At 41.9% G+C, this 72,089-nt stretch overlaps 4 protein-coding genes across 6 annotated transcripts in view; 3 read left to right on the top strand and 1 right to left on the bottom strand.

Annotated features, from left to right (window-relative positions):
- Positions 1–20,522, bottom strand: part of TTC38 (tetratricopeptide repeat domain 38) — a 35,255-nt gene extending 14,733 nt beyond the window's left edge. The window contains exons 1-6 of the mRNA XM_063134352.1: positions 20,462–20,522; positions 14,747–14,824; positions 13,918–13,999; positions 4,659–4,830; positions 3,224–3,397; positions 33–108 (exon numbers count right to left, since the gene is read on the bottom strand). Coding sequence (XP_062990422.1) covers positions 33–108; positions 3,224–3,397; positions 4,659–4,830; positions 13,918–13,999; positions 14,747–14,824; positions 20,462–20,485 — 606 coding nt within the window. The 5' untranslated portion in view covers positions 20,486–20,522. The remainder of the gene's footprint in view (positions 1–32; positions 109–3,223; positions 3,398–4,658; positions 4,831–13,917; positions 14,000–14,746; positions 14,825–20,461) is intronic.
- Positions 20,523–24,659: 4,137 nt separating this feature from the next.
- On the top strand, positions 24,660–32,393 carry LOC134403308 (polycystin family receptor for egg jelly-like). The gene has a single exon (XM_063133385.1). It carries the CDS (start codon positions 24,660–24,662, stop codon positions 32,391–32,393), a length of 7,734 nt encoding a protein of 2,577 aa, XP_062989455.1.
- A 6,172-nt stretch (positions 32,394–38,565) lies between these two features.
- On the top strand, positions 38,566–46,467 carry PKDREJ (polycystin family receptor for egg jelly). Its single transcript, XM_063135024.1, has one exon. It carries the CDS (start codon positions 38,566–38,568, stop codon positions 46,465–46,467), a length of 7,902 nt encoding a protein of 2,633 aa, XP_062991094.1.
- A 3,835-nt stretch (positions 46,468–50,302) lies between these two features.
- Positions 50,303–71,330, top strand: CDPF1 (cysteine rich DPF motif domain containing 1). Of its 3 annotated transcripts, none has more exons than XM_063134355.1 (5): positions 50,303–50,370; positions 56,303–56,428; positions 60,993–61,108; positions 68,274–68,385; positions 71,098–71,330. In XM_063134355.1, the coding sequence occupies exons 2-5, from the start codon at positions 56,426–56,428 to the stop codon at positions 71,254–71,256; spliced, it is 390 nt and encodes a 129-aa protein (XP_062990425.1). In that variant the 5' UTR covers positions 50,303–50,370; positions 56,303–56,425; the 3' UTR covers positions 71,257–71,330. The 3 variants fall into 3 exon arrangements, with proteins under 3 accessions (XP_062990425.1, XP_062990426.1, XP_062990424.1); XM_063134356.1 differs by lacking the exon at positions 50,303–50,370 and adding an exon at positions 56,029–56,051; XM_063134354.1 differs by lacking the exons at positions 50,303–50,370; positions 56,303–56,428 and adding an exon at positions 59,889–59,964.
- The last annotated feature ends 759 nt before the right edge of the window (positions 71,331–72,089 follow it).

Below are 72,089 nucleotides of genomic sequence, written 5' to 3'. Positions count from 1 at the left end.
AAATCAGGCTGAAAATCCCTTTGTTTTCTTACCTCAAAGGCAAGCTTCTCAGCACGATCAAAGAAATTGGTTTCCATCAATCCAAAGGAATACATGCCTTTTATGTAGCTAAACAAAAAAGATGAAAACTTTCAGAGTCAAAAAGAGATTAACCGTAGTGCTTCTGTCTTCAGATATATATTTTAACCCTCAGCTGAAATAAAAAAATTATCATGTCAATATGGTTTTGGTGTGAAATGTACCTCCCCCCCACCACCACAAAAGCCATACAGATTAGACACCTGGGGCATGGTATTAAGCATGACTCCACTTGCAAGAAGAAGAAAAAAGTGTCTTCACTGAGAGCTTTCAGTAAAATACTATCGTTGCAAAGAGTACATCATCAGGTCAATAATATACCACAATGTACAGTGCATGACCCTCACAAGAAATGTGTGTGCAATTTTCAAATGTTGATGCCTTTAACTTGCACTGAGAGAGCATGGGAGTTGAGTCGCCAAAAAAATAAAAATAATAATAATAAAAAATTCCATCATTATAAGTCTCAAAATTATACTGCAAATTGTGCTTGCTTATAGGCAACAAACAGCCATAGGTCAACTCACAGAAGGTTTCCTCCAGCAATACAGTAAGGTTCAGCTGCTTCAGAAAACAATTCAGGGCCAGGACAACACGGGGCATCTTTTCTGGTCCCAGGGACTCCACCCTCCCCAACTGGATTTTCAGGATCAGTGTGGTTGCATGAATAGCAAGCTGTACACAAGCACAATTTGTGACATTGCACAATATCATGGAACACATCAGTTAAGGCATGGGCCTTAGCTTCCAATTTTCTGGCTTTGTGGAACTTGAGGGAGTGAAAAAACAAGCCGAAGGCAGGGGCGGAACCAAGGATGATCTTTGCAAAATATTATTTGTATAAAAAGGATTTAATGAAGGTGCCTGTGCGTTTCGGACAAAAAACGTCCTTCCTCAGGGCTTATCTGAAAATAAAAAAATCTTTTGTAACAAAATATTTACAATAGAAAACACTTTCCAAGCAACTATGCCTCGAAATACATGATATCATGATAGAAAACAGTTTAAAACGATAAGTATAAAGAGACATACATATCAAAAACAAAAAATTAAAATGCATCATTATTCAGCCTGTAAATGTGACTATACAAAGTAAAACAAACAGCGAAGAATCATCTATGTTACACAAATAAAAATCAAGTACTTACTCAACAAGTCACATTTGCAGGCTGAATAATTATGCATTGACTTTTTTTATAACTGATATAAACTTTGAAAGTTTATATTAGTTATATAAGTGTAATAGTATAATAATCATAGCTGGAGCTAGTGCAGAATGCTGCAGCTCGGCTGTTCTCTGGAGCTGCCCCTTTCCAGCATGTAACTCCTCTGCTGAGGGAACTGCACTGGCTGCCTATTCGCTACCGGGCCAGGTTTAAGGTTCTTGTACTTGTGTACAAAGCCCTAAAGAACTTGGGACCAGGATACCTGAGAGAGCACCTTCTCCCCTACCAACCACTGAGGTCATCCGAGGGCCTGCTCCTGGTGGTTCCACATAGACCCATCCTCCGACTGGAGTCTACCAGGGGAAGAGCCTTCAGTGTGATGGTGCCCCTCCTGTGGAACTCCCTGCCTCTGGAGGTCAGGCAGGCTCTAACCTTGTACTCCTTTCGGCACCTCCTGAAAACATCTTTATTCCAGGAAGCCTTTCCTTAATATGCAGCCTTGAATCTCTGCATTTGCTTCTTTGAAAATTTGTTTTAACTGTTTTATTCTGTTTTTATTTTCATTTTATCTTGTACACTGCTCCGAAATTTTTCAATGGGGAGCGGTATAGAAATATTCTAAATAAATAAATCATAAGTTGTGAATTACCTGAAACAATCAATTTCACAAAATTCGCAACCATAGGTTCTCTTTCCTTATACCTCACTGCCCACTTCAAAAGCCTTTCAAAAATAAAAATTAAAAAATTGAGTAGTAGTAGTGCTGAAGTTAACTATGCCTGCAGTTCTCTTCCCTTTTTATGAAAGAAAGGGGAAATGAAGGATGACACTGATCTGATGATGGCATTGCGGGAACGCCCCATAAAAAGTGACTGAATAAAAGCATGGTGTTTCCATACTACACTCTTAGTGGACAAAGCACCCTTATTATCTCCGCTTTAGACCCAATCTGCAATTATTGTCATATGTGCTAATATCAATCTTCAGCTAAGAGGGTTCCTGCTTATGTAGCCAAAGTCATACCATTCCCACACAAGAGGGAGTATCAGCAGACTCACAGAAATAGCAATGTTTGCAGAAGTACAAAACTTTATTAGGAAAAAGCCTAAAGGAAAGGGAAACAGCCCAACGAGGATTGAGCATGCCCAATGAAAAGGAAAAATGGGGGGTGGGGGAGCCCAAAATGGACCATCTAGGCACAAGAGTGAAGTATCAGAAGTGAACAGGAACACTCCACACCACAACATTTACATAGGATTAAGAATACTGGGAACACATGCAATATTCTGAAAAGATTGGAGCTCCTTATTACAATGGGCAAAATCCAATGGGGTACCTATGCCTTTGCTGATTCTCTTGTGCCCTGCTGGTTATATTGCACAAGTAGTGGGAGGTCTGGCCAATTCTGTTTTGTGAGTGAGATACACCACTTGCTCAACAGTGATTTCGCACATCTCAGAAGAAGCCCTGAAATGAGGGGAAGCACTCATTTCTCGATTCGGGCAAATTGCACAACCTCCACCAACCTCTCTCCCGTTCCAGAAAAGAGCATTTTCATTTGTTTCCGGTTGAACAATCTTTATTGTTCAAAGCTATAAGCTACCACAATGCCATATGAATAGAAATAATAGGGTACAATAAAAATACAGGCCAATTTAAAAAAACATTAAAATTGCACATTTAAAATCACACTTCCCCTCTAGCCCCTGAAGCGCTCAATCTTCCTTTCACAAGCGGAAGGTCCTGCTTGTGGACAGGAATTGGTAGGGCATAAGGGAATCAGTTGAAGCATATGCGCCCTGTTGGATTTTGCCCCAACGTTTCTCAAACGTTGGCTTGTACTAATTCATGCACCTTTACGATGAATAAAAAGGCTAGTTAGGAACTAGAATCTGATTCATCTAATACTTCTATTGAATACTCTTGAATTTGAGCACCCACTGGAATCAGAGATAGTAAGAAAAACAAAATTATCTTACCTACTAAGAGGGATATCTGGTGTCCAGTAAGGATAGACTCGGGCAATTGAGTCTCTCATTTGTGTCTGGTCTCCCAAGTAAAAGTAAGTATCATGGGCAAATTTTAGAGCTAGCAAATCAGTTGGGTGGTTCTGTAGAATTTGATCCCACGTCTCAGATGCTCTAGGGAGCTGCCTACACATGGGAAAACCCCACAAGTTAGCGTTTATACAAGGCTTGTAAATATCCATTCACTTGATTAGTACCCACTCAGTGTAAGAATTTTCTTCAGGTGACCAAGCAGAGAAACTTACTAGATATTATTCTATTTTATTCATTTTGGGCAACAGATTATTAAACACAGGCTTGTATGGGAAGGAAGTCTAATAAATATTACTGTTGTTGCTTTTACAGGTTAGTGACTTTTTGTGGGCTTGCTTGCAAGGCTGCTTAACATCGTTATCCATATTCTTTCTAAAAGGATATATGTATCATGCCACTTAAGTGTACATAGCTTTAATTACTTTTTATTCACAAGTATGTTTTCACAAAAAATAGTGTTATTAATTATTATTAAAACACAATTGGCTTAGCTCAGGCCTACACAACTTGTGACCCATTAAACCAAACCCAGCTCCTCAGCCACCTAGGGCAACCAACCAGGTGCTCAAGAACCACTCCATTTTTTCAATCCCAAGCCAGCAGCAAAACCAGGAAGTTTTGCAGAGCCTTTGGTGGGCTGCTGGACATGCCTGGAGGGCATCACTCATTGTGCAGGGCTGACTTAAATTTAAGAACTATATAGTAACAGAAAAAGCCAAAGAAATCTTTTGCTCCCTCCAGATACTAGGAAGTCTACAACTGGAAACTTTTGTGAACTGCCCACAGAGCTTCGGCTATTGGGTGGTATAAAAATGTAATAAATAAATAAACTAGAACTGCTGCAGATAGATGATGGTGACCAGCTACCCCAGCAGCAATGTGAAGGAGCCACTGCATGCAAACAATACAAAGCCTCTTGATATTTTTATTATTATTTTAAATGCTAAAAACCAGAATGCCTTAGTTCAAAGGTAGACATGAGAGAACTATTGTTTAGCAAGGGAAGAAAGGTATCTCTGAGTGAAAAAACAAAACGGAAAATACTGTAAAGGAAAGGAAGAGGTTGGGGCTATTTCTACACCTGCCTTTTCCCCCAGGATCGTCCCGGGATCATCCCTGTGCATCCAAATGACACACAGGGGATCCCGGGAGCAGGCAGGGATGTTCCCTCCATTTGCCTGGGATAATCCTTCGGTGTAGAAAGGGCCTGGGAAGCAGGCATGCCAGGGCAACATTTTTACAACAGGAATGATTATGAAGATAAACTGCCTGTCCTACAGAATTCTACAGAGCTAGATTTTACTGAAAAGAGAAAGAGCTTTCCAACTTCATTCCCTGCATATCAAGGACTTACCCACTAGCAAAGAGCTCTACTGCAGACACATGCAATTTCTCCCGCTCAGTCAATGGTTGAGACTGTGAAAGTGCCACCATTTTTTTAATTGCGTTATCTAGTTTCCTGTCTAGCCGCACTGAACTCCCAGTACCAATCAGAACCAAACCATTGGCAATCACATGACCCATTACTGTAAATAAAACAAAATGTAAAACAAAAACAAAACTTTAGGCAAAAGGTTATATAATAGGTAATTCTTCAAACTTAGATGCTGTAGGCCAAGACTAGAAAATCTATTCAGCACCAAGGACCATATCCGAAATATTCTGCATCACATATTCAGTATTTCCAATAAAAAGATGGAGCCCACTTGCCACACAAGTATTATACATGTTTAAAATTATAGTTAAAATAAACATTCAGAAGAGGGAGCAAAGATGTTTGCAGGCACATGGTTATTAAGGAGAGCAGTTGGCCTCTAGGTCTCTTCTGATCTGCAAACCTAGCTATGCTTACCATAACAGGCCTTTCGAGTATTTGACAGTAGATGTGTGATTTTATCGGCATCCTTTAGGTTTGCTACTGGCGCCAGATGGCTCTTTAAGTATCTGTCTCTTGGGATTTTATACAGATTGCAGTAGAGCACATATTCAAAACCACGAGGTCTACAAACTTTAATCTTTTTAAAAAAGAAGCTAAGATTCTAACAAGAGTTACTATACTGAACAGCAAATAGAATAGCCAACAAATTAATGCAGAGTCAAATACAGACCAGGACAGAATCTACACTACTGCTTTAAAACAGTTTATAACAGTAGTGACAACTGTTGGGTCCCAGGCCACACTGCATATACAGTTTTCAAACTGTTTTCAAAGTGTCATATCCTGCTTGGTGTAGATCTGCTCCAGGTTTGCACATAACAACAATCCATTGCACTGTCATTCTCATTCTGTTCTCGGCTTTACACACAAGCCAAGATTTCCAAGAAGAACATGTTTACATCCTGATCTTGCATTTCAAAGGAATTGGAGAGGCTAAGATTTTGTGAACCGTCCAGAGAGCTTCGGCTATTGGGCAGTATAAAAATGTAATTAATTAATTAAAGGATGTGTAGCACCCTTCATCACCACCACCACATGAACTGTCTTCCATACTATCTTAAGATTCAAACAATCAGCAAACTAAGATAGCTGAGGCATAACACCATGCCTTAGCTCTGAAAAATGTTTCTGAAACATGCATTTTTAAAAAATATATATTAAACGTCTAGCCTGAGCAAGAGTTCTATTTATTTCAAAACTTGCATATAACACTGTGAACACTGGTGGGCCTAATAAAATATGTACTTCAAAAATACTTTCTCTGTCTCTCTCTCATTCACACGTGCTCATAAAGGGTTGGTTTGCATGATTGAAGAGCCCACCGTGGGCGAAGGTGTGTGCTGATGCAGGCAGACGGTCATCAACCATTTTGAATATTCAACACTTGGCCATGGCTTGTCATGCAAACCTGTCTGGCTGGGATAATCTATGGGAAGGCACGGAATAAGCAAATCCTTTTTTTTTAATTTATTTTATTGATTAACAATACACTAATACAATACTACAATATTCACAACACAAGACAACAACAAAAATACATAATACATAACTTAATTATCCTTATGACATTTCTAATTTGATATTTTTACAACGTAACATAACATAAAGTGCACCCCACCACCCCGGGATCTATTCCTGTTTCTAAAATCTCATTGATTCTTCTGGAGGTGGTATTCCACTCCCCCTAGATAATACATATTCTAGGAACTGATTCCAAATTCCCTCAAAATCATTTGTTTTTGTTATCCCTTTTCTTATTTTTACATTACATGTCAATTTATCATTTATAGCAATATCCCAAATCTCTTTATACCAGTCCTCAACCTGATAATCTCCTTGCATCTTCCAGTTCCTAGATATGATCAACCTTGCTGCTGTCAGCAAATTCGTTATCAGTTCTTTTGTTTCTTTGTTACATTTTAAATCTCCATATAATGATAGCAATGCCACTGTAGGTGTCTCTTCAATCTCCATTCCACTATATCATTTATCTCTTTAAACACCATTTTCCACATTTTTTGAACAAATACACATTCCCACCACCTATGTAAATACATTCCTTTTACTTTACATCCTCTCCAACAATTTGCTGAATTCAGCTTGTTTATTTTATTTACCGTATTTCTTCGATTCTAAGACGCCAATGATTCTAAGGCGCACCCCATTTTTATAGATGTTTATTTGAGAAAAGGCATCTTAGAATCGAAGAAATACAAACAAAGACACACACTTTACCAACATAACTGGCTTCCTCCTTAAGCATTCCTCACAGCCACTTCCCTACTCTAGCCTTACAGAAAAAGGACGGTAACATACAGCCCAATTTCCCCGCGCTAATCTCTCCCAAAAGCGCCGAGCCCGCCCCTGCACGATTGCGCGCAGGGTGGGGAGAGCGGCTGGAGCGCAGAGCAATAGGCGCCGTCCGAGGACCGTCACGTGCTCGAGACCCTCTCTCGCCCCCTCTCTTGGAAAGAGGCGAGAGCGGCTCCTCATCTCGTGGCCACCTCCGCTATTTCTACCGAGACAGGATTTGTGTGTGTGTGTGTTTTGTTTTGCGATCCCATCTGATCTCTCTCTCTCTCTCCAATTCTGGGTTGACGGAGGGTTCGCGCCCCGCCCATTTGGCTGGGGCCTCGCGCCAGGCTTTTGCTCTCTTGCTTCCCGTCTCGCGCCGGCTCCGGTGAGCCGAGAAGGTCCGTGCAACTGCAATTCACAGGCGAGACAGAGCAGGCAGGGCACAAAGGGCGGTAGATGGTTGCTGCTGCTGTCTCCCCCCCACACCCTTTTTCTCCACAGGACGCGGGAAGTGGTGTGTGCTTAACACCACACCAACAAACTGTTGCTTGCTTGCTGTGATTGCCCTGAGGCGGGGGCTAAGGATTAAGCCGCTCCCCTTTTTTCTTCCTTTTATCTCTCTTGCAATTGTATGTTGCTGTGCGGGGAAGGGTTAGAGGCGATTATTACCGTATTTCTTTGATTCTAAGACGCCATCGATTCTAAGGCGCAGCCCATTTTTAGAGCTGCTTATTTAGGGAAAAAAGTGCGTCTTAGAATCGAAAAAATACGGTAATCTCACCGGGGTTAGATACCACCTCCATACAATCTTGTAATAGTTCTCTTTTATCCTCACTGACATACTTCTCAGCATTCTTTGTCTCCATATTCCCTCCCAACTCTGTTGCCCTATTTGTATCTTCAAATCCGTTTCCCATACCATCTTACCTATATTTTCTGACTCCCCCTTCCCGATCAATATTCTATATATTTCACTCGTTAAACCTTTTATCATTTTATTTTCTCCTTTCTCAGTTTCTCTTTTTATAATCATCTCCTCAAATTTCATTAATTCTCTGCACTCTCTATTATCCTTTAACCATTTCTTCGTCCATTGCTCTAATTGAAAATAATTTAACCATGTTAAATTCTTCTCCTTTAACACCTCTTCTATTTCCTCTCGAGTGTTCATCCTCCTTAACCAATTTTTAAATTTCATTATATCCTTCTCTATTAATATTTTCCCTAATTTATCTTTTAAATTCCTTGGAAATTTCCCTAACATTATCACTGGTGTTATTGGAGAAATACTCGGAAGTAACTCCTTTTTATATACACGCCATATTTCCCAGTGATTTTTTAGAAGGGGGTTCTCTATTTCTTCCCCCCATTTTTTATTATATTCTCTAAAAATATATATTTTCCAATTTCCACTCTTTATCCATTCCTTTTCTATCCTCTAACCAACTTAACTCTCCCACTCCTAACATACTTTCTACTATATGACTTAATCTATTGGCTAAATAATATAACTTTATATTTGGGAGTCCTAATCCTCCTTCTTTTTGTGTTAAATACCACCTTTTTTATTTATTCTCGCTTTATTCCCATTACAATAATTATTTAAAATATTTTGCCAACTTTTTAATCTCTTTTTCAGATATTCTTATTGGTAACATTCTAAACACAAAATTTACCTTTGGTAATATCTTCATTTTTACTAAAGCTATTCTTCCAAACCACAATAAATTTAATCTTCTATATTTTTCTAGTTTATCTATAACTTCTTTTTAAAAATTATTTAAATTCCCCTTTTCTAAATCCTCTAAATTTTTTGTAATTTTAATTCCTAAATATTTAATCATCTCTTTAATTTTCATATTCTTCTCCTTACTTTCCCAATCCTTCCCTTCCTTTTTAGTATAATTAAATAACATCATATCTGATTTTGTCCAATTTATTCTCAATCCCGTAACTTCTTCAAAATCCTTCAGATGATACTGAATTCTTTCCATTTTTTCTAATGGATTCTTAATTGTCAATAATGTATCATCTGCAAACATATTTATTTTTATTATTTTATTATTATTACAATCTACTCCCTCTATAATATCGTCTTCTCTTATCACATTTGCCAATAGTTCTATAACCAATACAAATAGGACCGGTGAGAGTGGGCATCCTTGTCTGGTCCCTCGGGCCAATTGTATCTTTTCTGTAACTCCATCATTTATCACCACTGAAGCTGTGTTTTGTGAGTATAATTGCTCAATTATACCTTTAAATCAATTACCAAACCCCATTTTTTCTATTATCCTCTTTAGTGCCTGCCCGCTCACACAATCAAATGCCTTAAATATATCCAACGCTATTATCCCTGCTTTTATTCCCATTTTTTTTTACCTCTTGTACCATATTTAAAACTCTTCCAACCAAATTAGGCATTTGTCTACCCCCCACAAAGCCACACTGATCTTCCCCAATATGTTTATCTATTTGTTTATTTCTGCTTTGCAAATACTCTTTTTCCAACTTCTTGATCCCTTCTTCTAAATTTTTCTGTATTCCCTCTTGTTGCCTCCTTAAATTACACATTTCTCTAATACAGATCCCTCTAGTCACAGCCTTCATTGTATCCCACACAACTGATGGTGAACTCCCCCCATTTTCGTTAATTTCCCATATTTCCGACATTTCTTTCTGCATTTTTTCTACAACCTTATCATATTTTAAAATTCTAGTGTTCCTCTTCCATCTATTCGCTTCCCTATAATCTCTTTTTACTTTGAAATCAAGGCTTACCAATGCATGGTCAGTTACTTTAATTATCCCTACTTTCATATTACACACCTTTATTGCTAAATCCTTTGAGACAAAAATATGATCTATCCTGGAAAAAGTTTTGTGCACTGGAGAATAATACGTAAAGCCAGGATCCCCCCACTGATTAAATGCCACCCGTCCACATAATCCTTCTCTTTTATCATTTTATTTAAAAATGTAATATTATTTCTTATCTCAAACCTGGTAGGGTTGGACCTATCTACCCTATTATCCATGACCATATTAAAATCTCCAGCTAAATAATAATAATAATAATAATAATAATAATAATAATAATAATAATAATATTTCTTACCCGCCTCTCCCTTTGGATCGAAGCGGGGAACAACATTAGAACAGGAATCAATACATCTTAAAAAATCATGATTTAATATTGGTCTGGATAGGCCTGCCGGAAAAGGCTAGTCTTTAAAGCTGCCTTAAAATCACACATAGTGTTAATTTTACGAATCTCCTCCGGCAGGCCATTCCACAATCTGGGGGCGACAGAAGACAAGGTCCTCTGGGAAACTGATGTCAGCCTAGTTTTAGCTGACTGAAGTAAGTTCACCCCAGAGGACCTATAAGGGAGAAGGCGATCCCACAGGTAACCTGGACCCAAACCATTTAGGGCTTTAAAGGTGATTAAAATAACATAACCTCTTTTAAATTCATCTATTTCCTTAAACAATTCTTTAAAAAATTCCTTTTGTCTCTCATTTGGGGCATATACATTTATTAAAGTATAATAATTACCTTCCAATTGCCCTTGTATCATAATAAATCTCCCTTTATCATCCTTTTTACTCTTTTCCATATTAAATCCACTTTTCTTCGAGATTATTATAGCTACCCCATTTTTTTTTAAGTCCCAAGGGACTTTTCATAACACCCTGACCATTTTAAACGTATTTCATTCATACCCTCCTTGGCTTGATGTGTTTCCTGTAGAAAGATAAAGTCGGCCCCATCTTTATTTAATAATTGCTCAATTCTCTTCCTTTTAACGATTGCCCCCAGACCTTTGACACTGAGTGTTGAAATTCATATCGTCTTATCCATATGCTTTTTGATTAGGTTCTTTTGGATCCCATGTGCCCCCCCACATTTGTAATAAAAACATAATTTTAACTATGTTTATAACATATAACTACACATAAACACTACTTTGATGCCCACCCCTCCCCTTCCCACCGTCAAACCCCCTTTCCCCCCCTCCTCTACTCCGTGGGTGTAACACCCCGGTCATGGTCAACCAACCCTAAGGGGTGTGTGTGATGGAGCCCACAGTTCCAATACGGCAAGCCTTTTACTCATTTTTTATTATTATTATCTCCCTCTTATTAACGCTTTATTCCCCACTTGGGCCTGGACCTTCTCCCTCTCCTTCTTCTTGCTGAGATGAAGTATCACTGTCCATCCCCAGACTTCTCAGCAGCTCCAATCCCTGCTCTAGCGATGTTACTATATGCTGTTTCCATCTCGTGTGAATCTCAGGAACACCGGATAACCCCAAGAGTAAGCAATACTAACCCGCTTAAGCTTTGCCAAAATTGGTTTTACGCTTCTTCTCCACAGAATAGTTTGCTGACAAAGATCATTGTAGATTTGGACTGGTGTTTCTTGAAACTTCAGCGTTGTTATTGATCTCAATTTCTTCATCAGTTGCTCCTTTTTATAATAATTGCCAAATTTAACCAGAATATCTCTTGGCATGGCTCTTGATCTGTTTCCAGCCACTCTATGAATTCTATCTATATCTTGTTGATTTATATCTAAATCTGGAACCAGAGATTTGAACCATTCTAGAATACTGGATCTCAAATTTTCTCCTTGTATTTCTGGGAGATATTTAATTTGAATATTTTCTCTTCGTTCTTGGTCTTCCAAACGAATCAGCCTCTTCTCATACAGATCAAATTTAATATTTTGGTCAGTTAGCTGTTGTTCATTCAGATCCACTTTTTTTGATATTTGATTAATTTCTGTTTTAATCTCTTTAACATCTTTCTCTACTTTCACAACTGAAGCATGTAGATTTTCCATCTTTCTAAACACTTCTTCCTTTATTGATTTCATTACTTGAAGCATTGCCTCATTATTACAACTTCATTGGCTGCCAGTCCAGGTCTGGGCCTGATTCAAAGTGCTGGTATTGACATTTAAAGCCCTAAACGGTTTGGGGCCAGGTTATTTGAAGGAACGCCTCCTCCCATATGTACCTACCCGGACCTTAAGATCATCTACATAGGCCCTTCTCCGTGAGCCCTTGCCAAAGGAAGTGAGGCAGGTGGCTACTAGGAGGAGGGCTTTCTCCGCTGTGGCACCCCGGTTGTGGAATGAGCTCCCCAGAGAGGTCCGCCTGGCACCTACACTGTACTCCTTTTGTCGCCAGCTGAAGACCTTTTTATTCACTCAGTATTTTAACACTTAATTTTAACTTAAATTTAAATTATACTGTTTTAACTCTGTATTTTAACCTTATATCAATTTTGCTGCGTGGTTTTATCCTGGTTGTGCTTTTTATATTGTATTTTGTATTTGTGTTTTTAACTTGTTGGTTGTTTTATGATGGTTTTAATTTTTGTGAACCGCCCAGAGAGCTTCGGCTATTGGGCGGTATAAAAATGTAATAAATAAATAAATATTACTTTTGATAAATTCTTTCAAATTCTTCTGCAGTTCATCAAGTGCTGATTTTGGCCCGATGCCAGCTTCTGCTGCCATCTTTTCACTCTGCTGTTGTTCACTGTTTTGTTTATTTCCCAGACCGTTTTCTTCCCGGTTACTGTTACTGGGGGTGTCAATTTTAAACAATCTGGCTGCCGAATGATCTGAGGGGTGTGACTTCTCTCTCACCCAAGAGGGATTTTTAGATTTATTCTTCCTTTTCGGCATTAATTCTCTGGCACCCTTCTGTTTACGGGGCGGAAGCCGATCACATCACCAATGCACAACTTTTACTTCGCCTTAGTAAACTTCACCTCAGAGTTATTTATGGCTTATATCTTTATTACTTCTAGATAGTAAATAGTTACTGTCTCTACCTCCAATAACGCTGTGATTTATTTCCTGAAAGTCCCTCTTTGAAGCTGCCGGGAAATCTTCGAAAATGAAACTAACCCTTCCGTAGCTTGCTCAAAGACATTTCAACTTGTCCGCTTACAGAAATATTTCACTATTTAGTATTAAAGACAGTACTCACATAATTGCCAATTAGGAAGAGATTTAGGAAGAGATAATTACGCTTCTTGGCTTCCTTCTCTGGAACTGAGAAAAAAGCCTACTGCTCCATGGAACCATCAGGCTCCGCCCCCGGAATAAGCAAATCCTGCTCAGCATGTGTCTCTGCCACAGAGGGCTGTTTTGATTATGTGGACTGGGTCAGTCTTTTCTGCAAGATTTCTTTGGCCAATTGTTCACATTTTAAATTACAAGATGACAACTTAAAACGGACACACGAAATGGGCTAAAGCAACCTTTCCCCACCTGGATTCTTCCAGATGCAGGTTCGGGAACGCTTGAGATAGCTTATGACTCCCATTAGCAACAGCCAGCGTAACCAATGGTCAAGAATGATACGAGTTGTAGGTTAAACAGAAGACTGGATAGAAAAGAGAATGTATCTTCAAAGGTGCCAACTTACAAAAGTGTCACTCAATAAATAAAAGGCATTACAATAAAGTGTAAATGAATAAAACATTTAAACTGTAACATTTTAGAAAAGTAAAACCATCATTTTAATATTTGTAAAAATACAAACACTGATAGAAAAGGAAAAGACAACAAAAATGCCATGTTAACCTAGAGTGATATGGGACTTGTAGGTCAAAACATCTGGAGGAACCCAGATTGGGGAAGGCTGTGGTAAAGACATTTGCAGTGCATTCCTATGCTTGTCTACTCAGACATAAATCTCACAAAGGTCCTTGGAATTTACTACCATGTAAGTATGTAAAAAGTGAAGGCTTACAGTACAATCCTATACAGGTCTGCTCAGAAGTAAGTCCCACTGAATTCAATGGGGCTTGACCTCAGATAATTTGGTATAGTATTGCAGCCTTAAAGTGTTACTTACAAAAACTAGGATCAGCTGCTTGTAATTTCAAGAGAGATTCTTCAATTCCTCCTAAACTTTTATCATTCTTCCAAGTCACGTACTGTAACAATACAAAGAATAACAGCGATTAAGAATCTAAGGTGAATCTAAAGTTCCTCTTCATTGTATCTATAATGTGAGTAAATTTTACACACAGCAAACAGATAAAAAACTTAATAAATTCTTTCAAATATGGTAATCCACAGGAATATTCTTAAGGTCAGTTTCTTTGTTCCATTAATAAATTCAGAATTACTAGCTGAGTTTGATTCTGTTTCTCCAATCCAGTTAGTTCAGTTATTCTGCTCTTTGGGTTGCATTCATAAGGACATTTTAGATGGATTAGCACATTAATGTCTCCCAGACATACTACAACAACTACTACTGCTAACTAGGGTGATAAAAAGGGAGGCATTTCTTCACTTTCAAAGACCTGCTTATGCAAAAATATCCAAGAACAACATGCTTAAAGATTCTGGATTCACTTATTCACCATACTTTTAGTTCACATGACCAGGAAAGTTAATCTGACGAATGTTCCATGATCGGGCAACTTCTTGAAGTAGGCTCTGGCCCATGATAACTTATGCCACTCTCCAGGTGCTAAATCTTTAAGGTGCCACAAGCCTCTTTGTTTTTACTGCAAAATACTAACATGGCTACCCTCCTAGAAATTCTTTTCTTATGCTCCTCCCCTCTCCCCACAATGTATGGAGAAAAAAATCAGCAACCATAGAAGGTAAGCAATTAGAATAAATAATGTATTTATGCCCATTAACTTCTCTATTAAATGTTTAATTATTCCTACCTGAGTCAGTGCAGCATCATACATTTTACATGCCTCGTTACTTGTAGTTGAAAGAACAAGTCCAGCATCCTGCCAGGCCTGCAGAAAACAAAAATACAAAATTGCCTAACACAGTAGGGTGATTATATGAAAAGGAGGACAGGGCTCCTGTATCTTTAACAGCTGTATTGAAAAGGACATTTCAGCAGGTGTCATTTGTAAATATGGGGAATCTGGGGGAATTTCCTCTTCATCACCACAGTTAAAGCTGCAGGTGCCCTGCCCTCTTTTGCATCTCGTCACTCTAGTATAGCTCCTGCAGCTTTAAGTGTTGTGATGAAGAGGGAATTTCACCAGCTTCTCCATATATACGAATGACACCTGCTAAAATTCCCTTTTCTATGAAAATGTTAAAGATACAGGAGCCCTGTCCTCCTTTTCATAGGGTCACCCTATAATACAGAGATGTAAAACTTCTGGCAATTCTGAAGCCACATAAGGGGGGGATCCGCACGTCGCTCCCAGAGCGCTTCTATGCGACCCCAGAGCACCCCGAAAACGATAGTCTGACTTCCCTGTAAAAGAAACGAGGAAGAGCTGTCCATGCTGCTGCCACCGCTGCCGAGGAGAGCTCTCCGCCGGAGAGGAGAGCTCGGCTCTTCACCCCGTCTTCTTTTGCCAAGCTCTCCTCGGCGTCGGCGTCAGCATGGACGGCTCTTCCTCATTTCTTTTACAGGGAAGTCAGACTATCGTTTTCGGGGTGCTCTGGGGTCGCATAGAAGCGCTCTGGGAGCGACGTGCGGATTTGTTCCAGGAAACCACTCTTTAAAAAAAATGGAAATGGGGTGAATGAGGTTTAAAAAAATAAAGAGAAAATGGAAAAAAGGCATTTGTACTGCAATTGAGCACTTTGGCCAATGTAGGCTTATACACACATTCCAAAGTACTTTTGAGCTTTAAGCGCTCCATCAGACAAGCACTTCATTGCATGCTCGTTATTGGGCACTCATGTATTTTTGCAGATCCCTCTCACAATGTTGTCTGCCTCCCATGTGCCTCCTGTCCCTTCTATCCTTCTCTGCATGACAAAACAACACCCCAGTAAGTCTAACTTATTTTAAAAACAGAAGTTGCCACTATCTCCTGTTGTGTGCAGGAGAAGCAGTGCCATCAAAACGGACCAGGCGCATGTTGTTTCAAAAGAGGAAGTAATGAGGGACAAACATGTGGGTGGAGAAGAGACAGTAAGCAAACACAATTTCCTTCTGTGTGATGACACTCTTAAGACTTGTGTGAAAATCTCCTCAAATGAAACATATAATTGTACTTTTAATGGGGCCAGCTTCAGCTGATCCGCCAGCTACAGCCTTTCCTGAACAGGGACAACCTAGCCACAGTGGTGCATGCACTGGTAACTTCCCATTTAGACTACTGCAATGCACTCTATGTGGGGCTGCCCTTGAAGACGACTCGGAAGTTGTAGCTAGTACAAAATGCCGCAGCTACACTACTGGCAGGCACATCTTACAGAGACCACATAACACCGGTCTTAAAGGAATTGTACTGGCTGCCTGTACACTTCTAGTTGGAATCTAAGTTGTTGGTAATGATGTTTAAAGCCCTAAACGGCTTCAGACCTCGATACCTGAGGGAGCGCCTCTTCTTATTTATGCCTGCCAGAGTACTTGAGATCTGTTGGAGGAGCCCTCCTCCGCATCCCACCAATGCAACACAAACGCTATGGTGGGACATGGGAGAGGGCTTTCTCTGTGGTGGCACCCCGACTGTGGAATGCCCAACCCTTGGAGGCCCAACTGGCGCCAATGCTGATTTTATTCCAGCGCCAAATGAAAACATGGCTTTTTTACAAAGCTTTAAATGGTTGAATTCACCAAGTTGGCACATTGTTTTAACTGTTTTAATAGTTTTACTGCTTTTAAATTATATATTACCTTAACTTGGTTTATGGTTTAATTTGTTTTGAGCTGTGTATATTTATTGTTTTATATTGTATGATTTTATTTGTACGCCGCCCTGAGATCCTAGTGATATAGGGCGGGATACAAATATTTTAAATAAATAAATAAAATAATCCTGAGACTTTGGGGCTACTCTATAGGCCTTTAAGTCGCTTTCAGTAAATGTGGCAGGAAGTCATGGCTAATCCCAGTTTTCTGGATTGTGTATACACACTTGTAACACACATTGCCAGAAGCATTCATTTTCTGCATGCACATATTACAGTATTATTGGTACATGTGTTTTGTCTGTCTCTATAAAAATATCATGTGGCAAACACTCCAACAGTCTATGGCCATTCTGAGTTGTGGCATCCACCATGCAGGGAAGGCTATCAGGACTGCCAACAGGGTTTTTTGGACTCAGTACACAGTGACTGGGTTCACACAACACGATAGTCAACAGGGGTTTAAACAGTCAATGGTTGGTTATTTAACCCACTGTGGGTTATTATGTCATGTGGCAGGAATTTTTTAACCAACAGTTGGTTATTTGGCCAAAATAACCAAGGTAAATAACCAATGCTGTGCAGAGTTGGCTGTTTGACCACCATTAGTTATCATGTTGCATGGAGGGCACCATTGGTTATTTCCTTGGCCAACATTGGCTATTTCATCAACTACAGAGTCGCAAGGCAGGAGCAGTCAAACCGGTGGCTGCCACTCTAGTTCAGCTGGCAGAATAGATTTTCAGCAGCAATAGCTGATGGGATACTAGCAGGAGGACTGAGGGAGGAGAGAGGGTGGGAGATGAGTGAGTCAACTCATTGAGGACAGCGTTGGTTACTTTGTCAAAATAACCAACCATTGGTTACAAAATTCCTGCCACATGACACAATGGCTGAGTTTGGACGACACGCTAATCAATGGTTGTTTCCCATTCTGTTCCTGTTACACAGACCCCTCCGGTTGATTAGCGTGTCATCCAAACTCAGCCAGCAACCAACAGTTGGTTAAATAACCAACACTTGACTATTTAAACCACCACTGGATATCGTATCGTCTGAATCAGTCCCTACAAGGGAATATAGTAAAAACATTCCCTCTACAGATAAAAAGGAAAGCACTAAAAATATATACAATGAGGCAAAGATATGCAGGATCTGCTTGTAAAAATGAACCCATGTAAATAATATTCTATTTCGTTGTCAATTAACATGGTTTAGTAGTCAGATCTGCATTATTGTTCAGGAACCATATGAAATAGCTTTAAACGGAAATTTGATTTAAATCAGTGATGTAACCCAGCCTGATAGTTGCTGAACATATAAAATACATGTCCTGAGTGCACATCTATCAGACCTTGAAAAAATATTTTTGACAAGATTGGGAGAAAAACACCACCTGAGTTTGAAGTGGTTTTTAAGGCTTTTAGCAATTCTGTAGACAGCACAATCAACGTTAGATTGTGACTGGGCTCTGGCCACACAATCAGGTTTCTCATAAACTCCAAAATCATTTAACAAGGCCTTATTATACAAAGATACTGGAGGCTGTTTCAAAAGATCTAAAATGTGTAAAAACAAAAACAAAACCTCAAAGGCATCCATCCTGTAATTCATTATCAAACCATTGCATACTCTCAAAGTCCTTATATTACTGCCTTATGCACTAAATGTTGAACTTTGACCACTTTGTGTAACTGGGTGTGTCCTCCCATACAAGTTGTCCTCCAAGATCTAACTCCCCTTTCACCAATTTTGTACCTGCATGTTTCCCCCCCCCCCCCACTGAATTAACAGCAGCTGTGGGTTGGCAGTGTAGGGCAGGATTTAGGTTGGAAGGAAATGCAGAAGGAAACAACTTCCAGCTTGTCTGACCACTATTCATGCTGGCACAGAGTTGGTCCAAAACATCTGGAGATCTACCTTCTGCCCACCCCTGTTGTAGAGGATTGCAGCCCACATGTAAAGTAAAGCAATGGGAATCATAGAATCATAGAATAGTAGAGTTGGAAGGGGCCTATAAGACCATAGAGTCCACCCCCCTGCTCAATGCAGGAATCCACCTTAAAGCATCCCTGACAGATGGTTGTCCGTCTGCCTCTTGAAGGCTTCTAGTGTGGGAGAGCCCACAACCTCCCTAGGTAACTGGTTCCATTGTGTAGAATGGATGAGGTTTTATCATACCTCATTCAGGGAGTCTGAGGCAGGAGTGGAGGTGTCCTAAATGACAACACTTGAAACTCTAGCTGCACGTTGCCTTTTGATAGCACTAGGAGTCGTCCATCTGGAAATACCTGTAGTCTTTTCTCTCATACAGTACGAAGGAACCCCTTGTTTGAGAGGCAGGTAGGACTTAGAAGCTACTTCTTAATTGCATTTCTTCACCAAAGCCATTATTTTTTTTCAAAATCAGGCTTTCCATCCAGCATCTGCTGGATGTGCAAGGGCAGATTTTTGGACATTAAAGTTAGTGGATAGTTGATACTGATTGGATTTTTTCACACTACAATTCAAATGTATCCTAATTTAAAAAACCAAAAAAACAATCATCAGCAGGTCCTGCAAAGTAATCTTGTGTGGCAAAATCACAATGACTTTGCATTTCTGTGCTCCAGTGCTATTTAGTTGCTGCAACAACAGTTCTATTGAAGTATGCAAAAGTCAGCATTTTATTTCTGAAATAAATGTTGAAGTGAATGTGCTCGCTCAAGCCCCTATAAAGACCCTTCTTTTGACCTGGAAGCTTTTCTCTGTACAAGTAAACATGCAGCGTTTGACTGCAGCATAGCTGGGGGATCTACACTACTGCTTTTAAAGCACTTTGAAAACTGTATATGCAGTATCTGGGCCCCAACAGTTGTCAAAACTGTTATACAGCGCTTTAAAGCAGTAGTGTAGATGCTGGTGGTAAATGTAGGTGTTTCGCCCCCCTGTCTTAACATGCCTGGGGATTGCGCCCTAAATGTATTAAGCCTTCAATCCTATGCACACTCACGTGGGAGTAAACTCCACAGAACTCTGTGAAACTTGTTTTCAAGTAAACACGCGTAGAATCACACTGTAACATACTACTTCGTGAATGTGCCATCTCTATTCAACGGCAGCCTCTATCAGCATATGGGGTTGGAGAGGGTGGGGGGTTAACATCATACCCCAAAAGGGAGGGGAAGTTGGGCTAAACTACAATTTATTTTGCCCCATGCCCACTTCATAAAAAACATTTTCCAGATTTTCTCGGCCAACGTCAATCTTTGCGCACAGGAGAAAGTTCAAATTACTGAATTCAAAACTATGGTTGCAGACCCAGATTAATAGTGCAATTCTACACGTGCCTACTAAGAAGTAAATACCGTTGAGCTCAGTGCGATTTACTCCCAGGTAAGGGTGTGCAGGCTTGCAACTCCCAGGTAAAGGAGTGCAGCATATTTTGCACTAAAGGAAAAAAGGGAGCGTTTTAACCAAGCGCCGACACCTTCTGGGCAGCCCGCCTCGTCACGGCCACTTTCCCTCACATGCAGCGCCCCGCGCCCACATCCTACCAGCAAGGGGAGGGGGCTGGGTGGGCAGAGAACCCCGGGAGAGACGTCTTCAAAGGCAGCAAACATTTTGAGCTCGCCACCGTCTCCTCACACCACCTCACTCGGCTCGACAGCCCCAGATTTTCACGGCGAACTCCCGTGAGCGTTACTTAAGCGTGACTCAAGCGAGCGCCACTACCAGCCCCTTCCCCCCTGGGAGCCCCCCCAACTCCCCCACACTCCCCCCCCCGTTACCTTGCAGTCTCTCCAGGACGCCATATTCTCCCAGGGACGGACAGCCTTCCGTTTGCTTTGCTCGGTAATAGCGCTCGCAACTCTCACCCGCAACTCCCACCGCTCAGACAGGGCGGCGCTTCGAATAATTGACGACGATCCTAGAAGAGTGTGAAACGAGATTGTGGCGCCCCCGAATGGCTGCCTCTGGCGCGTTGCTTGCAGATGGAGAGGGGGATTTTTGCTCAAGGATCAGCATACCTTGGGGACCGTCTCTTCCTATAGGAACCACCTAAGAGTTAAGGTGGGTATCAGAGGCTCAGTTTACTCTGTAGCCTTGCTCTGGGACAGTCCCGGCTGGGAGCAAGAGAGTGAAGGGAGCAATCCTTTAATCTGGAGACTAAATGCTCCATCCCACAAGCATATTAATAATAATTTATAAAGCGCCATCAATTTTCATGGTGCTGTACAGAATAAAACAAAACAAGCCAGAATAAAAGACAGAATAAAAAACAAGACAGAATAAAACAAAACAATACAAAACAAGAGCGTGTTCAAGGGGGGGAAACCAGGATGATCAGGGGTCTGGAAAGAAAGCCCCATGAAGAGAGACTGAAAGAACTGGGCATGTTTAGCTTTGAAAAGAGAAGATTGAGGGGAGACATGATAGCACTCTTCAAATACTTAAAAGGTTGTCACACAGAGGAGGGCCAGGATCTTTTCTTTTTTCTAAAGCTTTTAAAACTTGATTTTGTTCTGACTTTTATACTGTTAGTTTTACTCTACCCTGTGCCTGTTTGGTGCATTCTCTTCTTCTTATTGTTTTATTATGATTTTATTAGAATGTAAGCCTATGCGGCAGGGTTTTGCTATTTTATTGTTTTACTCTGCACAGCACCATGTACATTGATGGTGCTATATAAATAAATAAATAAATAATAATCTCTTCTCGATCCTCCCAGAGTGCAGGACACGGAATAATGGAGTCGTTAAAGGAAGCCAGATTCCAGCTGGACATCAGGAAAAACTTCCTGACTGTTAGAGCAGGACGACAATGGAACCAGTTACCTAGGGAGGTTGTGGGCTCTCCCACACTAGAGACATTCAAGAGGCAGCTGGACAACCATCTGTCAGGGATGCTTTAGGGTGGATTCCTGCATTGAGCAGTGTAGGGCTGACAGATCTGGGTTTCCTTACGGCAGCACACTGCCTCTGGGATCAAAGGTCTGACCCCCTGCCTCCTTGCTTAACACATTCCTCTCTTATCACACAGGAACAAACGTCTTGTTTACCCCTAGCAAACGTCCTGTTTACTTCTGGGAGCCCGTCTACACTTGTCTAGATGAAACTTAACAAGTTGGCAGAGATGACGTTAGCAGTCACGTGATGCTGTTGTTGTTACGTTTCTTTTGACTTTTAAAACCGTTCCACTTTCTGTTAAAATCGTTTTAAAACTAACAATGTGCCCCAACCTTTCGTTGTATTCAATGCCGTCTTTCAAAGTCATGTCTCGTGACCATGGTCTTTGCTTCCTGATTAGGACAAGTGAGGGCTTTTCTAGGGGAGGGAGAGCTGGCACAACGCGACGAGGGGGAGGGGGAGGGGGAGGGAGGGCGGTGAAAGAGGGGACAGAGGCTTAATTTTTTAAAAAAACTGCTTATCTTTCGGGGCGCACGTGGCCCCTTTAAGACGCTGCAGGGCTTCCCTCTCCCTACGTGTCGCCCCGCCTCCCTGCCGGCTTATCCCGGCAGGTCTAGCTCAGAGTCACCGGAAGAAGGAGGTTTACTTTAGAGCCGGTATGAGCGAGTGTTCCAGGGTAAAACGATAGAAGAAAAGGTATTTCCATTGACTGGGCTCAAGTTGCATTTTGTAACGTAGCAAGGGAGGACGCAACAATGCACTTAAACAACGGTGTAATGAATAGTGTAGATCCTGCCTTGGCCTCACACAGGAGCAAGGTGATAATGAAAATTACTCCACATAGAAGGAGGGGGGAGAGGAAAGGGGGGAGGAAAGGGGGGAGAAAGATCTATATAACCACACTGGATGTATACAATAAATCAGATTCTGCCCTCATACGGTGTACGAGTCTCCTTCAGAGCAGGGGGTTGGACTCAATGGCCTTGTAGGCCCCTTCCAACTCTGCTATTCTATGACTCTATGATTCTATGATCTGCCATATAGCTTACAATCTATTGCATGCTCGTTGCTGGGCACTCACAGAGTTTGCTCAGGTCCGTCCCATGACTTCGTCAGCCTCCCGTGAGCCTCCCACCCCTTCTGGCTTTCCTTGCGTGACAAAAAACCCCTCATTAAGTCTGATGTTTTTTTAAAGTCGGAATTGCGCCTCTCTCCTGCTGTGTGCAGGAGAAGCAGCGCCATTAGAACAGCAGACTCAATGGGCCTGGTGCTCGTTCTGTATTTCTTCTTCTTTTGAAAAGAGGAAGTAACTGAGGAACGGAAAAACCCGGCAGGGAAGCGAAGGTGGGGAGCATGTTAAACCCCCGTGTGATGGAGACCTCCCTGCCTTTGGGTTAAGACACTCCCTACCTTCGCTTCTCCGCAGGTGTTTTCATTCCTCAGTAACTTCCTCTTTTCAAAAGAGGAAGTACAGAATAAGAACAAGGAAAGGCGCCCATGGCAGCCCTTGCAATAAGGCTCGACGGCTCCAAACCAGCAACTGTCCATACCTGCCTCCACCATTCTTGATGCTTCCATGCATGTGTGGCAGTCCGGCTTAGCTGTCCTTCATACAGCCTGTGTGATAACTCTCATTGGCACAGGTGTGTGTGTGGGGAAACTCCCCAGCATCAAGAAAGTGCATAAATCCCCCTCGCACCACATAACCCAGGGGAAAGTATCTGAGTTGTGACTCAGACTTTGACCTATAGTGCATATGAAAAATTGCCTTTCCTTCAAGTAATTACAGGAGTCCAGCATCTGGGGTGGCAATTGGGGTGGCAAGCTCCTAGTTGGGGGGGGGGCTTGTCCCCCGTTGGTGCTGCCACTGGCTCCACTCACTACAGCTGCTACAGCTGCTCTCTGAGGTCGGGAACTCAAACTTGGAGAATGGGAGAAGAGGGCATTTTGGTGGGCAGAGAGGAGAGGAGAATGGAGAGGTCAGGATATGAGTTATCCTGAGGCTTCTCCAACCTCCTTCCCTCTCTCTCCAAAGTGTCCTAGCTAGACAGCCAAAAAAGCCTGTCTAGCTGAGGCTCTAAGGAAGATAAAGGAAGATCGGTGGAGAGGCCTCAGGATAACTCATATCCTGACCTCTCCCTTGTCCTCCTCTGATTGCTCACAGAAATGCCCCCATCTAATTAAAAATGCAAGGTGGTAGGACAGAGGTGAAGATCACCTGTGCTGCACCTCCTGCCTTGCACTGGATGACCAGGGGCTTGTCTAGACGATGGGTTTAACTCATTTAGGCGAATATACATGAACAGAAAGTGGTTCACACATAATGCTAACCCATGGTTTATTTTACTCAAGGTTAACCCATACCCAGGGTTTGTCTGTCAGGAAATCAAACAAACTGTGATTTGTTTTCTCAATACCTGAGTTGTTTGTTTCCCTCCTCCATTCCCTCTGTATCCCAAATGTTTTTGCAGGGCTCTAGAAAACGAACCTCATGGTTAAAGAACTTGAAGGGATGGTATAGCTGTATTTCTATACCATTATTTAGAGCAGTGGCATCAAAACCAAAAATAGCTGTAATGATAGCTAACCTCCAATAGGAAAAAGCAACTTAAGAAGAAATACTGCCATGTAGATGGCTGGGATTATTATTTTTTACCCCTCTTTCCTTCCACCTCTGTAGCCTAGTGAAACAAGCCATGAACAACCCACAGTTCTGGGTTCAGACATAACAACAACCCATGGCTTAAAATCTCAGAGTTCACAACCCAACAACAAAGCATGGATTCTCTTTTTGGGGTTATAGTAAGGCCAATTCATACAACAGGACAAGCCAGGTTTCAACGGACCATGGGTTAAATAAACCATGGGTTTGTGAAATGTGTGTATCAGTGTGGTTTCTACAGATAGTGAAGAGGAATTGTGTATCCAAGAAGATCAAGGAAAATAAAATGTTGCTTTCGTATGAATCCCAGTTGCTTGGGGCAACAGCTAAAAGATTCTAGAATTAAAACAATCATTGTGTCTAGAACAGCTGGTGATACGGGTAGGCAGCTGCTGTTCCTGAACCAACACACTAAAGATGTATTGCCTGGTACTCCTTATCTTCCTCCTGTGGTACTGTTCTCAGCATACAATAGCTGTACCCCTTTATTTTCTGCCACCACCACTGTTTGTCTTCTGCTCAAATCCACAACACCGTGTCTACCAGAAACATGACAATGATCTTAGTTTCTCATGCTTCTGGGATGGGAAAATTGACCTGAAGTATTCAAGGAGCCCAGGACTGGATTCAGACATCAAGAGGGAAGAGACAGGTGTGGAACCACCCCCTCACTGTCAATGGTATCAGGACTCCATCTTGGTGAAAAATACAAATCTCTGGTCGGGTCAGCTGGTGGTGGATTCAAGCCTGGATGGAGGAGGCCCCCATCCACCTTGGGCCTTTACTCGTATCACAATGCAGTGTGTGTCATCCTTGTGCCATGTGCCCATATGTGCTCACAAGAACCTGAGCATTGAAATTTCCAGGCAGGATGTCCGTCTCTTCCTCTTCTCACCACTTCCTATCCGTGAATGGCAACCAGTGCAGTTGGGCTGGTGTGCACGCCTTAAGAGTTCCACCTGGAGCTACCACTTCAAGAGTCAAGGTGGTAGTCCTGCCGATCTTCTCATCCCCAGTAACCAGTACAGCGAACTTCCCACATCCACTGTTTATCCCCATGCAGAATTGCACCAAGTGTGTGCATCATATTATAGCTACCACATGACTGTGCGCTACCCCCACCGTGGATTCTACACTGCTTCACTCCACATTGAGAATGGTCCTCAACTCAGACGTAGTCTGGACTTGAACGTGCAGCCTGCTCTGCTCCATGTTTTCAGTGCCTCTTCCACACTGCTCAGGCTCCCTCCTAAGACCCTCAACTTGTCTTGGACTCTTCGGCCTCTCAGCTCTGGAATTATGGCATACACATTGGTAGATATGCAGGGTCTGGAGGAATGGCCTCTCTCACACCATTATAATCCGTTTGCTCTGCAAAGTGATTTCTGTGCTGAACCCAAATCACGAAATTCCAGGGAGAAGGTGGTGGCCAACATCTACTTTCATACCAATGACAGAATATCTCAAAAGCTGACAGGAAAACTTGACTTCTCTCATGAGTCTCTGATTTTCAGATCAAGCAATGCAACCCCAATCTACCTCACACTCAACCCCCAGAAAATCAGAGTGGGCACTTACTTTTTCAGTCATGCACGGGGACTGTACTATTTCACCCAAGAAGGCAGCTTTACGAATGCCACTGGTGAGAACTCCAGCGCTCACTATATCTTCTACCAGCAGCAAAGCCTCTCATACCTGATCATCATTGAATTTGTGCAGCTACAATGGTACAGGTTCGCCATGCACTTATATTTAAACCGAAGGGAGACTTTATTCAAATCTTTAGGAGAAAAAGATATAGAAGTTCTTGTTTTTGATGGGCATTCTCCAGATGAAGGTTTAGCCTATATTGTGTGGTTTATTCCTATACAGCATCCACTGCTGCAGTGTGAGTGGGACTTCAGCTTGCAACTTTTTGATTCCAGGAAACAGCACCTCCTTTGGAACAACACTTATACATACAAGGATCAGGTAAAGCCTGCGGCCCGTTTTCTTCCACACTCTGCTTTATCCTTCAAACCAGCGCTATACACAGGCTTCGTAGCAGAAGTGAATTGCAGAAAAAGTGGACTTGCACATGCCGTTTTAAAAGCCAAAGTCAGTACTTTTGCTTCAAAAGTTATGCAGCCAACAGTTGCCTGTCAGAAAAGTTTCTGTCATGAACTGGAAGCCCATATCCAGAAACCTAACCCTTCTGATCCTGTCAGACATTATAGAAGACAGTCAACAATTACCTTGGAAGCAACTGCAAAGGCAGAATGTAGGCCAAGCATAGTGGTAGATGTACTTTGGAAAATCTATCACCTTAAAACTGCAGGATCTATTCCAGACTGGGCAAATCCTCTTAAGCTACCTGATGAGATAAACACATGCAAAATCGTATTTCATATACCGGGAAATGTCTTATTTTATGGCTTTCACCATGTTAATTTCACCATGACAGTATACATACCTACACATAGAATGACAATCAGGAACACGGATTCAGTAGTCCTCCAAATTCTAGAAAGTGACTTAGTGGCCATCATAGCTGGAGGTATGTTCCGGACAGTTGGTACAACTGACCCTTGGGCTTTGGATGCATCTGCCTCCTCTGATCCTGATTCAACCAACCCCCTTGAAGGAGTCCTATTTAATTGGTACTGCACAAAACGGGAATTGGACTATTCAATAATGAAGCTGAGTCCAGGTGAAAAATGCCATCCACATCAAGTTGATATACTCTGGACAAATTCCACAAATCCAGTTCAAGTAGTGGAACCAAATGCATTTCAGGAAAACATGACATATTACTTTATTCTGATAATATTGAAGCAGCACAGATCAGCACATGCATTCCAAACAGTTCATGTTCTTCCTGGCTCTGTACCAGTGCTGAATGTTACCTGTATTGAAAATTGTGGGAAAGTCATCAAAGTAACAGAAAGATTTGTTCTATCAGGAAGATGTCTAAACTGTGAGGAAATACAAACAGCTTACCTTTGGACACTTTTTTCATCGAACTCCAAGGAAATACATTTTGATTGGGCTTCCAAAACAACAACTGGGAGGTCAAGTCCATACATGTATATAAATTCCTTTGCATTCAGAGACATGACAGATAAATTCTATATTCTTAGCTTAAAAGTAAGCACCCAAAGCAGGCCACCAGCTGTTTATAGATATTCATTTTATGTTAACTCTGCACCTCAGATTGGAAAATGCATTATTTATCCAAGGGAAGGGACAGCATTCCATACAAAATTTGTTGTCCAGTGTAGTGGATTTAAAGACAAAAATGGACCTCTTACCTATAAAGTTATAGCACATTCTGATCTGACAAAAATGACTAAAATTGCTTCTCTACGGAATAACACATTTGGAACAATAGTGTATGTTGGTCATCAGCAGGAAACTCCTCCATCATTTCTCCCCACTGGTACAGCATCAAAAAAGTATGTGTTGGTAATATATGTTCAAGTGTATGATACTTATGGAGCATTCTCTCAAGTGACTTTGCAGGCAACTGTGCATGATCCAAGAAGAATTAAGGCAACTGACATTGTTCTCAATGAACTGTATGGTTTAATCAATGAATTAAATGGTCCTATGCCTATTTTCGTTGGAACTAAAGATTACCTTAATATAGGTTTCCTTACATATATGATGGCTTCTGTATTAAATAATATTAAGGATTCACCAACCTTTCATCATTCAAAAATTGATTTGCGGAAAGCCCTCCTTAATGTGTCTGCAGGGATTCCTATCACTGACGTAGAGATGATAAATCAAATGGTCACAAGTATTTGTCAAATAACACAGGATGTTAATGAAATAAATGGGGAATCACAACTGCTTGCAGTTAGAAAACTAAGAGAAGCCAGTGAAGCTCTAAAAATGCACACGGGCAAAGACTTAGGTTCTAAGAAAACAGAGATCCTTGGCAATGGCATTTTTACTGGTTTGTCCAACGTACTGAGAGCTTCTCTCTTGGGCCATGGGGATGCCAACGCAAATGCAATTAAAGAGATAATTTCTGTGACAGAAATATTAGCAGACCTAATCTTACAAGGCAAAGTCCCTGGGGAACATGACATTAAAATGGAAGCCCAAGGCTGGTCCATTCACTTATGGAAGAATGAAAAGTGGAAAGTTTCTAGAACTTTTTTTAAGCGAAGAAATTGCAAGAATTGCTTTTATCCTAGACTGAAGCAGGATAATCACACTGAGTTACCAGCAGATGCTGTGGTTTCCACTGTCCATTATGTTTTTCATGAGAATCCATTTACTTGGGTGCCAAATTCAGCAGATATTAGCACAGTAGTGATTGGATTCAAATTGTTAGGGACCAAAGCTAATGGAGACATCATGAGAATCACCCCTGAGGTAACTGAAGTTAGGATGGCTAGAAAAGATAAGGGCTCAACTACATTTAATCTGACAATAGGACCAAATAAAAAACTCTCCAAAACTACTGGCGGCTTTAGTATCGAAATAAAGAGAAACTCTGAAGACATATTTATACAGATTCTATGTAATATGGAAGTTACATTCAATGTATCTATCTACCTGGGACTGAATGTCAGCTATCCTCCAATAGCATCTTATATTGCTTTCTCTGACAAGCCTCCGATACCACATGAAATAGATTTTAACATCCCTGACTGTGCAATTAAGGCTCCATATATACTTTGCCTGCCTCAGACATTGCTTCGGTCTCCTTTCCAAGGCAATAGAGCAAAGAAGTGGAATATTTCAGTGGTCTTACAATCACACCCAATTGTGAGAGGCCAAACCACCAAAATTGTTCACATTGCTGTTTTTACTGCCAGCTGTCTAGATCTGGATGGAATTCAGAACCAGTGGAAAGAAGGAACATGCGCCCTGGGCCCTCAGACGAGCTGGTCCAAGGTACACTGCATCTGTAAAGGAAATGCGCATAGCAGAATGGCAACCAGTCGCCAATTTCCAGATACTTCTATACCTGACATTACATTTTTGGGTAGCAAACTACGTTTATACCCTAATCCCTTGGATTTAAACAAGGTCCTCTTAGCAGAATTTGACACAAATCCAGTGACATTGGTGACTGTATTTTCCATTTTTGCGGTCTACATCTTCTGTACTTCCTGGGCGATGCTCAAAGATAAAGCCGACTTGAAAAGAAGAAACAAAATACTGGTGTTACCAGACAATGATCCCTACCACAAAGTGCCTTATCTGGTCACCATATACACAGGAAGTAGGTTGGGATCAGGAACCACAGCAGATGTTTTTATTGAATTGACGGGTAAGAATGGCGCTAGTGGGGTTCATCACATAAAGCATCCAAAATTCCGAACTCTTTTCCGTGCGTCTGCAGACACCTTTCTCCTGACTACTAAGCATGATTTAGGGGATATTTTTTCCCTTCACGTATGGCACAATAATGGTGGTTCTTCTCCTAGCTGGTATTTAAGCCGAGTCAAAGTACAAAATGTGCACACTAACGAATCCTGGCTGTTTCTATGTAGAAACTGGTTAGGTCTTAACAAAGCTGATGGCAAAATAGAAAGGACATTTGATACTAGAAACATAAAAACACATTTAAATAAAATGGATTACTTCTTGATAAAACTTGCCAAAGACTTGGAAGACAATCATATATGGCTCTCTGTATTTGCTTCAGTTGTCACTGGTTCTTTCAATAGGGTGCAGAGAGTATCTTGTTGCTTAGTAATAATGCTCCATAATCTGCTATTTAACATCATGTTCTTCAGTGGTGAAGAAGATAAGGAAGTTCTTTCAGTGCAACTACGGTATCTGAAATCCATGTATATTGGATTAGTGAGCGCTTTGTTTTCCATCCCTTTACATTTGACTATAACAATCTTATTTAGATATTCCCAGGAGGAGCCTTCAGTACATAACACAGATGAGAATGGGACAAAAGGCACCCTTGTGGAAGACGCCCTTGTGGAAGTGGCCAGTTCATCATCCACTATTTCATCAAATTCTGAAACTTGCATTGTGGAACAACAGCACATGCCATTACCAAAAGTCAATGCCAATGGCGATACTGTGGCAGACAAGGACACAGGTACTGACAAAAAAAAGAAGCCTCTGAACTACATCTTGGCATTTTTAAAAAGACCACGATTTGCATGGTGGTGGAGATACGTTGCTTGGACTCTGGTTTTTTCCTTGTCTGCAGTTTCTTCATGTTTCATTATACTGTATGGCTTGACCTATGGCTATACAACATCATCAGAATGGTTTATAGCATCCATGACATCGCTTTTTCAAAGTATATTTTTGCTGCAAACCCTAAAGATGGTTCTCATCTCAGCTATGAGCACGATTAGTCAGAAATACTATAAAAACATCACCTGGATAAGCACAGAACAATACCAGGAGATGCAGCTGGTTAAAGTAAGTAGCGATGCTAAAGATTTGAGAGAGATTCACCATGAACTTGCCAGGCACAGATGCACCAAGGATTATGAACCTTTAAAAGAAGATGAACTCATACGCTTGAGGAAAAAAGCAAGGGCTCAACAATTAGCTTTTGTTTTTGTAAGGGATATCATCTGTCATCTTATCTTCTCAACCTGCATTTTCATTACCGCTTGCTCCACAGCACCCACCACTACTTTTTATTACAATAAAGCTATATATAATAAATTCTCCCTTGGTCTCTCCAAAATAAATAAGCTGGAGCATATTTACATGTGGATGAGCAATGTCTTTGTGCCGTTGATGCATAATGACTACCAACCTACCTATCTTTCAGGGTCTTGGTCTAAAATCCTTGGTTTGCCCAGAATGAGGCAAATAAGAGCACAGAATACTGAAAAAATATGTTTTCATCCAGACAGCATTATAAATAATTATGTAATTGGTAAAAGCCACTGCCGTCATAGATATGGTACTGATCCAGAAGATCAAAGTGACTATGATGGGTCATGGACAATCGCAGCCAAAAAATCGGATTCCCACGACTTAAGCAGTTTTCAAGGATTTACATACCAGTCAGAAATTGGTCAGTGGCAATATAAATCTTATGGTATTTTAAATACATATGGACCTGGAGGATACTCCTTTTATTTTTTTCCTGGAGAACAACAACCCAATACAACATTGAGGCTGTATGATTTGCAAAAGAACAACTGGCTTGATGAGTGGACCTGGGCAGTGATTTTTGAGCTAACCATGTTTAATCCAGATGCAAATTTATTTTGCAGCATGACTGTCATGTTTGAGACGACCAACGTTGGCGTCGTTAATGCAAGCCTGTCAGTTCATTCTTATAAACTCTCTGTTTTATGGTATGAAGACCGCATTCAGATGGTTCTGTATGGAATTGTAGTGTTTATTCTTATCTTCTACCTTGTTGATGAATTTTGTATGTTACGTCAAGAAAGGATAGGCTATCTCAAAACAGCTGTTAACCTGAATAATTTTGTAATGAAGATAACCTGTATCATTTTTTTATTGCTAATTGCACTGAAATTCAAGCTGGCTTTTACCTTGCTAAAGTTTTATCTGCTTAATCCAGAAAAATTTGTTCCTTTCCATGTAGTTTCTCAAGTCGATCAGCTCTTTAGAATGGTTACAGGTGTTTTGGCTTTCTTTCTGGTTTTGAAACTATATCGCTATTTCAGATTCATGTACACTGTGCGATTGGCAGACAGGACTCTGTCAGCATCTTTTCCTGTGTTTGTTTGTTTGACTATGATTGCAGTTCTGTTCTTTTCTATGTACATGTCATTTGGGTACCTAATATTTGGTGAATATGAGTTGAGTTATAATACTTTGATTCATTCTCTCCAAAGTGTACTTTCATGCTGTTTTTTTGGACTTAAAGGCACAGATATTATAACCTCCAATAGCTGGCTGGGAATATTTTTCCTAGCTTCATTGATGTGTTCATTGATATTTGTTTTCATCAATTTATGGAGAGCCCTAATAATCTCTATTTATATGTCGACGAAGCAACCTGTCTATGAACTACCTTCTGATGAAGCAGAAGCAATAAATTGTTTGGTACTGACGATCCAAAGTATGTGGCTTTCCGTTACCCTACAGTCACCATCAGCAAGTGACAGTCACTGTACCAACACTGTAATATATGGAACACCTGTGACTAGGGATGATCAACAACAAAGGTTGAAACGGGCAAGTAAATGGTAAGAACAAAGTTTAGCTTTCTGTTTGAGAAAGACATTGGTAAACCCAAAATAAATTCCATAATATTTCTGTTCCAAGCTGACCTCCACAGAGTTTTGTTTTTTAATTGCTAACACAATCTCAGCATTATTGCATTCTCCTTTGTAACTATTTTCACCTTTGATGTTCCTCTGATTCCTTTCTGTTGATTCTCTTTGGGATTTTAAGTAGGTCCCAGGTCCCATACAAAATCATAATGAGAAGAATAGATTTCATCTTGCTATGTTAATAATTTAATTTGATGTCATTCATCAGATCATAAGTGGACAGATAACATTTATTTTTTACCCTTGCTCTCTAGACTGCAGGAACAACACTCTTTGATGTATGTTGACACTAGATAACAATTACAAATAGGAACTGGGTGTGTATACCCCAAAGTAAGCTTTGGGCCATCCCAAATAATATACTTATCACTCCGGGAGAGTTTCCTTTATGAGATGGCACACAATTTACATCCTGCTCATGTTTTGTTTTGATGCAGGACACTATCAAGCTGATGTCTCCATGCCAATAACTACCATTGTATGTAGAAATGCCTAAAGGACTGGGGTTGTGCACCCCCATAATAAGCTTTGGGCCACCCCAAATCATACATCTTCAAGAGAGTGTCCAGGAGAGCACTGAGCCTGATACATTTCTATGCCAACTCATTGCTGGGGATGTGCGTGTATGATTTGGGTGACACATCACACATGCAGAAGGCACACCACCGTTTTATTAAAATAAAACTGCATTTGCAAAAAATTTTTTAAAATACTCACAGGTATAGTACAAAATACTAATATTTCTAATATTAACTTAACGGGGGAATTATCTTTTTATTATGATGCAATAGAGATTTTAGCAGCAGTCAAAGAAGTTGGCTTGTCAGAATTGGGCCCTTGTGGAATCTGAAGATTCCAATTCAATGGTGGGTCTAGGAGAAGATCAGAGGGCAGAGGAGGAAACTCCTCAAGACTCTCCAGGAGTCAGAGAAGAATCTTCCCAACGGCTAACAATCAGGTGGATCTGGAATAGATACCTCCTTCCTCTCCCCCCATGGGCAAACACTTTCTCTTAGAGGAGGTGAAGGCACATGATTGGCAGACACAAGACTCCGCCATCAATCTAAGAGGGCAGAACCTTATGAGGAAGTGCTCTGCCAGGTTGGCCACACACTGGAGACAAGGGAGGGAGGGAGGGAGGACTTAGCCTGAGGGAGAGGTGTAGAAAGCGGTTAATGTTCTGCGAAGTAACCTATTGTTTATTTAGTGGCAACTTCCTTCCCAACTGTAGTTTTTCCCTACCAGAGTACTGAGGCTTAGCTAATTAGGCCCAGGGAGCAGTCTTTGGGCTTCGCCTGAGTCTGACTGATTTAGGAGGCTGCTGTTAGCCTAATAAAGAAGGGTTGGCTGGACGTTTGAGCCTCTGCCTGTTTACTGCACAGCAGGAGACCTCATAGTTCTCATTCCAATATCCTTTAGCACCTCTTCCTTTCACTAATTCAGAAAAAAATATATATGAAGGGGTCACTAGAGAGTTTGTAAGCAGTTATTTCCTGTATATAAAAAAAACACTAAACTTCAATACGGGGGCAATTTGAACAGATCCAACTGATTGCATCAGCCATTAGTACATTGAAACACCAACATGTCGCTCCAGGTGTCTGGCGATTGGTTGCCTTCCACCAGGAAGAGGGTGGTAGAGAGACTGCTGTGAAACCCTTGAAGGGGTGACGGCAGAGTAAAGAGCCCGCCTGCCTCCCTCTCTGCCTTCTTGCTCTTTTCCGCCCCATACCAGGAGGATGGAGGAGCTGATGGCAATTGTGGTGGCCTTTGTGTCCTGGCACTCAGTGCCTTCATAAATCGCCCCTTCTTCCTCTCTCCAGGATGGAGAGTAATGGTGGGGGCACCATTCTGCAGTGGCTTTCCACTCCCTAGAAGGAAGCAGGAGTGCCAGTCCCTTCCCTTCCGCGCAAACCAAACACCAGAGAGGGACAGGCAGAGACGTGCCTAACTCCTTCCACCTCACCTCTGGCCTTAAGCTTTCAACCCTACCCCAGAATAACTTGTTCCATCGTTGCTGATACCAAGGTTGAACACATGAGAGAGGGAGATGGCTGTCCTCAAAGCTCCATCAGACCTTCCCTTTTGCCCTTGTATTATCCCTCTTCGTTTCCATAGCGTGTGAAGCCCTGATCACTTACACCTGTGCACTTTTAGGGTCCATGCATCTTTACACCTCTCCTCCCCTGCACACCTGTGGATCACCATTGCATCTGCCCACAGATCTCCTTCCCCCACATAGATTTTGTAAAGTTCAGTTTATATTAGGCATATATTTCTTGGTCCATAAAAGTTATCACTATATTGTCTCTGTATAACAGTAAATTAGATACTTTTTTTTATTTAGCTGTACACCTCTGGCAGATGTTAGTTCTCTAAATGCTATCACCAGAGATTACATGCACACAACAAACAGTAGCAAGCACCCCTGTCTAGAGCCCTGGGCAAGCATGGGCCATTTCTTTTGAGCCAAGGGTCACGTATAAATTGTGTTGCGTTACTTGAACAAATCTATATGATTCAACTCACCTTAATGTGATGGCTAGGCTTTTTTCTTCTGCTTTGTGAGCCTCACTATGTCTGGTGGGATGGGGTGGTTCTCAACTGGTTCTACAAATTCACATTTGTGATTCCTGCATGGTGTCAGTCCTCCATTAAAACAATTACAAGGTAAACAGGCCACTCACTGGTGCATCCAGGTAATTTAAGAAATTGGACCCAATGGTCTTTCAGAACCCTGCCCCCCTTTAGGATGGCAATGTGTACCATTAGATCCTCTACATATTTACTCAGAAGTAAGTTTCCCACTGTATTCTACAGAGTTTATTCTAAAGTTTATGCATTGGATTCCAGCCAAGAAACCATTTGCCATCAAAAACAATAAAATAAAAAGATAAAGGCAAGGAGATACTAGACAGAAGGAAAGTAACAAAGCCAGGGCCCAATCTACATGGAAACGTTACGAGAAGCATTTTTCTGCTTATATCCGGATTTTCATGAAAACTCTTTGGTCCATCAGTGGCATGTAAAGCAAGAAAAGCAGAGTCAACATTATCTAAAAACCCACTTGCAAAAGTCAAACAGCACTTGAAGTCACCATACTTTGCGGTTGGGTGGGTGGAGTCCAGCAAGTAGAACTGAGTATCATCAACCGTGTAGGTGCTGTTCAGCAAATGAGAGAGGCTTGCTCCCTGTTCCTCTCCTGCTCAGGAAACACCCCTATTAGGGCTGTGCATGGACCCACCCCCCAATCTGCCTTGGAGGCTGATCCGGAGCTCCTGAAGCAGCCCCGATCCGCCTCAGGGGTTCCTGATCTGCGTCGGCGGATGCAGGTAAGTGGGGAAGAGGGGCTTACATGGGTCTGCTGCTGCTGCCACCACTGACTTGTGTCCAGCAGTAGCGGATGCAGGGAAGGGGGGCTTACCTCTGTCACCGCTGCCATCTTTCTTCTGGTGGCTTCCAGGGCCACCAGAAATGAAAGGGAGTAGGCTGCGCGAAGCTTAGGGGCCTTGGGGTGGGGGAGGGGCCTCAGCTATGAAGTGCTGAGGTGGCCTGAAGCTTTGGAGGCAATTGGCTTTGACTTCGGACCGCCTTGGCCTTCACCCGGATTGAACCACCCCAATTTCAAAAGCACAGAACTGCGAAGTGATGAAAGGATGAAACCATGGTATTGCGAGATCATGCTACTATAATTTAGTGCTAAGTGAAAATAAACAGTGGAGAAGTATTGTCCAGGCGAGCTGCCAAGGGCCGACAAGAAACACATAGCTAATGAGCTTGACTGAGATAAGACCGCTGCCAACGCTTTATTATAATACAGCAACGAAGGAACAGCAGTTAGCATTCAAAGTTACAGGTAGCGTTCAGTCTCTTTGGAAGCAGCCAGACGCTAGCAAGAAGGCACACAAAGAATAGTCCAGGTCAAGGCTTACAGCAGGCGGGGTGTCCAGAGCTGGTCCGTTGTCCAAGAGGATTAGCAGGCAACGTAGTCAAGAGTCGGTCCGGGGTCAAATAGGATTCTAGGCAGCAAGGCTGAGAAGTCACAGGCAACAAACACCAGAGCTTTCGCCAGGGAAATCAGTTAACCTCTGATAAACTCTCCCTAGCTCTCTGAGGCATATATATGCAAGTCACTGCGGCCCCCTGGTGCTCCTTGATTGCTTGGTGTTTCAGATAAAGCCTCTGGGAGCAGCGTCTGGCTTCCTTTTCCGCCCTATGCTGGCTGAAAGATGGAACAGGTACGTTTGGTTCTTCCCCCTCTTGGTTATCTAAGCTGGCAGGACTCTCTGCTGGCATAGATGTCGATACAGTTGTGCTAGGCTCTTCCTCCTCCTTGCCCCCTATACTGGCAGGATTCCCAGTTGGCACAGGTTCCACACACACACACCCTTGTGCTGGACTCTTCAGCAATGGGTCTGGGTTCCTCCATGTCCTCATCCCGACTCCATTCCTATGCAGGGTATGACAAGTACCCTATATCCAAAGCACACAACAGCGAAGTGCTGAGAGAGTGAAACAGCATGGTTTTGCAATAGCGCTACTGCGATATAGTGCAATGTAAAACTAAAGAGAAGAAACGGAGCGACAGGAGAAGGGAGGGGTGTGGGTGTGGGTGTGGGTGTGGGTGTGAATATATGGATGAATGGATGCATGTGGGTATGTCTGCATATAAGACAATCAGAAACGGTGATCAGGATGAGAAGAGTGTTTGTATGAGTTGTGATCTGGGATGACAGGACGGGTGAATGAGTTGGCTGGCAGAGAGAACAGGAAGGGAGAAAAAGGATTTGTCTCTTGTGAAATAGGTTTCTGTTGGTGCTGAAAATGGTGCATTCAAATGAGTTGTTTAGTGTGTTAGGCCTCGGCCTCGGACTCTACCTTTGCCCTTTGTGCAGGCCCACTTGTCTTTTGTAGTCAGGCCTCACATGGCAGCCATTTTGTGGTGGGGCCCAGGACAGTTTCTCAAACGGCCAAACGTGCCCACAGGCCCCCCAAAAGGTTGGAGATCCCTGTGGATCTACTGCATGGCTCCACCATGCAGATATTTATGGCTTCCCAGTGATAAGTGTTGCTGCAGCTGCTGCCAATAAGTTGGGGTGAGGGACAGCTGAGACAGCAGGGAATCGCCAACGCACTATGGGCCAAGTCCTAGATCTGGTAGAGTTTAGATTTAAGTTATAGTGAGCTTCACAGGGCTGAACCGCCCAGAGAGCTTCGGCTATTGGGCGGTATAAAAATGTAATAAATAAATAAATAAACAAATAAACATTATGAGCTCTCCAATTTTGAGTTTCTTCCCCATCCTTACTTATAACTGTGTATATTTCTGATGACTAAGACAATTAATGCTAATGGCCTTTCCAGGTGCCTGAGTTTACCAGGAGGGTTAAGGAAGGGTTGCCAGTCCTTTCCAGTGACACCTGAACAACCTTGTTCTTGCTCGTGCCGTCATTGCAGTTTAATCCATGCATCAAATATGATCCTTTATGATGCATTTGAGGAGGGGCCATAGCTCTGTGGCAGAGCACAGAGGCTGCATACAGAACATCCCAGGCTTAAAACTGTTGGCATGTCCAGTTAATAGGATCTCAGCTATCTGTGGTAGAAAAAACCTCTGTCTGAGACATTAGATAACTGCTAACAGAATCACGTGAGCAAGGAATGGCAAGACATGCTAGCCTTATTCAGGCATTCTCTTACGGTGTACAGTGAACATGTGAGGAGAGGAAGTGCGCCAGCCTTGTCCATTACGCTGTATTTGTGGAGGGTGATGGTCTGAAGAGGAGAGCCTCAAGTATCCACGTGATTAATAACTCTGATTTTCCAGGGTTCTTCATTATGCAGAGAGCCTCCACTGATACAGGAGAACATCACCCTCCACAAGTACAAGATGACGGATGTATTCATTATACCTGGTAAGAGATTGTCTGAACAGAGCTGTTTCCACTTGAAAATCTAGGAGAGCTTGGACACCGGTTGTCCAGTGATGTATAGAATTCTAGAACTCACACAGCCATTCACTCTATGGCAGTTGGGGATATTGGAAAACAGCAGCTGCTCTTGATACAAGCCCTTTTCTCACCCTCAGGATGCACACCCGAGGGTTTCCCCACCTCTTCTTCTACTGGAGCTGTTACCAATATGCAGCAGCCATGCCCCCTTATTTACTGTTGCCCCCATTGCTGGTCTCCTGCTCTGACCAACAGAACCATATCTATCCACAGCGAGATGACCAGCTGCACACCTCATGTCTGTGGGGTCGGGATCCTGAGCTGCATTATTTAAGAGCTACAGGACTTGTTTCCAGGACTGGGAAGGAACAAACAGAATTGCCATCTTCTCAGTGCCACTGGTACTGGAGCTCCACCTTTGTGCACAATATGATTCTTTGGTCAGGCCGGATAGTGCTGGGCCCTAACTTAGCACGAAGGGACATGCATCCACCTCACGACTCCAACCACGTCACCATTCAGTGTGTATCACCTTCCTGTACAGTGCCGGCATGCCTTCATCGCAATCTGAGCATCGAGGTGTTTGGCCAAGAGGTCCATCTCTTCCTGCTTTGGCCGCTCACACTTCCTGTCCATGAGTGGCAGCCAGTGCAGCTGGGTTGGTGTGCAGGCCTCAACACTTCAAGCTGGCGCTACCACTATAGTAGCCGATGGGGTAGCCCCATGGCACTTCTCCTTCCCACCAGCTATAGTTCAGATCCTCCACCATCTGCTCACTGCCATAGTGATGAACTGCACCACACGTGCACCTCCTACTTCAACTATCACCTGATCGTGCATTACACCCACCAAGGATTATATATTTCTTCCCTCCACATTAAGCAAGGGCCTCGGGTCAGCCTTAGCCAGGACTTGAAGGTGGAACCCACTCTACTACACATTTTCAGTATACGTTCCAAAGTGCTCAGCATCTTCCATAAGGCTACCAGCCTGTCCTGGAGCCTCCTACCTCTGAGTTCCCAAAAAATTGCCTATAGACTATTGGATGCTAAATGTAGGGGAGTCTGGTCTACCTTCTACAATCCATATGCCCTGCAGAATAATTACTCTACTGACCATATTCCACAGCATTTGAGGAAGAAGGTAGTGGCCAGTGTCTGCTTTTATATTGATGAGGCATGGCTTGGGGAGCTGAATGGGGAGCTAGGTTACTACAATGGTACCTTAAATCTAACATTGAGGAGTGAGCCTCCAGTTTATCTCACTTTCAACACACAGAAAATCAAGATAGGCACTTATTTTTTTAGCCGTACGCAGGGACTCTATTATTCCATCCAAGAAAGAAATGCTACCGATGCTACTGGCAACCGCTCCAGTATTCACTACATTTTTTACCAGCAGCAGAGCCTTTCTTACCTGATCACCATTGAGTTTGTCCAACTGCGGTGGTACAAGTTCAATTTACATCTATATCTCAACAGGAAAGGAGCCCTTGTGAGGACTTTTTCAGAGAAAGATATAGAAATTCACATTTTCAATAGTGGTCCTTCATTTTTACAAAGTTTGGTCTATATTGTGTGGTTTATTCCTTTGCAACATCCCCTACTGCAGTGTGAGTGGACCTTCAACTTGCAACTTTTTGATTCAAGGAAAGAGTACTTCTTTTGGAATGATACCTACGCTTACAGGGATCGTGTCAAAAATGCTGCCCATTTTATTCCTCGCTCTGCTTTACCTTTCAACCCTGCCTTGTATGATGGCTTTGTAGCACAAATGAACTGTACAAGAAGTGGACACACACATGCTATTTTAAAAGCTACAGTCAACACTTATGCTTCAAAGGTTGTGCAGTCCACAGTGGCTTGCCTTCAACGAATTTGTTTAATTAAGGAAGTTAAAATACAGAAATCTGATTGTGTCTTAAATTTTAGTAAAAGGGTACCATTTACTCTCTCTGCTGATACACAGATGAACTGCTCAGCTCTTAAACAAAAAGTGATATCTTGGAAAATCTATAAAGTCCCAGATGTGAAGACTACTCCAGACTGGTCAAAACCTTTTAACCCACCTGGCATTGGAAGAAAAAACCTTATAAAGTTAGAAGTTCCTGGCTCAATCTTAGATGAAGGCTTGTATCTCTTTAACTTGACAGTAAAATTAACCACAATGGATACTTTAGAGAGTGTGGAAGGCTCTGATTCAGTGTTTGTCAAGATTGGGTCAGGGAGTCTTGTGGCTGTCATTGCCGGAGGCAATTTGCAGACAGTTGGTTCTTCTAACCAGTGGACTCTGGATGGCTCTTCTTCCTCTGATTCTGATGCAACCCAGCCCTTCGAAGGATTGATATTTACTTGGTACTGCACAAAACAAAAAGCAGACTATATATCCATGAACCTAAGTGTAAATGGGAAATGTCATCCAGAACAGGTGGATTTAAAATGGACAACATCCTCTGATCCAGTTCAAACTGTGCTACCCAAAACACTTCAGGAAAACGCTGCATATCATTTTCTCCTGGTGGTTCAGAAAGGAAGCCAAACAGCTCAGGCTGAACAAACAGTACATGTGCAGCCTGACTCTGCCCTAATTCTGAATGTCACATGCATTGAAAACTGTAGTAAGTCAGTAATACCAACAGAAAGATTTTGTCTTTCTGGCAAGTGCCTCAATTGCAGAAAATTTTGTCGACTACTATACCATTGGTCACTTTTCTCAGGAAGCTCAACTGAGATACATTTTGATTGGGATTCCAAGACTACAACTGGGAGAGCTAATCCATACATATGTCTAAATTCTTTGACCTTTATAAATGTGACAGAACAATCATATACATTGGTTTTAAAAGTGACCATGTGGGGAAATAAGTCATCAGTCTATAATTATTTATTTTTTGTAAATTCACCACCACTGGATGGAAACTGTGTGCTTAACCCAATCACAGGAATGGCATGCCTAACAAAATTCATTGTTCACTGTAGTGGGTTTAAAGATAAAAACTTGTCTCTTACATATAAAGTCAAAGCAGCATTGGATACACTAACAATTACTAGAATGTCTTCTATAGAGAATAGTACCTTAGGAACGACTGTGTATTTTGGTTATCTGTCTAAAATTCCACCTTCTTATTTACCCATTGGTGTACCCTCTAAGCAGTATGCGTTGACAATATATGTTGAAGTATATGATGCACTTGGAGCATATTCCCGAATAACTTTACAGACAACAGTGAATGGCCCATTAAAAGGCAAGCAAACAGACATTATTCTAAATGAGTTACATGGGTTAACCAGTGGACCAAGAGCTCCAATAACATCTTTTATCGAAAGTGGGGATTATTTTAGTGCAGGTTATTTTGTCTACATGGTGGCGTCTACTTTAAATGATATAGAAACTTTGCAAAGATTTCATTCCTCTAAAACTGAACTGCGTGAAAACCTTCTAAATAGGTCTGCGGGAATCCCTACAATAGATATAATGGAGGCAACCCAAATGATCTCATGTATTTTTCAAATAACACAGGAAGTCACTGAAATTAACAGGAACTCACAACTACTTGCTGTCAGAAAACTCAAAGAAGTGAGTGAAGAACTGAAAAAGCGTAGCAATAAAGACCTAGGATCTAAGGAAATCAAGATTCTTGGCACTGTTATTCTAGCAGGGTTGTCGAATGTCCTGAAAGCTGCTCTGTTAGAACACAGAAATGTTCACAGAAATGGGGTTAAGGAAACCATCTCTGCTACTGAGATTTTAGCAGACCTAGTCTTACGAGGTAAAGTCCCAGGAGAAAATGAAACTATTATGGAAGCCAAAGACTGGACTATCACGTTAAGAAAAGATGAAAAGCGGGATGTTTCTGGTGCTTTCTCTAAGAGAAAAGACTGCAAGAACTGTTTTTATCCCAAAATGAAGCGGGAGGAGAATGACAAATTACCAGTGGGTGCTGTGGTTTCCACTGTTCTTTATGAATTTGACAAGAACCCTTTTCCTTGGTTGCCATTTACAGATGATATTGGCACAATGGTGACTGGGTTCAAAATGACAGGAACCAAATCTAATGGTGATATGATTGGGATCATGCCTGATAAAGTTGAAATGATCATGAATAGAAAAGATAGGAAGACTGCTATCTTTGAAATGATGATGGGATGTGACAAAAAGCTGTCTAAAGCAACTGGAGAATTTAGTTTTGAAGTATACAGGAAGTCTAAAGATGTTTTCATCCAGATTGTGACAAAACTGAAGCGCAATTTCCAGATATTTATATATCCAGGTCTCAAGGTCAGTCATTCTCCTGTAGCTTCTTTTAATGCTTCTCATAACAAGCCTGTAGTACCAAGGGAAAAGATTGCCAGTTACGACTGTGCACTTCAGACTCCTTATATATTTTGTCTTCCCCAGACGTTGCTCAGATCCATGTTCCAAGACAGCACAGCAGAAAAACTGAACATCTCCTTTGTTTTACAGTCGCCCCTTTTTGCGTGCAACCAAGGCAATCAGCTAGTTGGCATTGTGCTTTTCACTGCTGACTGTTTGTACCTGAACGGAGTCCAAAGTCACTGGAAAGAAGGCTTCTGTCGCCTTGGCCCTCAGACCACCTGGAAAAAGGTACACTGCATCTGCACAGGGAATAAACGCACTTCAAGGACCGCAAACCCTCAACTAAGAAGAACCTCCTATGATGACATCACATTTTTAGCTGGGAAAGTAACTGCATACCCCAATCCAGTAGATATGAAAAGGACCCAGTTAGCCCAAATTCACAAAAACCCAGTGACAATGTTGACAGTACTTTTCATTTTTGTAGTATACATCTTCTTAGCTATTTGGGCAATGAGAAAAGATAGGGCTGATATGAAAAGTAGAGACCATGTCATAGTTTTGCCAGACAATGACCCCTTTGATAAAGTGTGCTACCTGATCACAATATACACAGGCAGCCGTTTTGGAGCAGGAAGTACAGCTGATGTTTTTGTTCAACTGATAGGAGAAAGAACGGTCAGTGACATACACTGCTTAAGGCACCCTGAACACCTGACTTTTCTTCGAGGGGCCATCAATACTTTTCTCCTAACTACTAAGAATGACCTAGGAGATATTTATTGCTTTCGAGTCTGGCACAATAATGTGGGTTCTTCCCCTAATTGGTTCTTGAGTAGAATCAAAGTGGAAAATATATACACCAAACAGTCTTGGATGTTCATGTGCCGAAAATGGTTTGCCTTTGATAAAGACAATGGCTTAATAGAGAGGTCATTTATTGCTGCTCACAGATCTGAGCCTTTGAACAAAATGGATTTCTTCTTGATAAGCTTGTCCAATGATCTGGTAGATAATCACTTATGGCTCTCTATCTTTGCTCATGTCTGCACCGGTTCTTTGAACAGACTCCAACGGCTATCCTGTTGCTTAGCAATCCTGTTTTGCATCCTGCTAGTCAACATTATGTTATTCAGTGCTGACGAGGATCTACAAATGTTTTCTGAACATCTACAATATTTGAGACCCGTAATAATCGGAATTCAAAGTGCTTTCATTTCCATCCCTTTGCAGATGATTATAGCAGCTTTGTTCAAATATGCTCAGAAGGAACCTTCTGTACAGAACGCAACTCAAACTCCACCTAAAGAATATTCTGCTTTCATGTCTGGAAATTTTAGGAATTGGAAGGAGCGTCTGCAGAAATGGTACCTTGTAGAAACGGCTTCAAAAGGGCCCTGGCATAGTTTCCCAGGTAGCTCTTCCAACGCCCCAGGTTCATGTAAACTGAAAAAAACAAAATGCAGACCAACAACGAAAGGTTGGTCCAACTGCACAATTTCTGAGGGTGATGCAAATTTAATTGCCACAGAAGAGGACATACCACAAGATGCCAGTGCCAACAACAATTTTAGTAATAATTATGTGGGAAAGGAAACATCTCCTCAGAGAAAACCAATGAAAATTGCCAGCATGCTCTTTTGTAAGAGGCCACAAATAACAACAACAACATGGTGGAATAGATATGTCTCATGGATGTTGGCCTTGGTCATTTCTACAGTGTCATCATTTTTTATCATATTCTATGGTTTGTCTTATGACTATGAAACATCATTAGAGTGGCTAGTAGCATCCACTATCTCATTGGGTGCGAGTGTGTTTTTGCTTGAAACCCTGAACATCCTTTTTTTTTCAGCTTTGAAGACACTTTATCCAAAATACTGTGAAAACATTCCATGGTCAAGCAAAGAGACCTACTTAGAGATTAAACTGAATGACATAAATATGGATGCGGATGATATGCGTGAATTACATTATGACCTAGTTAGAATGAGAGGTGCCAAGTATTACCAGCCCTTGGAAGAAGATGAAATCACAATTTTTGAGAAAAGACAGAAGATTCAACACCAAGCTTTTGTTTTCATCAAGGATGTTATATGTCATTTTGTCTTTTTAATTCTTATTTTACAGATTGCCTACTCAATGGAAAATACCACTAGTTTTTACTACAATCAAGATATTCATAATAAATTCTCTCTGGGACTTACAGATGTCAATAAAGTAGAGCACATTTACATTTGGCTGAGAGAAATCTTTCTGCCCTTGATTCACAATGACCATCGCTCCAGCTATCTTTCAAATACTTGGTCTAAAATTCTTGGATTACCCAGGATGCGGCAAATAAGGGCAAAGAATACTAAAAAAGAATGTTTCTACCCACACAGTTTTATAAATAAATTTGTGATTAGTAAAAGCCATTGCCTGCACAAGTATGGCCTCGACCAAGAAGATCAGAGAGACCATCTTGAATCTTGGACAAACCCAGCCAATACATCTGTTTCTAATAATATCAGCAATTTTTCAGGCTTCACTTATCAATCAGTCACCGATCCATGGAAATATAGTTCATATGGAGAACTACACACATATGAAGCAGGAGGGTATACTTTTAATATTTATCCAAAAGAAGAACTGCATAATTCAACAAAAAGAATAGCTATTTTAGAAAGGAGCAGCTGGCTAGATGAAAACACCTGGGCACTGATAGTTGAGATGACAACTTTTAATTCAGATGTAGCTTTATTTTGTAGTATCTCAGTTGTATTTGAGATTTCTCATTTGGGTCCTATTAACACAAGCTTGTTGATCCATTCATACAAACTCCCCATTTTCAAACAGCTGAGCAAGATGGAAAAGTTTGTTTATATAGCTGTTGGTTATATTCTTGTCTTTTATATCATAGATGAATTATGCGTGGTAGAACAGCAAAGGTTAAAATACATAAAAACTGTTTCAAATTTAATTAACTTTGGAATAAAAGGAGTATGTCTGTTCTTTCTTTTGCAGCTGGCCTTCAAATTTAAACTGGCTTCTAGCGTAATAGAGTTGTATTTACTTCATCCAGATGAATTCATTCCCTTCCATAAAGCTTCTCATGTTGATAAAACATTGCGGATAACGCTGGGTTTTTTGGCTTTCCTTATTGTTTTGAAAACTCTCAGGTATTCACGGTTCTTCTACGATGTGCGGTTGGCCCAAAGGTCTATTTTAGCAGCCCTTCCAGGCATCTGTTCTATGGCTCTTGTAGTAGCAGTGTACTTTTTTGTATATATGGCATTTGGCTATCTCGTATTTGGCCAGTATGAATGGAACTACAATACAATGACTCACTCTGCTCAGACAGTGTTCTCTTATTGCGTTTCAGCTTTTAAAGATACAGCCTTTACATCCAATCGGTTACTGGGGGGTCTCTTCCTAGCTTCATTTATGATGGTGATGATCTGTGTTTTGATCAATTTGTTTCAAGCTGTGATTATGTCCGCCTATGAGGACATGAAGCAACCTGTCTACGAAGAACCTTCTGATGAAGCAGAAGTAGTAAATTTTCTGTTCCACAAGATCCGCAGGATCTGGTATTTTGTAACCTGCAGATCAGCATCTACAACTGATACAGAACTTTTCAATAGAGTTTTGTTTGGGCATCCTGAGCAAAGAAACACACAGCACCTAGGGCTCAAAGCCAGAAAAATAAATGGCCGGAAAATGGTTTATCTTGTCATTTGATCCTTAGTTGGTCTTCTATGCATTCACATCAACTGGGGAGGGGTGGGGGAGAAAAATGGAATGGAAGCTACAAATTAAAAACACACACTAGGAGAAATAAGAAAGAAAGGGATTGCCTAATTTATGAACTAAGATTAATTTCTAATGAGGCTATTTTTCATTGCTGCTATTTTTCATTGCCGCTATTTACATTTGCTGGTGTATTCACAGCATATTATTATGGAATAATTACATTTAATTAATAGCAAGCATTCATATAGCCAGTCCAGATGAAGAATGAATATTTTACCTTCACCCTTCATCTCTCTTATCATGTGGATCATGGTAAGAATAAAAGGAGGGAGGAGGTGACAGAACTACAAGAAGGGGTGGGGATTGGGAACAATACCTTTATGTATGTATTCTGCATTTTAAAAGCCTGTATTTTATTTTATTTTTTGCAGATCTTGTTTAGCTGAACTAATATCTTATCCCTTAACTTCTTAAGATACAGAATATTTAACATTTTAGACAGAGGGATTTGTGTGAGTTGCCTTGAGTTCCATTTTGTCAGAAAGGAAGAATATAAACTCAAAAGTAATTAAAAATGAAGTGTGATTTTTACAAGGTGTATTGCTTGTTTCGCTGTTTTTATAACATTACTGTATATTTACAGGGTGAGTCCATTACAAAACTTTGTTATTACATGCAGCTGGTAAGGATGAATTACATTCAAGAATAAAGCACATGTTTACCTTTACTGGAATTTTTACCCAACATGTCTGCAAGACTATTTGTACCATCTACTCCATGCAGGCTCTTCCTCTTCTATTATTATTACTAATTATTATTATTACTATTATTATTATTATATTATAATTATTATTCCAATTTATATCCCACCTATATACAAAATACCCTAGATGGCAATGCAGGGTGCAGCAGCAGTATTTCTGATAAATGGCCTCCTGGCCTCCGCTTAAACACCTCCAGAAAAGGAGAACCACCACCACCGGCAATCTGTTTCAGAGCTGAACAGCTTCCACTGATCCCACAAAATCGGGCACATGGTGGCATCGGCACCTCAGCTGGAGCTGTACTAACCACAGCATCAAGCTCACTGTGGAGAGAAACGATTTTGTACTCAAAGTGCGATGCAAAAAGGTCACAGCGGGTCCTCGATGGGGCCAGGGCCCCATTTGCTGGGGAGGATGTTAGCAGCCCCCGGACCACCCGGAAGAGCTCCGCTTCTTTGCTGCCCGCACCACCACACAATAGGCACGATTATGCGCTCTAGAGCATGCTCGGTCATCTTTGCTTCGAGTCTTGCGCTATTTGTGCTCTCGCCAACGTCCAGCTTGTTTCAACGTCCAGCTAGTATACCAAGGAGCAGAGCAGGCTCTATAGGACTGGAGAGAGCTGTCAGGTGCAATCATGTCGATGGCCTTCCGAATCGCACTGTTCCACAGTGAGGCTACTGGAAAACCCCCAAGAGCATTCAGGAATCCATTTCCTGGGGCGGACCATACAAATGGGTCCCCCACCCTTGCAGGAAATGGTCCGACCATGACAATGGGGTTACTTGGACCCACCCACCCCAGTCTTGAGACTACCCATCTCACAGCATGGAGCAAAAACCAAATCAAGGGTATGCCCTGCTTCATGTGTTGGGCTGATGACAAACTGAGACAGCCCTATGGTTGTCATGGAGGCCATAAAGTCCCGAGACGGAGCTCCAGAGACGGCCTCAGCATGGAAGTTGAAGTCGCCCAGGACCACCATCCTGGGTTCCTCCAACAACACACTCAAGACCACCTCAGCCAGCTCAGTCAGGGAGGATGCTGGGCAGCAGGCTGGGCGGTACACCAGCAGCATGCCCAATCTGTCTCTCTGGCCCAACACCAGGTGCAACCCCTCAAAGGCCTGCTCCAAGGTGGAGGGGTTTCCTGGTGATGGAGATGGAAGATCTATGAATCATGGCGACTCCCCCACCCCGGCCCTCCAATGCTGCACTGACTACCCAGGTGGGCAGAGCTGAGTCTGGTTAATGGTGTGCTGCTTTTAATGATGCACTGGTTTAAAACATTTGAATTAGTTGTATGTATTTTATGGTGTTTTTATTTGTGTTGTACCCTGCCTCAATCCAGAGGGAGAGGCGGGTAACAATTATTATTATTATTATTATTATTATTATTATTATTATTATTTTAACCCCACCCAGCCAAGTCTCAGTAATGCATGCCAGGTCAGCCTTCTGAGTGTTCTTATTCCAGACTGACCTGGCATTAAAGAACAGCACCGCAAGGAAGGAGGGCTCTGTGGATGAGCTACCAGGTACACGATTGCTAGAGGAGGGTGGTGGTGGAAAGGGAACAGTGTGTAGACACCTGAAACCCATTCTACACTGATATCCCAACCCCTTCCTCCTGCCATGGCAACAAGCCACCCTTGCCAGACTCGAACAATACAACAAGCAGCATTGGTGAGGATAATTAAGCAAATCCCCCCCCCCCCCCAGGATGCCACGGTGTCTTCTTTCCCTCTCTGTGATCGTGCAAACTTTGTCATAGAGATGAAAGGGTTATTTAACCCACTTCCAATCAAGTGCCAAAGGAAGCCCAAAGAGGCTAAAAGTACGTTGAAGGTGCCTAATTTAACAGCTTTCTTGTTGAATTAAGTACATACAATATGGTAATGTGGTGGTCATGGGGGGATGGGAGCATTGCAGCAGCCCGTCTCCATCCTACACGTTGTTTTAGCTCCGTCCATGTTGTGGAGGCCCTACACAAACTAAAGTTCCTGGCTGCATGGAGGAGCCTGTGTTTATACAGTTCAGATATACAAAAGGATGCACACAAGTACACACATTCTAATGAACAGGCAGGATTGTGAACACTGTATGCGCCTTGGCCGTCTGAAATTGGCAACAAAACCTGCAGCATCTAGTAGTGGATTTTATGTGTAGCTATCTCAGATCAAACACTGCGCTCAGGACGTTTTAATCCTACCTATGAAAATGCAATGTTTTTAGGAATACAGGAAGCTGCTTTATACTGGGAGAACCAGGTTCTCCATATATACGAATGGCACCTGCTGAAATTCCCTTTTCAATACAACTGTTAAAGATACAGGAACCCTGCCCTCCTTTTCATAGGGTCACCCTATATATAAATATTAATTCTTACTATCAACATATCTGACTAGCAAAGCAGACAAGTCAAGGGCCAAAGCAAAAAGAAAATAGGCAAACACTAAAAATGTTCTTGCAAATATTTAATCTCATTTAAAATCTTTAAATCAAAATGCCAAAAGAAAACCATTATATAATAAGCCCACTCACATGTGTTCTGGGGAAGGGGATTCATATGCATTCCTTTCAATATGTACTGACTTTGAAAAATCTGCCAGTATGAAATTTGGTGAAAATCTATTATCTGGGGACGCTGATTCATACCTGTGAATGAAATAGAACAGTGTTACAATTTATCATCTGACAGTCTAATCCTAGCAGCATTTACTTGATGGCAAGACCCATTCCTTTAAATGAGATTTACTTCCAAGTAAGTATACTTACACTTGCAGGATTAATTTCAGCCGGGATAACCTGACCTCACGGTTTACTTGGATTTCAGTGGGACCAGTCCATTGGACTGAACTCACGGAGCACCTCAAGTTGTAATGCTGCTGCGTGATGACAAAGTTTCTGACTTCCCAAGGCAGAAATGAGTCGCTCCTTTAAAAGGATGTTGGGGTGGGTGGGGTGAAGACGTATTCGAGCTTGTAGACGTCACCGTCACGTGAGTGTCTATGAAACAGGAAATGGATGCTTAATTTTGATCCCTAAAAAAAAAAAGGAAGAAAAGCAACATCGCGCAGTGCGTTTTTACACGCGGATTTCATTCGAAGTCAATGCAAGTTGTGAAGGTACGTTCCAGGGGACCGTGGCTAAAATGGCATCTTCCTCTTTTATACGCTGCAGGCTGATTCTCTTGCAGGTTTACTCGGGAGTAAAACTCAGTTTCACTGGGACTTAAAAGTACTCCCAAGCAAGTGTGCATAGAAATGCAGCCTTAGTATTCTTCTTACGTAAGACAGCTATCTATCGATCGATTTTTGAAAATAATATAGTTAGGTTTGGTTTTCCGCTTGATAGTGGTTGATTTATCAAGGGGGAAAAATGCAGTAATAAGTGGTATTTGCTTGCAATTACTTACAGTGCAATCCCATTCATGTCTATTCAGAAATAAGCCCCGCCTTGTTCAATGGGATTTACTCCGAGAAGTATCCATAGGACTAGCTATAGTGTAAAATGGGATGCCCCTATTAACATATTTGTTTGTTTAAAAAATGATTGGCCGCCTGCAATTTCAAATTAACCCAAAGATTTGTTTTTTAAAGCAATGCCTGTTGCATTGAGCATTAGCAAGCTTTTGAAAAACAGAATCTTGAAGAAGGAATTATTCCCTTGCCTTTTCCAGAGGGAGTTCATAACCAGGAGCTCAGGTCTTCCCCACTATTTTGAAGCAAGACGCCTCGTCAGCCTCAAAGTATGATTGCTTAAAAAGTGTTTTTAAAATGATTTCTCAGAGCTGGTATAATGGGCCGCGGGCCGCTTCACACATCGTTTAGAGCAGTGGTTCCCAAAGTGGGCGGTGCTGCCCCCTTGGGGGCGGTGGGATTGCATAAGGGGGCGCTAAGAGGCAAGGGGGCAGCAGGGGGGCGCTAAGATGCAAAGGGGCGACAGGGGGGCGCCTGAAGTGGTCTTTTCCGAGAAGCGCCTCTCCAGAAGGTCTTAAAACCCAGGGACATTTTTATGGGAGAAGGTAGTTTGGTCCCAAGCCATTGAGGGGAAGAATCCACACATGTATTAATACCATTTAAGAAGCCCATCCATCACATTAAGAATTTACGGAATAGTGAGGAACTCTACCCTAGTTACTAAATGTGATATCTAATATTCTTGCTAAATGACTGTCAGACTTTGAAAACATGATATCACTGGATCAAGTTCATCAATTATGTTTAATTGAATAAACTAAAAAAATGCAATTGGATTTTGAATAAATATTCAATTAATTGTTACTGTTTTGAATTTTATTGTTATTGTTTTTATAATTTTTATTGTTATTTATAATTTTTTAAATTATTTTTATAATTTTGTAAACCGCCCAGAGAGCTCCGGCTATTGGGCGGTATAGAAATGCAATAAATAAATAAATAAATAAATAATCTTCCTTAGTGGGTCGTTGAAAACCGCTATTCTAAATAATGATTTTTATAGTGTATGGTAGGGGGCACTGGGCATGAGTTTGTGGAACCAAGGGGGCGGTTACCTGAAAAAGTTTGGGAACCACTGGTTTAGAGGCAAACTTGGATTGTCTAGTGGGGTGTCTGAGTAAGGATGGACACTGGGCAACAAACTAGCAAATGATATTTACTGGAAAGAGTGCATCACCCCAGAGTGCATCACCCCAGTGATGCACTCTGGGGTGAAACGATCCCAACTTTGTATACTGTGTATTAAATGCTGCAACTGTAGAAAAGAGGACTAAAGGTTGCAATGGACAACTCCCTCAAAACATCAAAACAGGGTGCAATGCTAGATTTACTTGGAAGTAACCTCCATTGAATTCATTGGAGTTTCTATCTGAGTAAACATTTATTTATTTATTACATTTCTATACCGCCCAATAGCCGGAGCTCTCTGGGAGGTTCACAAAAATTAAAAACATTCAAAGTATAAAACAACAGTATAAAACCATAATATAAAATACAATGTAAAAGCTCAACCAGATAAAAACAGCAGAAATTCAAAATTACAAATTTAAAACACCAAGTTAAAATTTATTTATAGACTGTTAAAATGCTGGGAGAATAAAAAGGTCTTCACCTGGTGTCTAAAAGCATATAATGTAGGTGCCAAGCGAACCTCCTTAGGGAGTTCATTCCACAGCCAGGGTGCCACAGCCGAGAAGGCCCTCCTCCTGGTATCCACCTGCCTCACTTCCTTTGGCATAAGGTTCCTTTGGCATAACATGCGTAAGGTTGTGCTGTTGATGTATTGCAACACTATGAAAAAGACAAACTCCACATTTGGAGTGATTGGGAACTGAAAATAAAGCTGCCAGTTTTGAAATGTCTTTATAGAAATCTATGGTGTTTCTACATTTGAAGTACTATAGGCAGTTCTACCATGTGCAGTTTTGTTGTGGTGCTTGAAAAGAGCAGCTGAAATTTTTGTGAACCATCCAGAGAGCTTTGGCTATTGGGCAGTATAAAAATGCAATAAATAAATAAGTGGTTGGAGCACTTTCGGTATAAGAAAACATGTTTGTGCCTTTTTAGTTTAGAGAATGGGGAAGCATAACAGAGGATTATAACATTGTAAATAATATGCAGAGAGTGAGTAGGAAAAGGTTCTCTCCTTCTCTACCAGTAGTGATGGGATAGGAGGAAAATGCCTGTATTATTTATTATTATTTACGTATTACATTTATATACCACCCCATAGCCGAAGCTCTCTGGTGCTGTTCAGATTGTATATTTATACAGGCCTCCTAAAATGGTTATTAGAGTACCAAAAGATGGCAGGCTGTATTCCCCTTGGCTTAAACAGTCTAGGAATTGCAAGCACCACAGACATGTGCAGTACCATCTTGGAGGTGCTCATTCATCCTTTTGCACTCTGATATCTTCGAGATGCTTCTTTCCTCACAGCAGGGATAAAGAGAGGCATTCATGGAGGTAAGGAGGCTTTTTCGATACAATTTGACCATACTTTGCTGCCCCTAGGAATTTGATGACTGAGGCAGGTCTTTCAACCTGCCCCATGACTAGGTTGCAGTTGCCTGCCACGTCCCTCCCTGTTTGATTCCTGCCAGCTGTTTGTTTGTTATGGAAGCGTCCTGTTGCTAAGGATATTCAACATAAATCAGTAATGGAATCAAAACTTCATGATTAGTTAATTATCAATCCTGAAATCACAACTGGAATGCTAGTGGCCGTGTTCATATACAGTCGTGTGAAAAAGAAAGTACACTCTCTTGGAATTGTATGATTTTACATATCAGGACATAATAACAATCATCTGTTCCTTAGCAGGTCTAAAAATTAGGTAAATACAACCTCAGATGAACAACAACACATGACATATTACACCATGTCATGTTTTATTTAACAGAAATAAAGCCAAAATGGAGAAGCCATGTGTGAAAAACTAAGTACACCCTTACTGCTTCCATAGGAATTAAGATGCTAAGTAGCAGACAGGTGCTGCTAATCAAATATCCGTGATTAATTGATCATCAGCAAGTATGACCACCTCTATAAAAGGCAAAGTTTTTTCAGTTTGCTGGTCTGGAGCATTCAGGTGTGTGTTAACACAATGCCAAGGAGGAAAGACATCAGCAATGATCTTAGAGAAGCAATTGCTGCTGCCCATCAATCTGGAAAGGGTTATAAGGCCATTTCCAAACAGTTTAAAGTCCATCATTCTACGGTGAGAAAGATGATTCAAAAGTGGAAAACATTCAAGACAGTTGCCAATCTTCCCAGGAGAGGACGTCCCAGCAAAATCACCCCAAGGTCAGACCGTGCAATGCTCAGAGAAATTGCAAAAAACCCAAGAGTTACATCTCAGACTCTACAGGCCTCAGTGAGCATGTTACATGTTAAAGTTCATGACAGTACAATTAGAAAAAGACTGAACAAGTATGGTTTGTTTGGAAGGGTTGCCAGGAGAAAGCCTCTTCTCTCTAAAAAGAACGTGGCAGCACGGCTTAGGTTTGCAAAGTTGCATCTGAACAAACCACAAGACTTCTGGAACAATGTCCTTTGGACAGCTGAGACCAAAGTGGAGATGTTTGGCCATAATGCACAGCGCCACGTTTGGCAAAAACAAAACACAGCATATCAGCACAAACACCGCATACCAACTGTCAAGCACGGTGGTGGAGGGATGATGATTTGGGCTTGTTTTGCAGCCACAGGATTTGGGAACCTTGCAGTCATTGAGTCGACCATGAACTCCTCTGTATACCAAAGTATTCTAGAGTCAAATGTGAGGCCATCTGTCCGACAGCTAAAGCTTGGCCGAAATTGGGTCATGCAACAGGACAATGATCCCAAGCACACCAGCAAATCTGCAACAGAATGGCTGAAAAAGAAAAGAATCAAGGTGTTGCAATGGCCCAGTCAAAGTCCAGACCTCAACCCGATTAAAATGCTGTGGCGGGACCTTAAGAGAGCTGTGCATAAACCAATGCCCTCAAACCTCAATGAACTGAACTAAGGAAGAGTGGGCCAAAATTCCTCCACAACGATGCGAGAGACTGATAAAAGTCATACAGAAAACGATTACTTCAAGTTATTGCTGCTAAAGGTGGTTCTGCAAGCTATTGAATCATAAGGTGTACTTACTTTTTCACACATGGCTTCTCCATTTTGGCTTTATTTCTGTTAAATAAATCATGACACGGTGTAATATGTCATGTGTTGTTGTTCATCTGAGGTTGTATTTACCTAATTTTTAGACCTGCTAAGGAACAGATGATTGCTATTATGTCCTGATATGTAAAATCATACAATTCCAAGAGGGTGTACTTTCTTTTTCACACGACTATTTTATTGGTTGTTACACATGATTTCTTCTACCTGGCTTGAGAAGGAGGAAATGGGCAGGCAGGATCTGACAGGTGTACGTCAAGCAGTTCTGATTTTGTCCTCCTCTGGAGGGCAGCAGTGCTCACATTTCAGCTAGAATATCTCCTGACGTTCATGGTATGTTATTGTAATTGGTAAGAGATGATTAATTGGTGAGATACTGACTAGTTTGTGGTGGACTACCTGCAGGATCACTGACAACCAAAAGATACTAAAGACTGATATGTTAGTCTAATGCAGCAAATCTCTTCTCAGGTTGAGTACAGAAGTACCAGCAAACGAGGTTTTCGTGCTGTGGAACGAATTCTGTTTGCCTTTTCCCCTCAGTGGATACACACATACCAATTGCCTTGTCTTTGTCACCCCTCCTACCTGCTTCAGGTGGGCTCTTTGGTTTGATGTCTGTGGCCCCATTTACATGATCAGGGTGGGGGAGGTACATGCGGTGAAGTGGCTAAAGTGTTGGACTGGGAGTCGGGAGATCTGGGTTCTAGTCCCCACTCAGCCATGGAAACCCTCTGGGTGACTTTGGGCCAGTCACAGACTCTCTGCCCAACCCACCTCACAGGGTTGTTGTGAGGATAAAATGGAGAGGTGGAAGAGGAGGATTATGTACGCCGCCTTGGGTTCCTTGGAGGAAAAAAGGTGGGATATAAATGTAATTATAAATAAAATAAATAAATAAATTATCCATGGAGCAGTGAGGGATAGGAAAACCATGATGCCTGCACCTGTCACATGACCATTACCTCTGCCAAGTGCTGTGGTTTACTTACCCCTCCACAGATAACTTTGCAACTTCTCACCAGTGGCCGCCGCTATGGAAATCAGGCTGCAGTTCTGGAAGTGGTGGTTGCTCTTACTGGTGGGCTTGATGGTCGCTGCCATTCTTTAATCAACAACGTGGGAACCACCATGGATGGCTGCTAACTCTGCTGCAGCAGGTGGGTCGCAGGCATAGGTAGATCACCCATTGTGTGTTGGGGCAACACCTGCCACACGACATGCTAACCCACTTTGTATTGTGTTTTGAGCGATCCATGGCGGGTTAGTGTGTCATCTACGCAACAGCCCTGCGTATTTTCACAAGTACCTTGTATATTTATCTCATCAAAGATTTCTTCTGTGCTTTCTTCTTTTAAAAACTTTTAAAACACTTTTTAAAACAGTTTAAATTTTGTTTATTTATTTCCAGGAAGGAGCACTGTGTCAATCTGACGTTATGCCCCTGGAGTTATGACAGGTTCTGCAGCGGTATACTATAGGTTCTCATATAACCACCCTGCCTCCAGGTTTCCCTCTCAAGTGAGGCAAGAAGATGGTATGTATACCCCACTAGCAGTAAGTGAGCTTTCGCAATGGCCTCAGTGCTACACACTTCTGTACGTCTGTACACAATTGTATAGTGTCAAGCAAGGTAGATTAGCTACCTTGACACAGACATCCGGAGCAGATTCACCGCCCCACTGACATAGGAGCCACCAGCCTCCACTGGATAAACTAAAGAGGAGAACAAGATATACTCCATGATTGCTTTTGTGAATGAACCCTCACTTCACTCCCGTTTTGCGTGTGCAGTCGTTTCTGGATGCCTCTGGACCCATAGCTGTAACCCTGGTCTGTCAATTCAGACATCATACGAACCTCTTGTTAGCGCATTCCATGGTTTGCCAACCACTTAACCATTGTTTGGTGTGACGTCTGAATCGAGCCTTTGAGGTGGGGTGGGAGGAGCAGTTTGCTACTGCCAGCATCAGATTCTGCTATATTTGCAAGAATACTTTTCTTAACAGGATCAGATCAGAGCAGCCTGAAAGCACTGCTGTAAATATTCTGATTGCCTGGCCTTAATACCTAAATAACTATGAGAGAATACTTTGTAGGGGAAAATCTCACAAGTTTAATTTAATTTGGAAAGATTAAAAAAAGGGTGTGCCTGTGGAAGGTGAATCTGACACGAATTGAAGCATCTGTTTAGGCTTGTCTGTGCAGAATACATCTATTTTCGCTTCTTTAATATGCAGACTAACTGCTAAGGTGCTGCCATGGAGAATAAAAAGCAACATAAAAATAAGGACTGTAAAGTTTTTCAGGAGAAGATAAGAAGCAGAGAAAACAAGATGTCTGCCTACCTTACTCTGCATTGGCTCTGTAATGGTGTTTCTGGTAGGAACCTCCACCCCAAAACACACACAACAGGCACACACACATACTTGCTATCCCAAATAAAGTACCTCTGCAATTCTTTGAGCCGGGGTGGATCACTCATTCATATGTCTGAGGATTCTCATAGATAGATATCTCCCCTTTCATACATACGTGTGTATGTGTGTGCACACACGTGCACACATACACACACAGATACAGGTTGGAAGTAATGGGAGTCCAACACATCTGATGAAGGTGGATTTTAGGCAATATGTTATGCAGGAACTCATTGTATTAGCCTGGATGTATGAAGGCTTGATTTGTGTGATCTCAGGGGGCCCTTTTCTAAAGGTGAGTGAAGGATCATGCCAACAGGTCCAGTGTGCACCGCCATCACATGAACAGAGGACCATGTTCTTTTGTGCCTCCACCACCATGTGCAAACTACCCTCACCTGGGTGAGTGTATGAACCAGTTGTATAATTGTCTATGGCAGGGGACCCCAATGTAGTGCCCATAGATGTCGTGGTGCCCACGGACCCTATAATGGTTCACACAAAAGGGGTCTCCAACATAGTGCCTGCCTGTGGGCACCTAAAAACGTTTATTTATTTTCCATTTTTTAAATATGCCTACATGGATTTGTATGAAATGCATACAACTTTCTAGCAATTACACATAAGCTTCAACAAAAGTATTTGTTCAAGGGTGGAGTCTGTATGCTAACTGTTCAAATATTGAAAGTGTTGTAAGGTCCTCAATCCGTTGGATTTTTGGAGATGAGTGTTTATCCTTCCAATGTGGTAATATCAGTGTTTTAGCTGTCAAAATAATCCATTTATGCTGACCATTTGTTAATTTCCATGAAGCAAGTAAATAATTTGAAAGAGCGTGTACATCAGTGAATATTAAAGGCTGCTCCAGTACAAAATTTACTTGTGTAATAACCTCCTCCCCAAAAGAAGCAACTACTGGACATTGCCAAAACATTTGTTTAAAAGAAGCACTAGCTGTATTACACTGCCAGCAATTAACAGAATTAAACAATCCCTTATGAAAGAGACATTTTTACTGAATAAGACACAGCCTAAGATCCTCAGACATAACAGCTACAGTAGATACCAAAGTGGCATTTTGTGATGGTGTCCACAGCAGCTTCCTGAATTCCCAGAAAGGCTGAGGACCCCTGGTCTGTGGAATGTCTTCAAGTGCAAATATTTTTGTGATAATATTGTCAAGTATCCAGTTAATTCAACATCATGCCATATACTCTAAGAAACCTTATTGTAGCCCATTTCAGACATGTTTATGAGTTTCATGCAAAGCCATCTAAACAGTCACACTAATCATGTAGCTCAGACCTTTTGTGACTTATTTAGAATCATAGAATAGTAGAGCTGGAAGGGGCCTACAAGGCCATCGAGTCCAATCCCCTGCTCAATACAGGAATCCACCCTAAAGCATCCCTGACAGATGGCTGTCCAGCTGCCTCTTCAAGGCCTCTAGTGTGGGAGAGCCCACAACCTCTCTAGGTGATTAGTTCCATTGTCGTACTGCTCTATTTCACCACTGTAGGTAGGATAACCACATTAAAATGTTTCCTCCTGTATTTTAGACTGTTGTTTTTATGTTTCTGATGATTTTTAAATTTTGTATACTTTTTTAATGTTTACTGTTTTTAACTTTTGTAAACTGCCCAGAGAGCTTCGGCTATGGGGCAGTATATAAATGTAATTAATTAATTTAAAAAAATCAAAACAAAATGCCGCTCTCTACTACACACAAGATTAGCACATATGGAAGAGAAATGTTCTCCTGAAGTGCTAGTTTTTTAAGAACATTTCGCTCCGCGTTCAGATCTCATCTCTGCCATGATTTTGCAGATGGTCTTAGGCAAAGCTGTTCCTCTTCAACCTTGTTCCTCAACTGCAATAGAGCGGTGGTACTGCTCACCTGCCTCACAGGGTTTAAGGAAGCCTTCCCAAACCTATTACCCTTCAGATGTGCTGGACAACAACTCCCATAATAATACGGATTATGTAAGGAACTTCCCGCTCTCCAGGCTCTGCTGAAATGCCTGTAACTTACATAATTGTGTATTCTTCCCCTGTTTATCCCTGCCTTCATCTCTCTCTCTCTCTCTCTCTCTCCTTCCTCTTGGTCTATTTTTAGATTGTAAGCCTCTTGGAGAAAGGACCCGTTTTCTCATTCTTTGTAAAGAACTAGCAATTCATGGAGCGAGAATTGCCAGATGTACAAGCTGGGTTTAGAAAAGGCAGAGGAACTAGAGACCAAATTGCCAATATCCGCTAGATAATGGAGAAAGCCAGGGAGTTCCAGAAAAACATCTATTTCTGTTTTTTTGACTGTGTGGATCATAACAAACTGTGGCAAGTTCTTGGTGGTATGGGGATACCAAGTCATCTTGTCTGCCTCCTGAGGAATCTATATAACGAACAAGTAGCAACGGTAAGAACAGACCACGGAACAACGGACTGGTTTAAGACTGGGAAAGGAGTACGGCAGGGATGTATACTCTCACCTTATCTATTCAACTTGTATGCAGAACACATCATGCGACGTGCTGGGCTTGACGAATCCAAGGCTGGAGTTAAAATCGCAGGAAGAAACATTACCAATCTCAGATATGCAGATGACACCACTTTGATGGCTGAAAGCGAGGAGGAGCTGAGGAGCCTTATGACAAAGGTGAAAGAAGAAAGTGCAAAAGCTGGGTTGCAGTTAAACCTCAAAAAAACCAAGATTATGGCAACCAGCTTGATTGATAACTGGCAAATAGAGGGAGAAAACGTGGAGGCAGTGACAGACTTTGTATTTCTGGGCGCAAAGATTACTGCAGACACTGACTGCAGCCAGGAAATCAGAAGACCTTTACTTCTTGGGAGGAGAGCAATGACAAATCTTGATAAAATAGTTAAGAGCAGAGACACCACACTGACAACAAAGGTCCACATAGTTAAAGCAATGGTATTCCCCGTAGTAACCTATGGCTGCGAGAGCTGGACCATAAGGAAAGCTGAGCGAAGGAAGATAGATGCTTTTGAACTGTGGTGTTGGAGGAAAATTCTGAGAGTGCCTTGGACTGCAAGAAGATCAAACCAGTCCATACTCCAGGAAATAAAGCCAGACTGCTCACTTGAGGGAATGGTATTAAAGGCAAAACTGAAGTATTTTGGCCACATAATGAGAAGACAGGATACCCTGGAGAAGAGGCTGATGCTAGGGAAAGTGGAAGGCAAAAGGAAGAGGGGCCGACCAAGGGCAAGATGGATGGATGATATTCTGGAGGTGACAGACTTGACCTTGGGGGAGCGACAGACAACAGAAAGCTCTGGCGTGGGCTGGTCCATGAAGTCACGAAGAGTCAGAAACAACTGAACGAATAAACAACAACAAACGTACATAGATACCACTATTTCAATAAATTCGCATATTGTATTGATGTGAAGAAGTACTCTGAACTTGCAAAAGTGCTAATACTGTTTTCTCACTCCCAGTTACTAATTGAGAGTTTTGTCAATATGATTTCCATAAATTTCTGAGGTATTCTTTGATGTGTTGGCTTCTTTGATGTGTTACAAATTCAGCAAACATTTTGAGCAGATATGAATTTAACTGCCCAGCTGAACAATTGTGGACCAGCCCTGGATCAGTCTCATGACCGCCACTCACATGAACTCACTGTATTCTAGACTGATTTGTTTTCATATCCACAGATGGAGTCCAGCAAAGAACCCCAGCAGTGTCAAGGCACTTTTGAGTGTCATCTGTGTGGATTAACTGCCCCCTACAGCTACTATGGGCAGAAACCTCCAAACGCCTACTCCGTTACGTAAGTATATTCTTCTATCTCATGGGCCACTTACCACCTACTACCTGGCCTATGTTGGGCAGCAATAATTTTATCTCTGCCCTGGCAAGCAAAAGCTTTAAATGATACCTGCGAAGTGGCTAAGGGACCCCCATCCACAGCAGCTCTCCAGCAAAGGGGCATGATTTCCAGGGTAGCAGACTACAGTCTGTGTAGGTGTGGTGGTTCAGAATGGGTATTATTCACGGAATTCCCACCCTTGTCTGCTTCTTTTCTTTTGCAACATCCCTGGATGGTTTTCACCCTGCTAGGTTAGATAGGGAACAGCAGCTGGTAGGTTACCCACTACCCACCACTTATGAATTTTTTTGGGGGGGGGGCTTTTGCTGCAGAGAAGGGAGGGAACTGGGCCCCACATACTTGTAGGGTCTTAATTTCTAAATTATTATTATTATTAATAATAATAAATTTATTTGTTACCCACCTCTCCCTCTGGAACAAGGCGGGGTACAACACAAAAACACCATAAAATACATACAACTAATTCAAACGTTTAAAACCAGTGCATCATTAAAAGCAGCACACCATTAAAAAAGGCATCTTAAAATTCAACTGGGTAGGCCTGCTGGAAGAGATCAGTCTTTATGGCTTCCTTATTATTATTATTTATTTATATAGCACCATCAATGTACATGGTGCTGTACAGAGTAAAACAGTAAATAGCAAGACCCTGCCGCATAGGCTTACATTCTAATAAAATCATAATAAAACAATAAGGAGGGGAAGAGAATGCAAACAGGCACAGGGTAGGGTAAACAGGCACAGGGTAGGGTAAAACTAACAGTATAAAGTCAGAACAAAATCAAGTTTTAAAAGCTTTAGGAAAAAGAAAAGTTTTTAGCTGAGCTTTAAAAGCTGCGGTTGAACTTGTAGTTCTCAAATGTTCTGGAAGAGCGTTCCAGGCATAAGGGGCAGCAGAAGAAAATGGACGAAGCTGAGCAAGGGAAGTAGAGACCCTTGGGCAGGCGAGAAACATGGCATCAGAGGAGCGAAGAGCACGAGCGGGGCAATAGTGTGAGATGAGAGAGGAGAGATAGGAAGGAGCTAGACAGTGAAAAGCTTTGTAGGTCAACAGGAGAAGTTTATATTGGATTCTGAAGTGAATTGGAAGCCAATGAAGAGATTTCAGCAGTGGAGTAACATGGTCAGAGCGGCGAGCCAAGAAGATGATCTTAGCAGCAGAGTGGTGAACAGAAACCAACGGACTGATGTGAGAAGAAGGAAGGCCAGTGAGAAGAAGGTTGCAGTAGTCCAACCGAGAAATAACCAATGCATGAACAAGAGTCTTGGCAGAAGAGACAGACAAAAATGATCGAATCCTGGCAATATTATACAGGAAAAAACGACAGGATTTAGCTACTGCCTCAATATGAGGAATAAAGGAGAGCGAGGAATCAAATATAAAGCCAAGACTACGAGCTTCCTTGACTGGAGTAAGTGTAACATCACTGACAGTAAGAGAGAATGAGAGATGAGGAGAAGGTTTAGGAGGAAAAACAAGCAATTCAGTCTTTGCCATATTAAGTTTCAAACGACGATGAAGCAACCAAGCTGAGATATCTGAAAGACATGCCGAGATACGATCGTGAACATCAGGAGAAAGATCCGGAGAAGAAAGATATAATTGTATATCATCGGCATACAGATAATATTGGAAGCCATGAGATTGAATAAGATTACCCAAGGGCAACATGTATAAAGAAAACAACAGCGGACCAAGCACCGAGCCTTGCAGAACCCCTACAGAAAGGGGAAAAGAAGAAGACGAGCTGCCATTAGCCAACACGCTGAAAGAGCAACCCGCTAGATAGGAGGCAAACCAGTTATAGACAGAGCCACAAAATCCAAGGTCATGAAGGGAATCTAAAAGAAGATCATGATCAACCGTGTCAAAGGCTGCAGTTAGATCAAGGAGAATAAGAACGGAATAATGGCCTTTAGACTTGGCAGTAAGAAGATCATTGGTGATCTTAGTAAGGGCTGTTTCAGTGGAATGCAAAGGACGGAATCCAGATTGAAAAGGATCCAGAGCAGAGTTACTAGAAAGAAAATCAAGACAACGAGAGTAGACCACACGCTCCAGGATCTTTGAAACAAACGGCAACAAAGAGACAGGTCGGTAGTTAGACAGAGATAGCCTATCAAGAGTAGGTTTCTTGAGAATAGGAGAGACTGTAGCATGTTTAAAAGCAGAAGGAAATGAACCACAGGACAGAGAAAAAATTAAATTCCTTAAATTCTGGAAGACTGTTACGTTGACGAATCTCTCCCAGCAAGCCATTCCACAAACTGGGAGCGGCAGAAGAAAAGGTCCTCTGGGTAATAGTTGTCAGCCTTATTTTTGTTGGCTGGAGTAAATTCTTCTCAGAGGACCTGAGTGTGTGGGGTGGATTGTACGGGAGAAGGCGATCCCGCAGGTAGCCTGGACCCAAACCATGTAGGGCTTTAAAGGTTATAACCAACACTTTATACTTTGCCCAGAAACTAATTGGCAGCCAGTGAAGAGATTTTAAGGCCGGTGACCAACCTGGCTGCCATATTTTGAACTAGTTGAAGTTTCCAGATTAGGCACAAAGGTAGCCCTATGTAGCGCACATTGCAGAAGTCGAGCCTTGAAGTCACCAGCACGTGCACTACCGTCTTTAGGTCTTCTAACTCTAGGAAGGGGCGCAGCTGGCGTATCAGCCGAAGCTGATAGTAGGCACTCGTAGCCGTTGCATCTATCTGGGCTGTCATTTGGAGCGACCGATCCGGGAGCACCCCCAACCTGCGAACACAGTCTTTCAGGGGGAGTGTAGCCCCATCCAGAACTGGTTGACACACATTAAGGGTATTGAGCCTCTGTCACTTCAAAGGCCGAATTCAGATTTGGAGGAGCTCTCAGGGCAGCTTTCCAGGGGTGGGCAGAGCTGAAGAAAAAGGGGTTAAGTCCCAGATACGAGCACATTGTAGCCTAAAGCTCTTACTGCCAGTAACATTCAACATTTTAGAGGGGGAGGGGGAGAATTGCATCAAAGATGGGGAAACATCAAGTGATTGGTGGGGGAGGGAAGTGGGTGGGGCCATCTGGGGACCCCAGGCAGGCCAGAAGGATTGGGACCCCAGGCAGGCCAGAGTTGACCAGTGGGCCTGAGATTCAGCACCTAAATGGTACTAAGATTCTTACTGCGTCGGATTAAAGATGAACAGACCTAGGGCCTCTTCACACACTATATTTGCAGGGGTACATTCAAAAATGTAATGTATGAATGTGACCAACACACGTTTGAGAAGACATGCATCATGTTTTCAAGAGAGCTCAGATTGGCTGTGACTTCCCGTTGAGTGAAAACATGATGGCAAGTTTGTGCTGTGTTGCATATTAAACAGTTTAGCTATCATGGCTTCCCCAAAGGATGCTGGGAATTGTATTTGATGAGGGGTTCCAAAAAATCCCTGCTAGAAATACATAGTACTACAGTACCCAGAGTTCCTAGGGAGAGGAAATGAGAGTTGTTGATTCTGAAGTTTGTAGTATAGGTATAACCTTACAGATGTAGGAACAACTTGCAAATGAGACACAGTTTGCTGCTAGCATGACTTGGATGAATTTTTTTGAGAGCCTGATATTTAATGGGATCCATCTTATTACCCCTAAAGGGAGGAAAATCATTTTCATTTTATCTGTCAGCAGCCAAACAAAATTTTCCCTTTACCGTACAATGACCCTTAACTGTTTCTCAGCTACATCTGAGAGTCACTGGTATCAGGCTGAGAATCTATTTTGGTCACTGGGATCATTGAGCACCTATTGCCTGCCAAAGGGAAGCAAGTTATGCTGGGCTGTTTTGGAAATGCAAGAATTGTCCTTTGCAAACATCAGGTTCGTCCTGCAGAGGTCACAAAACAGCTGTGAGCTGAAAGAAGGAGGAGAGACATGACGCCTTCCAAGGTGTTGATTCTGTTGAAATAGTAAGTTGGCTTAAGGTGATTTTCCTCCAAACATCTTGTAGCCAGGACATGCTTCTTGAGTGAAATAAAGTTGGAGGCATTCATCACTCGTACATCTGAAAAGATTTCCTTACACAGTTTGAACCTAAGCATGTTTACTTGGAAGGAAGTCCCACAGAGTTCAATGAAGCTTATGCCAAAGTAAATGTGCAGAGGGTTGCAGCCTTAAAGCTCCATCACACTGGGGGTTAACACGCTCCCTATCTTCATTTCTCCGCCCGTGTTTTCATTCCTCAGTTACTTCCTCTTTCAAAAGAGGAAGTACACAATGAGCACCAGGCCCATTGAGTCTGCTCTTTTTTAAAAAATTTTTTATTTTTCTACAATACTTAAACATACACATTTACATTTTCACATAAAACAACAACAACATACTACATAATGTTGAAATGTTGAATACATAATATCTTATCTTAATAACATAATCAAGATTAACATACAAGTGCACCCCCCCACCTCGGGATCTCATTCCTGATTCCAGAATCTCATACTTTCTTCTGCTGGTGGTTTCCCACTTCCTTTAGAAAACACAAATATTAGGAACTGTTTCCAAATTCCTTCAAAATCATTTGATTTAGCTATACCTCTTCTCCATTTAATATTACTTGTCAATTTATCATTAATAGCTATAGAGTCTGCTGTTCTAATGGCGCTGCTTCTCCTGCACACAGCAGGAGAGGAGCAATTCCGACTTTAAAAAAACATTGGACTTAATGAGGGTTTTTTTGGTTGTGCAAGGAAGGCCAGAAGGGGTGGAAGGCAGACGACATCATGGGAGGGACCTGAGCAAACTCCGTGAGTGCCCAGTAACGAGTGTGCAATAAAACGCTCATCGGATGGAGCTTAAAGACAGGGATATAATTTGAGGTAGTGTTTAGATCAGAAATAGGATTGAAAACTGAGAGGGATGGAGGTCTGTGGTGATTTCTGAGAGTGTGATCTAGAGTACTGTGAATGAGAGAACATATGCTGATAGAGCCATTAAGAGTTACTTGTTTATAATTCCACATTACTGTAATTAATAAAGCTTTCTTTGTATATAAAATCCTATGTTTTCTGCTCTTGGCTACGTCAGAGGGAGGTAATCAAGGGAACAGTATGAGGTTATAGGATAAAAAGGTTATAGGATTGGGACTGAGCCTTAAAGGTCCTGGTGGCAGCGAAACCAAAGGTGTGAGAGAGAATGTGGTTCCTGCTGGGGTGAGAAAGGCCTTCGAGAAAGGGAATTCTCACCAGGAATAGGTGGGAATGCCACAAGAGTCATTTTTACCCCTATGTTTTTTAATATCTACGTGAAACCATTGAGTGTGGACATCCAGAGATTTGATTTGACAATGCTGGCTCTATTCTCTTTTTCATCTCATTCTGGTGAGGCAACTGGTGCTTGAGTATTGTATGGACTGAGTGAGGGTAAAAAAAAAAAAAATGAGGCTCAGTCCAGAGAAGATGTATATGCTTCCAATAGGTCATTTGCCTGCCTGGATGAGTGATAGTTACCCAGTTTTGGATGGGGTTGCACTCTCTCTAGAGGTACAGGTTTGCTGTTTCAGGGTGCTCCTTGAACCATCTTGGTCAATGGAGATGCAGGCTTCCTCTGTTGAATGGAGCAGCTTTTACTAATTTGTCCCCTCCTTGGACAGAAATAGCTTGACATTGGGGGTTGTTCGCATGACACATCAGCCCACAGTGGGTTATATAACCCTTGGCAGGGCTGTGCCACATGCAGCTTCATTTTGAATATGCAAGCACCACTCGGGAGTTGTGTTGTGTGACTCTAGCAAACATGGGCTACATGAGGGGTAAATAACCCTTGCGTAACCCTTGTCTGTTTTACCTGTTTCACCCACATTCGCCAGGTTTACACAAACAACAACCCTCAAGCGGGGGTCGTATATTCAACCTGGTGCCTGCAGGTGCTGCAGCTTGTCTAGGTTAAATGACCTATAACAAGCCGCAGTGTGTTGTCTGAACCCAGTCAATGTCTCTGAAGGGGCAGCCTTTGAAGATGGTTTGGAAACTGCACTTAGTTCAGAATATGGCTGCTCAACTACTAACTAAGAGCGAGCTTATTATGCCAGTGCTTTGCCAACTGCACTGGCACCAGGTATATTTCAGAGCCCAATTCAAAGTGCTGGGCTTGACCTTTAAAGCCCTTCATGGCATCGATCCAAGGTACACATGTTCTTGCCTGTACTTTGAGATCCTCAACAGAGATTCTTCTCTGCTGTCTGAAGTGTTGTAGATAGCCAGGAGGAGGGCCTTTTAAGTAGTGGTGCCTCTTCAGAGGTAGTGTCCTGCCTTTGAAATGTTCTCTCCAAAAAGGCTTGCCTGTGCCCAATCTGATGTCTTCCCAGCACCAGGAAGAGATCTTTTTATTTTCCTCAGCTTTTAAAACGTTATCGAACCTGTTTTATTTGGATCTTGTTTGATAGAGCTGCTGTTTTTAGCTTATTTTAATGATGCATTTGTTTTATGGTGTTCTTAATAAGTTGCCCTGATGATGTTGTTAGAGGGCAGGGGAAAACTCTAAATCAGTCACTCAGTGTGGCCTCCAAAGGCGTCCCAGTCTCACCCTCTATCCCAAGGAGCCCTACGTCCATGCCCGGCCCCGTCACGCATATCAGCCACTTTCTCCTGTGCCAGCGGAAGCCCAAATGAAAGCCATGTAAACAGCCAAAAGGACTTGGCAGGTTGCTTTTTGGATTCTGCACCTCAGCTGCTCACTTCCCTTTTTCCCAGGCCATGGATCAGGCATTGGAGTCGGTAGTTTGACGGGCATAACAGCCGACTCTGCCAAAGCCTCTGTCGTCATTTTCCCTGGGGGGCTGGGGGTGTGGACTGGGGTGTGTGGAGGCACAAAGCTCTTTGCCTTTGTCCTGGTGAGAGCAGCTGAGTGAATAAATCAAGGGAAGTTTCTACCCAAGCCCCTCTCCAGTGGCAGGGGAGAGTTCGGTCACGTCTTCCACCTCAGAAAGCTCTGTACACAGACTCAATTCCTTCAGCCATTTGCTCAGTATAAGTCCCTGTTCAGTATTAATTGCCGCCTTCGGCTTTAGGGTTAGTTGTGGGAATTAATTACTTATAGATGTGAACTGTCGGTGCTGTATCTTTAAAGTATGGAATTCTTCTTTCCTAGCCTCCTGGAAGAAAGCTACGTCATGAAGGATCCATTCACCTCTGACAAGGGCAAATTCCTTATTCTTGGATCTCAATGCAGTTTGTGTTGCAAGCGTGTGTGTGTTGGCACAGTAAGTAGCATGTGACGCTTGCTGCATTTATATCTCTGCGGTTAGTTTTGTAGGCAGTGGCCTAGTGACAGAAAATCAAGCGGGGTGAGAGAATAACCTTTTTGCCACCGTTCCCTTACTACTACCTCTTATGCCCTTTCACAAAATATAATTCCATAGTATGTCTCTAAGATAGATAGATAGATAGATATATATGAGACAAACGCTTTGTAATCTGTGTAAGCTGAAACCTGGAGCTACTCTGGCTGTTCTTCTGACAACAACTCGGGCCTTTCAGGCCCTAGATCAGAGCTTTCCAAACTGTGTGTCACGACACGTTAGTGTGTCGGCTGCAGTGTGTAGGTGTGTCATGTGAAAGTAACGAGAAACCTCTGTCTGTGAAATAAGCAATACCAACTTGCATGCATTTTTACGCAGCAAAGGTGCCGATTAGTATGGTGCACTAGTATATTCCCCTTCCGTCGTATCCGTGTATGCACACCACGGTCGAGGGATCATACAGGTACTGCGCATGTGGAGTATGCATAATCAGGTCGAAACAGCTGATTCTGTGTCACTTCCGGTGACACAGCTGCACCTGAAGTGACGCATTTGAGAAATTCCATGGGTCCAGTTTTTTGATAGAACACCGTCTCAACCACCGCTCGATCGCAGCTCGACAAAATTGGTTTAATGTGAAAAGTCTTGGAAATGTATGTTCTTATCTTGCAATTCGTATATTTTTAAAAATATAAATGAAAGGTTTTCATGAGATATGTTGTGTCCCCATACATTTCGTTATTGCAATTTATGTATGTGTCCGTATCTCTTATAAGGGGTTAGCTTAACCTCCGGTTTGCTAGTAAAACTGAATTACTGTGTCATGAAATGATGCACGTCTAAAAAGTGTCACCAACACGAAAAGTTTGAAAAGCTCTGCCCTAGACTCTAGCTGCGTTCTCATGTCATGGGAAGTCAAAAATCCTGGCTCAATAATCCTGAGTCATTCAGAAGTCTGCCACACAATCAAATGATTACACACCCCTCAGTTCCAGCCAATCTCTGACAAAGGAATTCATGTATCTGACTCAGGGGACACTTCCAATCAGCTGGATGTATGAAGTGTATCAGCTCTGTTGGGACGGAGTGTACACTTCTTGAGAGCTCAGCTATTGCGACTTTAGTGTTCTAGATAAATCTAAGAGATGCTAACAGTCTATAAACTAATTTTAACCTTGCTGTTTTAAATTTGTGTTTTAAATTTGTATGTTTGCATTGCTGTTTTTACCTTGGTTGTGCTTTTATATTGTATTTTATATTATGGTTTTATACTGTTGTTTTGTTTTGAATCGTCTTAATTTTGTAAACTGCCCAGAGAGCTTCGGCTGTTGGGCGGTATAGAAATACAGTCAATCAATAAAATAAACCATGGAGATGGTTTTTCTGGATTATCCTGACCCCAGATCAGGAGAACTGGCAATTCTAGAGGTTTTGACAGAAAACAGAAGTGGATCCCTGCATTCCAACCCACATATCATATAACTTGTGTAGTAAGCCCATATCTGCACTACAAATGTATATTGGTTTTGTAGCACTTTTAATTAGCATGCCTTCTGCAAAGAAGCCTGAAAACTGCAGTTTGTTGAAACACCGAGAATTCCCTGTTAGTAATCCCAGGCCCCCTTCCCTTGTGGTACTGTTCCTAAAATTCTCCGGGGGAATAGGAATAACTTTTAAAGCAATGTATGTCTGTAGTACAGATATGTTTTAGGATTGGAGCTGGTTTAATTCTCATGACTGGCCTAGAGTAGCAGCGGTAGTTGCTGTTTACAACTTCTAGCTGCTTTTGCCATGCCTGGAGGTGTATGTTTGCAGGCCCGGTGCAAAGTCCTGGGCCACTGTTTCCATGGATACTGGACATTGCAAACCATATCAGTAAACCCAACTGTGTTTCTTCACTTTGGAGTCCTCCTCTTTCGCTTCTCCCATGATAACAATCTGTGGGTTGCTTTGGGGTGGCAAAGTTTGGTAGCTGTTGTTTCAAGTGGCCGCAGGCTCTGCTTCTTGGGTCATGACGAATACCCTCCCCCCCACCTACCCCTTGAAGGGCTGTGGAAGCTGACTGATTTCCCCATGTTGTGCAATTGAGAGGCCCTTTCATCCTTTCTCCCACATGCTGAATATTTCAAGTAAGGGTGTGGTCAAGAAACAGGATTCCTCACTAATCCACTTCTTTCCCCACCCCAAAACTTCTGATGTAATGATACGTGTGTTAAAGGTACCATGGACATGTTCTATGGACATGTCATGACAACTGGTTTTGGCTTGCACCTGAAACAAATCATATTCTCTTCACTGGCCTGTGGCAAGCGCTTCTGGTGCTTTCTTTGCCATTGGGGAAGGAAAACCGAAGTCCCAATAATCTGTAATAAATCCCCAATAATCTCTTGCAAGAGAGGGGGAGGGTAGAAGATGCAAGACTGTTTTGAGTGGTTACGCGATGTGTGCTTCCATGGCTAATTATATATCTTAACTAAAATCCAGCGTTAAGTTAGTTATGACATGTTCCATTGCTTTCAGCTATATGTAAGGGGTCACCAAAGGAATTTAAGCCCCATTGAAAGTGTACAGATTTGATTCTTTGGGTGGATTGAGGCCATAAATGTAAAAAACTACACTGAAGAATACGTTTTCAAGTTCATTTTATTAATTTCTTTCCTTCTTTTCCCCCAGGACTGTAGCCTTTTCTACTCAAAAAGATTCTGCCTCCCCTGTGTTAACTTACATTTAAAGGACTTTCCTTTGGAAATAAAGCAAGATTTAGAAAAGAAAACACATTCCAAATCCCAAATTTTGAAAAAAGGAGATTTCAAGGACTCAAAGAAAAAGTAGGTTGTTTTGACTCAAGTTTCAGGAATGTACTTTTGTAATAAAATGTACTTTTGTAATAAAAAGCTCTTTTAGAACCATTTTTGTAAGATATTTCAATTAAGGGATTTAATTGCAACATTAAGGCTGCAATTCTATACATATTTATCTAGCAGAAAGCCCCATTGAACTCCGTAGGGCTTGCTTCAGAACAGACATGCACAGAATTGCACGGTAAACAAGGAAAGCCTGGAAGCAAATCAGACAGACCTGTTTTCCCTGTTTAGACTGACTGATATGTAAAACAGAATAGGATAGAATAAAAACTCCCACAGAACTAGAGTTAACCCAAGTTAGTAATCTTTTTACAAAATAATATTTAGAGTGGTTCCACTGTGTTTGGCTAAGGATCCATTCTCCCTCCACCATGCCGAGTTCTGTGCATATACATCAGTGCTCATGTTGCACCACTTTTCATGCTTGCTGTGTGCGCCACTATTCTTCGACCATATGAGGGGATTCACCTGACTCCTCCTCCCACCATATTAATCAACGATTCTTACAGAGGGCTAGCCATGTATGCCCCCACCCCCAGCAGCTCCTTTGAGGAATGCAATTTATTATTGCATTTATATCCCGCCTTTTTTCTTGCAAGGAACCCAAGGCGGCATACATAATCCTCCTCTTCTTCTCCACTTTATCCTCACAACAACCCTGTGAGGTGGGTTGGGCTGAGAGTCTGTGACTGGCCCAAAGTCACCCAGTGAGTTTCCATGGCCGAGTGGGGACTAGAACCTGGATCTCCCGACTCCCAGTCTGACACTCTAGCCACTACGCCACACTGGCTCTCCACAATG

Source organism: Elgaria multicarinata, chromosome 9, assembly GCF_023053635.1.
Source record: "Elgaria multicarinata webbii isolate HBS135686 ecotype San Diego chromosome 9, rElgMul1.1.pri, whole genome shotgun sequence".
Classification (NCBI taxonomy): Eukaryota; Metazoa; Chordata; class Lepidosauria; order Squamata; family Anguidae; genus Elgaria; species Elgaria multicarinata.
Note: the sequence above shows the minus strand (reverse complement) of the source record. Positions and strands in the feature narration are given on the sequence as shown.

Coding starts and splice junctions, on each gene's coding strand:
- CDPF1 (XM_063134354.1), top strand. CDS start 59,923: ATGGCTGAAAGCGAGGAGGAGCTGAGGAGCCTTATGACAAAG. Junction 59,965..60,992: donor TGAGGAGCCTTATGACAAAG/GTGAAAGAAGAA, acceptor TCATATCCACAG/ATGGAGTCCAGCAAAGAACC. Junction 68,386..71,097: donor AGCGTGTGTGTGTTGGCACA/GTAAGTAGCATG, acceptor CTTTTCCCCCAG/GACTGTAGCCTTTTCTACTC.
- LOC134403308 (XM_063133385.1), top strand. CDS start 24,660: ATGTATTGCCTGGTACTCCTTATCTTCCTCCTGTGGTACTGTTCTCAG.
- PKDREJ (XM_063135024.1), top strand. CDS start 38,566: ATGCACACCCGAGGGTTTCCCCACCTCTTCTTCTACTGGAGCTGTTAC.